The following is a 72,089-nucleotide window of genomic DNA, read 5'->3' on the forward strand; positions in this document are numbered from 1 at the left end:
GACGGTATTGTCAAAGCCTGTATCTGTTTACAGAACTATTTACAATTATCTGACAATGCACATTATGTTCCACAAGGCTTTGTGGACACAGAAGATGGAAGCGGTGAAATTATTCCAGGGGAATGGCGCACAATCGTTGGCAATAATCCTGGTGGGATGACGTCCCTTCAGCAGAGAGTCAATAAGTATGGTGGTGATGCAAAAATGACAAGGGAACGTTTTGAGAAATATTTTAACAGCAAAGAAGGTTCAGTAGCTTGGCAAGTGAAACATGTCAGAAACTGTGGGGAGGACTTTGCAACTGCTGCATACAAAAAAAAGAAACTTATAAATGTTTATTTACAACATGTAATTCATTGTCATTACATAAAACTTTTAAAAATTTGATCACTAAAAAGTGTCAACTAGTTCAACATGTATCACTGTTTCATCATAATTCAGTTCAACTTTAACTTTACAATAAAAAGGTTTAGAATTCTTTACTTAAATCTGTAACTGTTGCTAAAATAAATCAGTTTGAACTTTCAGGTGGAGTTGAGACAGCTGCCAAAACACCCCCAAATTCCAAGTCGAAAAAGATCTTTTCTATGCAATGCCTAACATATACCTTTAATCTGTCATCCAACTTGCTCATTCTATCTGCCAAACTTAAACAGTAATGGACATCAGCTGACATGGTTGTGTTTTCATCAGGGATTTTGTATGAGGCCTCAAGTGACTTCTGGAAGCTATGCATGACTTTGCAAAGTTCTAGATCTGCATCTGGCAGCTTGTGTTCATTCGACCATGGTCTTTTCACACCAGCTGTTGACTTCTTTGCTTTCTTAGCAGAACCTGGCTTTTGCATATCAGTTGCAGTTACATCATTTTTGCTGGAAACACTGGTAAATAAAATATTAAATTTAGAAAGACAAGGACTGTAGTTAATATCTAGCAAACTTCAGATTACTGTATATTTGGTGCAAGTCTTTATGTCTCTGTTGCACTACAGTGTATCGTCTGCTTCTTACCATCCTTATCAGATAAATTCAAACTAGATTATAGCAGCATGTGCATGCGCCACACATAAATTTTGAATATCGTGTACTTTTGGCATCTCATACTATATATATTCTGGAACAAGTAATTTGTTTTTGTTTTAAACTGGCAAAAACAGTGACTTTAAGAGAATGAGCAAGTTTTACTTATAATGAAAATACAGTATAAGACTAACAGTTCTGAAGGTACTTATCATTAATTATCAATACAAACACACCTTTCGGGCATTTCAGCAGTGGGTTTATCTTCCAAATCATACATTTCCAGCATATCTTCTTCCTCCTGTGTATTTACATCATTCATTTGCACAGGCTCTGAATTATTATCATCATAAAAGTTGAGCTGTTTTGCAGGTATATTTGAAGAAGTCGATCGTGACTTGATAAACGAACATAGCCAACGTAAATGCTCGTATTTGGGCTCCAGCACTACTACATCACTGCCAGATCCAGAAGGTGGTTTACACTTTTTAAGATACCGCGAAAAAGTGGTTCGAATGCTCTCGTATCTTTGTTTGCAGGTATTCACATCCGATTCATTATGCAGGGATGCAATCTCCTTCCATGCATTAGCTTTTATGTTCTTGTCTTTGAACTGAGCACTACTCCGGTTGTATATACTCGGAAACTCTTTTATAATTTCCATAAAAGCCATATCATCACCATTTTGAGACTTTTCAGCAAGATTTTTTAAATATATATTATCTTGCAATTGAACTCTTTGGCCATCCGCCATTTTGAAAAGTCGCACGTGTCGGATTTCATGTTCACACTTGTCCTAACTCGTCGTAGGAATCGCCGATTGTCGCAGTTTGTCAGGGATATCCCAATCAAATAGAAACAATTCCTATTTTCCCGATATTTACGACATTGTCGCAAAGTGTCTGGGATATCCCCCTTTGTATGTTCACATTTACCAGTAAATAACTGGGACGGTCGCAGAAGGCAAAATATTACGATTATTAGGATTTTTACGACTAGTGTGAACCAGCCTTTAATAATCATTGATAATTTATGGCAAATTGGCGGGATTGGAAGCAAAATGTTTCCTGAGCTAACCAGACCTAACCTTCTAAGTTTATTTAAAATGTAATGCCGATACTAACTGATGTTTCAAATTTTTCTGAAACAAACACAGTCGTAATAAAGGTGAAATGAAATCACCCGTTCACCTGTGCATTACGTTAATACGTTGCATATTTTATCGTTCCTCTTCTAGATTCCACTTCTACGGCTGTTTCCATTCAGCCAGAGTTTAAGAGTTGTAATTTCATTGTTAGCTGTGAATAACACTTAAAATGTACATTTTAAATAATGCCTCGTGCTAAGCTTGTTTCATTAAAACACATCAAGATAATTAACGCCGCCAAGTTTAGTTATTCAGAAATGAGGTAGTTTCGAAATATGAAGAAACCTCGATCCGCAGAATTCGTAGTTTACTAGGTTCATTGAGTTAACGAGCAAATTTCTCGGGTATATTCCCACGCAGTAGACTAACTCTTCAGCTTCCGAAAGAATTAAATTTAGGATAAATCATCTACTATAGAAATACACGTGCATGCAGCAACCCCTCGCCATTTCAAATGAAGAAAATTTTTTTCCTGAGCTAGCAAGACCTCAATATAATAGCTGATGTTTCACATTTTTCGGAAACAAACACAGTCGTAAACGTGAAATGAAATCACCGTTTACCTGCTGCATTACGTTGCAACCAGTTATAGTCATATAGACTTAGTTAATACTTAACTATAGCTATACCTTCAAAACAGCAGAAATAATTTGAATCCCCAAACACTACACGTCAAATGTTGTTTTTTGGTTATTGAAATCGTGCAGTGATTGCAGTCGACTCTATATAAAAGCTTTAAAGTGATATTATTTTTTTGATATCAAATCTCCGAGTTACACTTTCAAGAACTCTTTTTGAAGTTAAAACGATGATGTAAAGCCGTAAATAGTTAATTAGGTCTTCGCAAAACGACGTACCAAGCTCATAAAATGCATTCTTACTGCACACAAATACACAAAGTTGACACCTACCACTTCAACGATTATAAGTACGAGTTGTTCACCGCTTAACTTTCACCGTATAACTTTCCCAGTTCTGATCATATTTTATTTTTTTTCCAGTGTTCATATCTTTTACTTGTCCGCATTTCATATTGTGTTTGCGAAACATTTTATAAAAAAATAGTTCGCAAAATGACAATTAAATTGTCGACGTTTTTCATTGAAATACAAACATTGTGAAATACAAACGCTATGTTCTGTCACACTACCCGGATGTAATTCCTAATCCCCGGGCGGGATTAGAACCCTCGCACGGCGCTCCGGTGTCACGCGAGATTTATGACTTGCGAAATATATGAGTGTCGCGGTTCTGGGCATGCGCAATGCGCGCATAAATTACATTCCGTTCATAAATTTCGCAACTTGTTTAGTGTTTACTGTTCAACACGTGTTCTCTGACTTGTCTGAAAGAAAGATTTTTCAAAGTATTTTTGTTACGTAAATGGCTGCAAATCCAACAACTGAATCAGCTTGCTGTTCTGACGTGAAAGGAAATAAACCTGACTCGGAAATCTGTAAATATAAGGTATGTCATTGTCGTCCAAACCCTGTTTAGTTCGAATTCAAATGTTCGATGACTTCGATCCGATACCGATGTTCGGACTGTTGTTTTAGTGTAATGACGAAATTATTGTGATCATAACCAAGATATTAGTTGTTATTAATAGCTACCTATGAATTTGCCGTTGTTTTGATCATGTATTAACACTACAATTTGAATGACTTAGGCTTCGGTGGAAGATGTGCTGCACTTCCTTAAATCAGGACGCCAGGCACCAACTCATTTTGCCACTCTGGACAAAGTCGCAAGGAAAAAAAATATACACACGCTGTCCCAATTCTCGAGAAACTTTAAATATGAAGGTATGTTTAGGCATTTAATAACTTCGCAGTGAAACATCGCACAATAATATTAATAATATATGTGATATGATCTTATAAATTTTATTGTTTACCTGTTTTATAGCTCTTATTATTCATTTGGCTTGAGTGGAATTTTTTTTTATCTTTATTTGATATAATTTGGCTTGGTATCTTTTGGCAAGCTGTTCAGCTATAAATAGAAGCTGTAAGTTACACAACATGGGTAACTCTTAGCTTCCTCTACAGATCTCAATATTATATCGTCTATGACTGTTCCTCTGTGTCTTAGAGCAAGACAAATTATTTTTCAATTTCAAATGCTGAGACAGAGACCTGTGGTGGAGGCTAGGTATTTCTGTCTAATTAGACTATTAACTATAAGTTAAATTTATAAATTTATTTATTTTTATATTAACCCTTTATGTACACATTCAATAGTGAATCTGAAAACTTACACACATGCCAATATTTGATACATACATGAATTAATCAGATTTTAGTGACACTTTGTACTTTGTGGGTAAGCAAGGAAAAAATCAATTGAATACTAAAAAGGTTAAAGTGCTATTTACAAGAGATGAGGTTAGTGTATATATCATGTAATAATTTTATATAATTATTCTGAATATAGTAATTGCATGACAAAGACAAAATAGTAAGCATGAACATGTAATTATTATTATATATAGTTTAATAGTTGAAAATGAACATTATGAGACAGCTAGCACTTGGTTCATTGATTGTGTGATAAATTTTGTTCCAGATTGAACTTGTGCTTCAATGATATTCATAGCAATGGGACAGCGGGTGGGCACATGGGGGAAAAGCGGACACAGGCAAACATCACAGAGTGGTTCTACTGGAGAACCATCACAGAAGATGTAAAGGAGTTTGTAAGTGTAGATGAGATTCTCCTAGGTTATAAAATATGCTTGTTTTGTAAAATCTTTCTGTTTTTTTTAGATTGTCACATGCCCTCAGTGTCAAAAAGTGCAAAAGATAAAGACAATGGTTCCTGAACTGACACCAATATATGTAAGTCTCATAAAAATTACATGATTTAGTGAGCATACAGTCTTATCCCAGCTTCAAAACAAATGAGACTGTATAGCTAATCTTAAATCTAATAAGCTTTATTTGAAACCCATATGTATTTCAATTACTGCTACCTGATTTGATCATAGATCAGTCAAATTATTTTCTACTTACAGGCCAAACAGCCCTGGGAGGTTGTTGGTATCGACCTTATTGGTCCATTCAAGAAGACATCCACAGGTTTTAAATACACAATGTCAGGGACATGTCTCTATTCCAAGTGGGTAGAAGCCAAGCCAATCAAGGCAAAATCAGCAAAGTTTGTGTACCAGGTGTTAGTGAAGTGGATACATCGTTGGGGTGCACCACTAAAGATTTTAAGTGACCAAGGTACAGAGTTTAACAACAAGGTATGGAGATACATTATCCCAACTGAGTATTTCAAACATTGTAAAAGTGCTCACCACTTAACATCTTCCTGCATGATAGCCTAATATTAGCAAACCTAATCTGTATAACCTTAATTTATTTTCAGCTGCTGAACGGATTAATGTTAAAAAAATTTAACATCCGCCATCTTGTCACAGCTGCCTATCACCCCCAAACAAATTGTTAAGATGAGCGCACTAATGGAACTCTCAAGCGTCACCTTTCAAAGGTAGAAAAACTAGGTCATCTTATTTTTTTATTCTAGGTTAGTTTTTTTATTCATGACTTCATGTAATAAATCATTATCTGTAGACCACCAGTGCTGCATGGAACTTAGGGAAAACTTAAACTACTTTATATCATTCGGTACTCTGTTTGTAGATGGTCGATGAACAGCAGGATGATTGGCACCTTTATATTGAACAAGCATGCTGTGGTGTCCGTTCGTCTTTTAACGAATCAACTAAACACACTCCATATGAGATCATGCACATAAGGAAGCCACGTTTTCCATCAGAGTTGCCTGTGGAAAAGGAGGATGATGTGCCTGCTCCTATCATTTTGAAAGCAATAACTCCTAATGAAGTGGCTGATTATGTAAGTTCCAAGCAGGAACAGCTGAGTGTGATGGAAGCCAAGGTACGTTGTAACAATTTCTGGTATAGTAGTTTGTTTCATGCCAATATTTCTGTCCTGCTACTAGAACTCACAGTTGTGAACAAAAATGTTTGCTCCATAGGTTACTGCCAATAACATCAATGCAAAAGAAAATCAAAAAAATATATAATAAATTGAAAAAGATGAAAGGTTATAAGGCGTACTAGTTTCATGTTGGGCAAGCAGTCATGAAGGCTAATCCTAAGAAGCTTGGAGGCTGAAAGGGTGATCGAATGACACCAGATTGGCTTGATGGTTATGTTGTGGTTAGCCTTACAGATCACCAGGTTGTTTTGTGCAACACAAAAACCAATAAGGTGCTGAAAAGCATCAGTCTGGCTCATATCAAACCATTTCGGGAGAGAGGTGCTGATACAGATGTTGAAAATAAGGTCGCAGGTGTTGGTATGGCAGTTGCAGAAGCTGAGGTTGCAGGTGGTGGTGAGGAGGTTACATGTGTTGAGGTTCCAGGTGTTGGTGGAGGAGACATTGCAGGTGTTGAGTTTGTAGGTTGTGGTGAGGAGGTTGCAGACGTTGAGGTTCCAGGTGTTGGTGAAGAGGTTGCGGACGTTGAGGTTCCAACTACTTCATTACCCAACTGACTCTAGTACCCAGCTGACTCTAGTACCCAATAATTTATGATGTAACCACCCTATTAACCAACTAGTTCATTACCAAACTGACTCTACCCAACCACTCAATTCAACCACTCTATTACCCAATAAAGTCTTCTGTGTTCATGGAGAGGGGTACAGCGCAACGAAGACCCTGGTTAGATTACTTAGATAATATAATACTGCGCGCTACAGTGGGGTATTAAAGTAGTTGGGTAATCAAGATAATAGCAAAAGTCTTCCACGATTCTGCAAGATCATGGCAAAATCTTCCAATATTCTGCATGGTCATGGAAAAATTTTCCAGGGTTTTGCAGCTTGCATCATGACAAACATCTTGCAGGATCCTGCATGAATGATCATGGTAAAATCTTGCATGATTTAACAAGGTCTTAGAAAGATCTTGGCAGGATCTTGTGTAAGGTCTTGCTAGAACTTGACAAGTCAAAGTCATGTTTTTAACAAGATTGTCAACCTTGGACAGTTGGACTGGGTTAATGGGTTAATATCGTATAAAACATCCCGTGGACTGGGTTAATATCGTATAAAACATGCCGTTTATACTTGTTCAAATTCGATAATCTAAAGTATTTTAGCGATGTAAATAGCTTTCAATGAAGTTTTATCTGTCCTAGTGAATCTTTGTTTTACACTTATTCTCGATTAATTAATAAAACTTACTAAAATTTTGATCAAAATTAGCCAAAACAAAACAGTTGTCAGTCGCACTCGGCCGCCGAAATCATAGATTTCGCAATCGTCATGTTTTTCGCGCGAGTAAGACGCGAAATTCATGACTCGTCACGCGTGGTCATGTATTTCGCAATGACACCGGGCCGGCTCGAGGAATATGTATATTTTTTAAATTAAAGTAAAATTAAAATAAACTATGTTGTGAACAATTTTCACAATCTAATAGACAATTTTCACAATTGTCGAAACGATAGAAAATGCTCATGAGACATGCGATTAATGTGTTTTTTTGGTAGTCCGAAATTTTTAGTCTCACATTTTCTCGTGTTAAAAATACGTATTTCCTATGAGTCCAGATGTTAGCACACAAGCCTTGACAAATACGTGTTTAAATTCTCATTGCTAAGCAACTATACTTGTCGACCAAACCGAACTTTGTTTATTTTAAAATTTATTTACTCGACCTTTTTACTGCGCATACATGCATGCATAATACATTTTCACATGCAAAACCGATCACTATTCACAACGCTCACAATTATATGCAAAGCTTAAACAAGGTGGAAACAAGCCAAATGACCTATGTGGGTAACCACCTGTATCTAATTATGCATATTGAGAGGGTAGAAAACATGGCAAACGCCGTTCAGTCCATTCTTGCTCAGTTTCGAGTAGTCAGGTGTACCGCCGAGAAGGATTTTAATAATTTTGAAAATGTACCTTGGTGTATGTCAAAATATTTATATCAAATATACAAAATATCCCTCACCACGTAAATCAAACTATATTATAGGACATCTATTTCGATCAACATAAAAAAACCACGCTGTCTTATCTTACGGAGCCTCTTAACGCTATCATTCTAAGGCGACTTCGATCAATTTTAACACCGCCAACTCTGTAAATCGTTTTCGTTAAAACAGATCGTAAAGAATGCCGCTAGGGGATCCAAGATTCTAGGTAAAATATTAAAAAACATTTCACAATTTTATGACGTTTCTGAAATTGTCCCCCTCCCTCCTCCTCGTTTTGTCAGACCACAGCTCAGTTTTACTCAATCCACTAATAGGCAGTAGGCACTTGCGGCACCTTCCTTCCGAACGATTACAGATGCGCGTCCTTCTAATAGGAGGTTAATTAGCGAAGCCTTATCGAACGTCAACTGGTCTCCAATGTATCGCTTGGGCTCTTGTGACGAACAGTTCACGAACAGTGTTTTTGATAAATATCCACCGTTGAAACGTGCAAAATTTGACAGTAGTGGTAAGCCCCCTAGGCTCCCTTCTCTTCCTCATAATTGTGAACGACTTGAATGTTTCTGTTTGTACGGTGAAATTTGTTGTCGACACCACCATATGGGAGATCATCTGTAAAGTCAAGAATCCAATTCCGCCTTACCGTCTCAATCTACGGAAACTATCAAATGGGTTTCTGAGAATAACATGAAATTGAATCCCAAGAAAACCAAATAAATTTGTGCTGGGTTTTCTTCTCTTGACCCTGGGACTATTCCACCGATCACCATTGGCGGTGAGGAGGTTGCCGTCGTTCCGCTAAATAATAAATTAATCGGTGTTATGATCTTAAACGACCTTAAATGGATCGGGCACATAAATTATATTCGCAAGAAAGCTTCGAAAAGATTATATGCTTTATATTACGATTACTCAAGAGATCCTCCATACCAAGTTACCAACTGACAAGTTAGTCTGAGTATACGTTATTATTCCGAGTATACGTTACCTGCATTTTCGTGCGAGGTATAGCATTACAACTTGGCACAATATTTGAGCGATGAAATTGAAGCCATTGAACCTAGAGCACTTCGTAAAATTTTTCCCGACCTCAGGTACAAGATGCTTTTGTACGTGCCAAGATGGTGTTACTGTCCTTGCTGAGAAAGACCATATGCGACAAACTCTAAAGATGTTAAACAATTATACGTTTAAATGTGTCACGAAACAACCATCAATTCCGGAATATAGGACGAAGAAAGTAGGTTTGCAAACAGCTTTATGTTTACCTGTATATTTTTGAGACCCATGCAGGGAAATATTTTTTTGACCGGTCCGACCAAAACGGTAATAACGTATTTATCTTTATACTAGAAATACATCCATGCAGCAACCCCTCGCTATTTCAAACCAAGTACACAATTTCCTGAGCTAACCTGACCTAAACTTATACTTCATTGAAATGACACAAAACTCAAATCAGTCAAATTCGCCATGAAAATACACGCTTGCTTATCTCAGAAGCCAGAGCCTGCATGGCGCAATGTATATGCAATTCTGCTGTGCCAAAGAATTAAAGGACAGACAGTTGCGTAGCCAACCTTAAAATCCATCGTATACTATCATGCTATAAACATTTTAAGTTTTTATCATTAATTCCTCCAATTGAAATCAATTGCTTTCGCAGTTAGTGAAAATGAAAAATGACATAATGCGAATAAATTGCAAAGCTGCTTGGCTACAGTGTAGAATTCTTGTATTAAATCCTGGAAGCGTATTCGAGTTAAGACATGCGTGCTAGTGTTTCAGTACTGTAAACCATATCAATTGCACACTATTTTGGTCCTAATGATCTAAATTATAACAAAATAAAGTTCTCGTTCCTTTACACAGTCCAAGATGGGTGGGAGAAAGGGCAAAGTGATGGTGCACAAGGACAAATAGTTGCATTAAGTATTGAAAGATTCTTTTCTCATAAGATCGCAGAAAAAGTGAGAATTTCTAAAGGTGGTATGCAACTAAACTTGGAGAGTTCGAAGAAACTAAATCCCACTCAAGCATGCTTTTAGCTGCTTTGGTCATGCTGGCTTTGGCAATTTTCAAAGATATAATAGTATCCTAATTAAAGAAAAGTATCATCCAATTCTTCAAGGACATGGAATTTCACCTGGTACAAAGATGATCGCGCGTCTAACTACATGATAATCACCCTAAGCACATGCACATCTTCTATGTGCCAGAAATATTTTAGAAGAAAACTCGTTCTGGTGATCTCGTTCTCATGGCTTTCCACCTCAAATTCCAGATCTAAAACGTATGGAACACTTGTAGGACCGTTTTAACCGAAAAGGGTGAGGCACAGACCAACCAGCCAGGATGACTTGAGGCAAGTGGTCAAAGAATGCTGGCAAGGTATTGAACGTGCGACATTAAAAAACCTATGGAATCTATGCCAGCAAGAACAAAGGCAGTTTCAAGAGCAAAAAAGAGGGATACTAAGCATTGACATGTAATGCATGTTTGCACATTAACATACGTTAAATGAGTATCATAACATCTCATAGTTGTTGTGCAGCATGTATTTTTCAGTTTACTTATTTACCTTTTTCTAGTTCACTTATCTGTAAGGTTTTCTGTAGAAAATTAATATCTGCAGCTAAAACAATGAAACACACTCACTGGACTCAAACTTTTGCCTCCTACTATAGGTATATTGCATTTCTGAAGGAATGAAAATAAATGATGCCGAGTATTGCAACCCGCAAATAAATACTATATAGCTAGTCATTAAATATAAGTGATTATATATACACAACGCGTATATAAGATAAGAAACGTTTTGCAAAAAATACAGCACTTAATTACGTATATATATGTAATTATAGCCAATCTATATATTTATTAATTGCCTATATCATGTAACTATTTTTGAGAAATTTGTAGCGAATAATTCTATGCATCAACATTGAGAGAGATATACGATAATTTATACTTCCTTACCGATATATGGTTGGGTTTTTTTTACTCACTTTATCGGTATGCAGCGCCTGCTCTTTTAACGCCCTATATGAAATGAATTACCCAGCGTGAATAATACTTGCTTCTAACAGAGTGTTCCCCCCAGATGTTACACAAGAGCCTTGCAATTAACAAATAAAAACTAAACCGCGGATATTACTCTTTTTAAAATTTGAAGACTTGTTTTTAACCGCGCGAACATGCACGTACTTATATTGTTGGAGTACTTATTCGCTGTCAAGTGTCAAATACATTATTTTTATTACTATACTTATTACTATAATTTCATTACTTATGGCCTGTTTATATACATACATACACACATACACACATCGCCTTTATTTAAAACCACGGTAAACCATTTAGTAAAGCTAATAAATTTCTCTAAACTTATATAAATTGTATAATAATTGATAATCATAAAAAACTTCAGTTCTACCAGGTTGTGGTACGGGAGTCGGATTATGCTAAATTGCATTACAATTAATTGTCTTTTAAAGGGAAGATAGAGATTGAGAAAATCGCATAAACTCAGGCAGGCTATTCCACAACGAAGCTGCACCAAATAACTGAAGGAGCATTTAAGATAGTCAGTTTTAGGTTTAGGAACGAATAGTTTGCCATTCGAATCCCTGAGACTATAAATATAGTGATTGAATGCATACATGCATGGGTGTTAAAACCAAACAGGTTCACATTATTTCCTGTAGTGATTATTCCCTCCATTATCCTGCTGCTGCATCTTGAGTCGTATAGCTTCTAATTCTCTTTAAAGAACTAATTCCAGATGATACTTTTTTAGATATTTCGTCGATGTTTCTTCCAGTTACTGTCCTTGCTGAGAAAGACCATCTGAGACAAACTCTTAAGATGTTAAACAATTACGTTAAAATGTGTCACGAAACAACCCATAAATTTTATCACCTTGTTCCCCCCTGACACAGTACAGGATATTCTTTACAGAATGATAATCGTCTTTCAATTCCGAATTATAGGACGAAGAAAGTAGGTTTGCAAACAGCTTTATATTTGACCTATATATTTTTTGAGACCCAGGAAAATATTTTTTGACCGGTCCGACCAAAACGGTAATAACGTATTTATCTTTATACTAGAAATACATGCCTGCAGCAACCCCTCGCCTTTTCAAACCAAGTACACAATTTCCTGAGCTAACCTGACCTAAACTTATATACTTAATTGAAATGACACAAAACTCAAATCAGTCAAATTCGCCATGAAAATACACGCTTGCATGCTTATCTCAGAAGCCAGAGCCTGCATGGCGCAATACATTCAATTCTGCTGTGCCAAAGAATTAAAGCACAGACAGTGGCGTAGATTTCAAGTTTTTATCATTTAATTCCTCGCCTTCAAATCAATTGCTTTCGCAGTTGGTGAAAATGAAAAATGACATCATGCGAATAAATCACAAAGCTGCTTGGTTACAGTATACTGCATGTCATTGAGCAGCCCGGAGCCCTTAGCTGGCTTGCGGTTACGCCACTCGCACGAGCCCCAGCAATGCGAGAAACGCTCCGCGGTCCCTGCAGTTTCCGAGATCCTGCTTTTGTAATACAAATAATATATGATCACTCTTCCATCCCGTACAAGTACCAGCAAGAAGTACCGCGATCTCGCTTGGACGGGACGAGAAATCTTCCATATAATTATATAAACACTCCATCCCGCTTGGCCGGGATGATGTCGCGATAGACATACCTTCGGAGCATGTGTATATTCGTTTCCTACAATAAAACATGGCATCGAACGACCCTGTACTACAAAATTAACTCCATAAAAACACGCCATCCCGCCTAGGCGAGTTTCATAATAATTATAAACATGCAGGCTAGACGGGATCATATAAACAGGCCCTTATGTAAAGGTTATTACACGATGGAGTTACCGTGTATGCACAATTCTAACTATAAACGTGCGTATTACCGTCATTTGATTTTAAACTTTTCCATCAACAAATGAACTTACAGTAGAATATGAGATCATACCTAATTTTCAATTCTCGGTATGACATTGCAGTAATTTTGCAATTATAATCATACCGTATAAATGTACCCTTAAGAGTAATGCTCCTTCCACTGCTATCTGCGAGTGCTCACATACCACCGACATAGACATTTTGATTTAGATAAAATTACCCCCATAGACATAGTAACGTTGCCGCCGTTCAATATAATTATAATGGATCGATCACTGCTCATTTATACTCATGCATGCATGGAATTAGCTATAGGAACATAAAAACTCAATTATCAGGGCCGCCGAGAGAAATTGTGGGGCCCGGGGCAAGTTTTTTTCTGGGGCTATATGACGTCATGGTTTTAAATATCTGCTATAGGCATAAAGTACTTCAAAGCATTGTACAAAAGTTTTACAAACAATATCAACCTATCAAAACGGCGTATTCGACCATGGTCAAGTCAGCCGGAAAACGGCGAGTTCAACTATGGTCGAGTCCGCCAAAAACGACGTATTCGACTGGGGTCGAGTCCACTCGAAAACGGCGTATTCGACCATGGTCGAGTGTACCGATTCCTGGTGAATGCTCCGGTCGAGATTTTCGTAGACATCCCAATATGTGACCGTAGTTGGAAGGACAGAGATGACCCCGAACCAACAACAGCAGATATATATTCTGCCCTACGAAAGATGGTTGCTGAGTGTAAAAATGTGATCTTGAACGGGCGAACTCAGAAATGGATTCAAAATTTCTCGTCCCACAGACAGCATCAAAATGTTGCATTGGCATTATAAGTAATACTTCAAATCCGGCTAAGTTCGTGTTCTCAAAGAACGGCTTCCTTAATCATGCAAGTGCCATGAACAGTTTCAGTGTGTAGTTCGCTGATGATTTAGGCTATGTGCACACGAGCGTTGTTTTCGATCGTACGTTTTCAAAATCGTTTATCGCTTTGAGGCCTTGTCCACACGATCCAAGGAAATATTCTCAATGTTAAATTACTGAAATTAGCTTCAACTTCTATTGTAAATTGACGCTATTTGACACCGTTTTGGCATGAAAACGAAAAAGAAAACACTCGAAAACTTTCATGTCTGCATGCACATAGTCTTAATCTGATGTGCTAATATTTTTTATAAATGATGTATTGCAATGTTTTAAAATCCAGCTGCATAGCCGGACTGAATCGTCAGGCTGTTGGCAATTGCGTTGAGAAGCTGTGGAGATTGGTCAGGGAAACAGCTAGAAACATAATTGGTGCAAGGGGGGTTGATAGCTGGATACTATTCAATATTCGGCCTTTGCCTGATTTTTTTAAAGTGATTGTTCCGAAAGTAAACATGAAAATCTGAAATCTTATGCATTTAGCTATGTATTTGGAATTCCATCTAAGGCTCCACGAAAAATATTCCTTTTTGCAAAAACACGCGATCATGGGTCGCCCAATTATAATTTGCATATCTAACTATATAACAATGCAAATTGTCGATTATCGCCTTATTCCTAAAGCTCACACTCAAACTTAAATCATAAACTCATGCATTGAGTAGGATATCTCAGTCATGTTGTAATAATTTGATTTTCTCTAAAATTTTCACTCATAAGAAAGGAGTTTTCGGTCAAATAGATCAATAACAAAAGTCAGACCAATACAGCGATAATTTGTCCCTGGAAGTGCATTTATTTTTCCTCAAATCAAACTAGTGCAAGCACGTAGGTTTAAAGGATCACTCTTGTGCGATTTCTTAACTACATACATTCAGCGCAGGTATTGGAGATTCAATATTAAACGATAACTAGAAACCTCCTTCAGAATATTCTCGTGCAAAATGTATTTTAGCGCAAAATGATTATTTACAAACACTCACTACATGTGATCTGAAATGACGGGAAAAGACTGGGACTAGTTGTCAAATGAAAACCCATTTCTCATATATCTCTCGAAATATACTTCAAACATAGTCACAAAATTTCGAAAGAATAATGAAAGATTCAACCAATAAATAAAATACTGTTGAATGGATGTCTATTTCCACACGTGCACCATTTCTAAGCGCTGAGTGGCTAAAACATGAGCGCAAGATCACCTGGTTATTATCAAACAATTATTTGTGATATATATATTGTTATATGTTCGTGAAATATGTTATGATATAGAGGCATCGCTGTTCACAGCTATAATCTTTATATCGCTATATACCAGCCCGTTTACATGCACTCGCAATTTTATGTGCGATTTTATTCTTTTGGAAGATGTGAACAAGTGAGTAGCCGACAAATGCTTTGATGAATAAGAGCTCTTATTTTAACGTTCGTAACTAATTCACTCGTTAGTAGTATACAGAGTGGCGGTTCTGGAGCGGGTGGTGCGGGTGGTGCACTTAGCACCACACATGACGTCATCGATTCCTAGATGTTGTAATTTATTCAGGCATTTTAATATATTCGAGCTTTGCCGTTTTATATTGCTATGCCAATTGCAATTTTTCAGGGTATTTTACTACCATTTCTTTATTTACATAACTACATCGTTTAGTGATGTCTGGTTACTTAGTTATATTAAACGGTAGGCGATTTCACGCCGTATGTTGTTCTTATCGTCGTTCGTATGCCTGTAGTGATTTAGCGGTCGTTTGTTCAGCATACGGCCGCGTTTTATTTCTAACTGCTCCTCTACCGCTTATACCGTCTGCTTATCTGCAATCGATGTTTTATAGATTTATATTTGCTTATATTCTGTTTAGAGATCTTTAGAGGCTTTAGAGATCTCATGCAGTTACATAATTAATCATAATTTAACGTTCTGCCTGTTTTTACACAATGATTGTGCAATAATTTATTATTCATATATAAGTACGCGCGGGGGCGAGGAATGGGGTAAACAATGAAGCGTAAATACACACAATAGCGTAGATACGCACAATAGCGTAAATACGCAGGATATGTTTGTTTGACAGCAATTTACTTAAATTACACAAATGCCGGTTTACTTATCACACAGTAAAAATTTGCGAAGAGTATATTTTATTTTACTAGGATTACGCATTTGTATGTCAATATTTAGTACCATTAGACTAATGTTCATTTTAAAAGATTCGTTTTTCTATGTATGCTTTGTGATACAGTTCAGCTCATACGTTAATCCTGATTTAATTGTCCTCATATATCATAATGTCAATATGCTGTTGACACACGAATCATTTCCATACATCAATTTTCGTGTTATCGAGTTACTCAAAGTGTACTTGCATGGAATATGAGGTGGAATATCGGTTACAATTTTTTGCGATGAGCAGATGAGTACCTGCTCGTAACTGCTCGTCTGCTCAATGAGATATTTCATACCCACTTAAAATTTTTGTTGATAAAATGAAAATTTACATATGAACTAGCGGCCGGAAAGAAAATTTCAGACATGGATTAACGATTTTAACATTTATTTGTCTTGCAATTAGTTACAGCAATAAACAATAATTTCCCCTAAAACGTTTTCTTATTTTTTTTTTCGCTCGTTTGCCATATATGGTTTCCTTAAGAAAGGTTCGGTAAACCTTTGCCATTGGATTAAATTTAAAGTCTAATTATCATCATCGTCATAATCTTCACTGTCTTTATTTTCCTCGTCATCTTCAATCTCGTGGTCGCTTAAAAGCCTTTTAATAAGAAACTTTCTCTTATCAACTGCAGCTTCTATTGCTTCTTCTGGCTCAAAATCATCATTTTGAATAAACGCATCTTTTGTGTTCATTATTTTCTTATGTACTGGATCTTTCTTTAGTTGTCTTATCCACAAAAGGCGCTCTAAGTAGATATTTTCTAATTCTTTCTGGAGTTAGGCATAATATTCAAGTAAGCTTTCTCTTTAGCAGAGTGCTCATCAAACCTCTGTTTATGAGGCGTTCTTCATTTCCTCGAAAGCTGTGTTACTTCTTTGTTTTGCTTCTTCTATTAGTGGTATCCAGGGATCCATTTCCTCTCCAGATTCTGAGTCAGTCGCCGTCGAACTTCCAGACTGCTGAGTAGAAGTTGTTGAGACATCGTCACGGAAATCTCTTTCTTGACTATCCGAGTCTGTTTGAGACATGTTTTTTTCTTGTTCTCGTAATGGACAGTATTCCTGTTCGTGTCTACGCTGATTGTAACCGCGATTAAAGTATCTTCCGCAAAATTGGCAGCTCATTCCCTTAGCACTGGAGGCGTGAAAATGCCTTGTTATGAGCAGTAATGCAGTTTTATGAGCAGATGAGCATGTGCTCATGAGCAGTTATGAGCATGTGCTCATCTGCTCATCGCATAAAATGGCACCCGGTTCATTGAAATTTTTCAGGCCCAATATAATATAATTTATATTGTTCAATTTAAAAAAATAATGTCGGTTGCAATTTCTATGCGATGAGCAGATGAGCACATGCTCATAACTGCTCATGAGCAGATGCTCATCTGCTCATCGCATAGAAATTGCAACCGACATTATTTTTTTAAATTGAACAATATAAATTATATTATATTGGGCCTGAAAAATTTCAATGAACCGGGTGCCATTTTATGCGATGAGCAGATGAGCACATGCTCATAACTGCTCATGAGCACATGCTCATCTGCTCATAAAACTGCATTACTGCTCGATAACAAGGCATTTTCACGCCTCCAGTGCTAAGGGAATGAGCTGCCAATTTTGCGGAAGATACTTTAATCGCGGTTACAATCAGCGTAGACACGAACAGGAATACTGTCCATTACGAGAACAAGAAAAAAACATGTCTCAAACAGACTCGGATAGTCAAGAAAGAGATTTCCGTGACGATGTCTCAACAACTTCTACTCAGCAGTCTGGAAGTTCGACGGCGACTGACTCAGAATCTGGAGAGGAAATGGATCCCTGGATACCACTAATAGAAGAAGCAAAACAAAGAAGTAACACAGCTTTCGAGGAAATGGAAGAACGCCTCATAAACAGAGGTTTTGATGAGCACTCTGCTAAAGAGAAAGCTTACTTGAATATTATGCCTAGACTCCAGAAAGAATTAGAAAATATCTACTTAGAGCGCCTTTTGTGGATAAGACAACTAAAGAAAGATCCAGTACATAAGAAAATAATGAACACAAAAGATGCGTTTATTCAAAATGATGATTTTGAGCCAGAAGAAGCAATAGAAGCTGCAGTTGATAAGAGAAAGTTTCTTATTAAAAGGCTTTTAAGCGACCACGAGATTGAAGATGACGAGGAAAATAAAGACAGTGAAGATTATGACGATGATGATAATTAGACTTTAAATTTAATCCAATGGCAAAGGTTTACCGAACCTTTCTTAAGGAAACCATATATGGCAAACGAGCGAAAAAAAAAATAAGAAAACGTTTTAGGGGAAATTATTGTTTATTGCTGTAACTAATTGCAAGACAAATAAATGTTAAAATCGTTAATCCATGTCTGAAATTTTCTTTCCGGCCGCTAGTTCATATGTAAATTTTCATTTTATCAACAAAAATTTTAAGTGGGTATGAAATATCTCATTGAGCAGACGAGCAGTTACGAGCAGGTACTCATCTGCTCATCGCAAAAAATTTGTAACCGATATTCCACCTCATATTCCATGCAAGTACACTTTGAGTAACTCGATAACACGAAAATTGATGTATGGAAATGATTCGTGTGTCAAAGCATATTGACATTATGATATATGAGGACAATTAAATCAGGTTAACGTATGAGCTGAACTGTATCACAAGCATACATAGAAAAACGAATCTTTTAAAATGAACATTAGTCTAATGGTACTAAATATTGACATACAAATGCGTAATCCTAGTAAAATAAAATATACTCTTCGCAAATTTTACTGTGTGATAAGTAAACCGGCATTTGTGTAATTTAAGTAAATTGCTGTCAAACAAACATATCCTGCGTATTTACGCTATTGTGCGTATCTACGCTATTGTGTGTATTTACGCTTCATTGTTTACCCCATTCCTCGCCCCCGCGCGTACTTATATATGAATAATAAATTATTGCACAATCATTGTGTAAAAACAGGCAGACGTTAAATTATGATTAATTATGTAACTGCATGAGATCTCTAAAGCCTCTAAAGATCTCTAAACAGAATATAAGCAAATATAAATCTATAAAACATCGATTGCAGATAAGCAGACGGTATAAGCGGTAGAGGAGCAGTTAGAAATAAAACGCGGCCGTATGCTGAACAAACGACCGCTAAATCACTACAGGCATACGAACGACGATAAGAACAACATACGGCGTGAAATCGCCTACCGTTTAATATAACTAAGTAACCAGACATCACTAAACGATGTAGTTATGTAAATAAAGAAATGGTAGTAAAATACCCTGAAAAATTGCAATTGCATAGCAATAAACGGCAAAGCTCGAATATATTAAAATGCCGGAATAAATTAAACATCTAGGAATCGATGACGTCATGTGTGGTGCTAAGTGCACCACCCGCACCACCCGCTCCAGAACCGCCACTCTGTATACTACTCTCGTTCACATCAAAAGAGGAAAATCGCACATAAAATCACAGCAAAAATCGCAAGTGTAAACGAGCCTTCATAGCTTGTTATACTGGTACTATATATTATATAATACACCGAAAAGCATTGATATAATTTTCGAATGTCAAAAGGAGGCTTTCCGAAATTACCCTTTAAAAAGCCCTTATTATTATTATGTTCATTTAACGGTCTATATCCGCTTGTTCTTACAATGTGACGCCTGTCTCGAAGATTTGCAATCGTGTTAAGCGCGCACTTACAAATAACATTCAGTTTAAATATAACACTTCCACCTCTGCTGGAGTAAAAACTAGACTGCCAGCAAGGAGGGATTGTGTTTTGCTTTCTCCCGCGGTATATCCAGGCGGAGCTTGATAGGTATAACCTAGATTTGCGTAACTATGGTATGTTCTGCGACTATTAGTTTTGTCAAAAATGCTCAAATCAGGTCCAACCCCAAATTTAGGCCCAGATTCCACGTTTGATAGAATTGCTTCGTTGCTCTTCGGATCTTTCAGAGGCAATTTGAAAGGCGAAATATTATCATTATTGCGAAATGAAAACAAAAAGGAACCTGGAACAGCCCATGGCTCTGTGGTAAGTGACCATGTAGTTGTCGCGAATCCTCCAAAGATAAGACTCGTGCCGTTTCTTACAACTTTTACAACTGTCAATGTCGGGACTTTTGAGTCGCATCTATCATGAAATATTTCACTTTTATTCCCGTCTCTTGTCGCTCGCCAGCAAACACTCCAATTTCCTGTCACCGGCAGCCATTCTGCCAAAAGTTTTGTAAATTCTGGTGACTCGGTGGCCATTATGACTGAATCCAATTCATGGACTGTAATTATATAATATTGATGGAATTCTTATTAACAAAACAAATGCCCTGCCTCAACAAACATGGAATACATTGTGACACTGTCTATTTAAATATTACTTGCCTAAACATTTTGTTCCATTACCAAAAAATCCGCGGAGGCATTGACAGTCGTAGGAGCCATCGGTGTTACTACAGTTTGCCTTGGAGTGGCAGTTGTGGGCTGCCGCTGAACACTCGTCTATATCTGAAATTATCGATATAATATGCATTGACTGTTTATTTTGCGCAATTAACTACTAATATGATAATTACAAAGATAATTATTAAAATTCTGGTCTCTGATTGGTCGAATGACCTATAATTATTACGCGATAAGATTCTTGTCGTCTTGACTTTTTTTGTGAAAATTTCTTTTAGAATATTATGCGTAAATTGCAGATAAATTATGGTTCTACGTTGTATAATATCTAATTCTATACTGTATGTTAATGTGCTTTTATACGGACGGGCCTTCTCTTCGGAGATATGGGCTCACTGATTTTTATAATTTCATTTTGATTTCATTAATATTATTATAATTTCATTTTTTCTCAATTATACTAAAGACAGCTATAGAATATAGTATTACACCTTTAAAAACACTTTTTAAAGTTAAAGCAAAGGTGTAATAGCCTTTCACAGTTGATTTATGCGTTTGCATAAAAAGCTGAAAATTAATCTTTGTGTTTAATGTATCCATTTTCTTCTTTGCTATCTGCCATGATTCATCTTGTTTCTTCTCGTTTTATTTTGCACAAAGTTTATGAAACGCTTTTAGAAAAACGTTTACGAAATGACAGTTAAATTGCTGACGTTCTCATTGAAATACAAAATTTTGTCTCAGCCAATCAGAACATTCCGTGTGTAATACCTAATCTCCGAGCGAAATTAGTTTCCTCGCAAGCGCTCCGCGCCTGCTGGGGGATAATATTATAACAATAGCGTTGATGTTCGTATAAGCATAAATGTGTTTTTGGCCCGTCTCTAAACTCTGCTCTCAGGAGGGCCAAAAAGACATTTATGCCCAAGAACATCAACTGTATTACTATTATATTTACTTTAAAGGGCAATTTCTATATAAAAAATTATATAATGCATGGTAAACACTTTAGTCATTCTTCTGATTGGCTTAGATAAGTGGGCTAAAATATAATTCAGCGCGGGAAATTTATCATTTTAACCCGCAAAATACACCGCAATGCCCGCCAAAGTTAATATAATATGCAATAAATTTCAAAAGAAAATACGTAATGCGAAAGGAGAATATATTAGCCCCACCTCCGCTTAACGATCTTCCGCTGTCTGTGGTAAATAAATAGAAGTCGTTAAACCATTGAAGCTACATTACCTTGGTAATGTAGAAAGATTTTTAAGAGTTAGACGAATAATTATTTTCTATCTTCTTTTATGTAATGTACTAACGGTGTGGCAATTTTGGTGTAACAAGTATTACAATTTATAAAGTCATTTTAATCAAGTAAGGTCACCTTTTAAATTTTAAGATCGTAGGGGAAAGTAAGGAAAAAAATTAAAAAGTTTAAAAAGTTCTTTTCCGTAAATGAGATTGTGGTCGTACAAAAATGCATTTCTGGGTCTGTATAATTATATATATGGGATAGAATACTTAGAAACTATAAAATCGACGATAAATATTTTACACACCTGTACAATTTTTTCCATTTCCTGTATATCCAGTGATACACGTGCAGTTGTATGAACCATTCGTGTTGTTGCAATTTGCCTTTGAGTGACATACTTTGGCAGATACATTGGAGCATTCGTCAATGTCTAAAGCAGCAAATGATTTAAAAAATGCTTCAAATGATCAGTTCAAATCAATCAAACTAAAGCAGTTCACATTAGGATATATTAATTTACAGGCGTTCTCAAAATAAATTTCATCGGAAGATTTATATCTTAAAAGATTCGCTTTGGAAATTTATAACCATCGAAGAGCTTGAAAATTAGATAAAGATTGTTTACCTGTACAATTCTTTCCAACCATTTCATAACCAGGGAGACAAGTATCTAAAAAAACACAAGAAAAACAAGTTTTCTCATCCTAGAACCCAAACAAAAAAGCATATATGAATATTCAAGTACACAGAGTTGCAAAAAAGTTGCGGGTACCATCCGTGAGGAAGGTTCGCTTTGAATGAGGTTTGTGAGGAATGTTCAAAGTTGATCACATGAATAGTATACGAAAAAAAACAAATATTTCTTTATCGCTTCGTTTCATTGACATCTTGCATAATAATTATCTGGAAGGTACCTTGTCATGACGAGCTCTGTTTTCTGTGCTCTAGATTGAGCTCGTACAATTAATAAACCACTCAGACACAGTTGGAATAATTATGCTGGTTCACCTGGTTGAAATTTTGCCACTAGAAACTATAAAATCGACGTTAAATATTTACACACCTGTACAATTTTTTCCATTTCCTGAATATCCAGAGAGGCACGTGCAGTTGTATGAACCATTCGTATTGTTACAACTTGCATTTGTGTGACATACTTTGGCGGATATATTCGAACATTCGTCAATGTCTAAAATTGTGAGTTTCTCAGAAAGTATAGAGCATATTTAAACGATAAAAAGCGTGATATTTACTATAGGTAATTTGTTTACCTGTGCAGTTCTTCCCATTTCCTGAATATCCAGAGAGGCAAGTGCAGGTGTATGAACCATTCGTATTAATACAACTTGCATTTGTGTGACATACTTTGGCAGATACATTCGAACATTCGTCAATGTCTAAAGCGGAAATGATTTAAAAAATGTTTCAAATGATCAGTTCAAATCAATCAAAATAAGACAGTTCACATTAGGATATATTAATTTACTGGCGTCCTTAAAATGAATTTGATTGAAGGATTTAAATCTTAAAAGATTCGCTTTAGAAATTTATAACCATCCAAGAGCTTGAAAAGTGAAGAAAGATTGTTTACCTGTACAATTCTTTCCAACCATTGCATAACCAGGAAGACAAGTGTCTAAAAAAACACAAGAAAAACAAGTTTTCTCATCCTAAATCCCAAACGAAAAAAGCATATATGAATATTCAGGTGCACAGAGTTGCAAAAAAAAGCTGCGGGTACGCGGGTGCCACCCGTGAGGAAGGTTTGCTTTGAATGAGGTTTGTTAGGAAGGTTAAAAGTAGAACGAAACAAATTATTTTTTTATCGCTTCCTTTCAGTAACTTCATATCTGGAAGATACCTTGTCATGATGAGCTCTGTTTTCTGTGCTCTAGATCAAGCTCGTACAGTTAATAAACAACTCAGACATAGAGTTGGAATAATTATGCTGGCTGCCACTTGGCTCAGTGACGTAACGTCATTTTGAGAAAGGTTTTCAAAACTTGAATTCCTAACAGAGGAAGGTTGAACTCTTTTTGCAACTCTGCAGGTACACCATGCAGCTATATATTTTTGAGAATTTTGGAACAGTACCTGCACTTTCGTTGACATTTTCTCTTTTTCGTTTCTCGTTCTTTGTCTATTCAAAAATGATAACAACATGCAACATTGTCGTAGTTTAAAACAAGACAAATTATTCGCAAATGTTAGATTATTTCTAAAATTATATACTCGATTCTTTCTTTAACTTTTTTTTATAGTTTGCATAGGAAAATTTAGTTATCTTCAATATCGTCATTTGGCGTTACACCCGAATATAGATCAAAACTCAAAAACACAAACAACCTATAGCATTAATTTAAATCTCGTTGTTAAATTATACTCATATACTTATTTCTGGAACTTATTTACCCACAACTTGCCGATACATGCGTATATTGTGGTGACAAGTGTTTTGGCAACGCTAGCAAAACACAATTCCAAACGTTATAAATATTATAATCATTGCCTTTTATTTCTATACGAACTCGATAATTAATGACTGGGAGGAAGTGATATCCGTTTGCCTTAAAAATTTTGCAAACACCGCACAACGTTAACTTTGAGAAAAGTTTTTGTTGTTAAAAAATGAACTTACAATTAAATTTTTCACCAATCATTTCTCACATGCGTAAGATTTTCACGAAAGCGTAAATATCGCCGAAGAAAAGTTGGCCCGGTATTAATCCAAGCAAATATATTTGTACTGCCTGCAATTCATTCTATTTTCCTGCTAATGTATAGATACCATTTATCTATTGGCTTGCAATTTTAAAGCGGTTATAGCTATATACATGCGGATGTGTATGTAAATACAAGCAAAGAGTCTCGGAAACCTCACCGCTTCAATATCAAGCATCAATACCCAATCTCCTGTTTTTACTTTTTCTCTTTCTTTAGTAACGTTTGTGAGTTGGCAATTTTCAACATTTTTTGTTGTTCTGTAGTTGAATCCAACACATTTGTCTTTGTCTTTGCAGTGATTGTGACATCCTAGCATGACATGTAAAGATGTAATATTGTGTCTTGATATTATCTCATCAGCGGGCAATGATGGACCTCCTAAAAATTTCAAGGAGACTCGTTAAAACTTTTGGAACGAGAATTGAATCGGAATTTATCTGTATGATTGGTATTTAGAAACCATTTTATTCATGGAATGTTAAATAAAATTCCACGACAATATCTTTTACTAACGAGAGTCTTATAGGGCGCTAAAACATCTCAATAATGATAAAAATTTTAAAATGCATATATAGAATCTTGTATAGGTCAGTTTACACATGACTAAAAGAATTGTTAGTGTTTTAAACGAAATTTAACGTCAATAATATTTTACTAAACAACATTAAGGATGACTCGCCTTTTATGATTAAGTAACTTCTTGGAAAACATTGGTTTGCAAGAACGTTTCCAATATCAAGCAACAGCAAGATCAAGGTAGCTGCTACAAGCATCATTTAAATCGTCTTTTGTCTGATCAAAAATATATAGAATGGGAGACGTTTCCTAGAAGTATGACCAGAAAAGAAAACGAATAGAACTGTATCGTGAGGTACAGTATCGTGTTGGTTTTGTTTAAGAAAAATTTAATTACGTTGCTATAATCGCAATATATACCCACGTTAATAAGTAAGGCGACTTCTTAAATTATTTGTCTAATGTCATGACTGTCTTAGAGTAAAATGTTTGAAGTGTTTATAGTTAATGCGCCAAAGATAATTTTAATTAGTAATATTTTACTGTTTTTGAATTCGAACTTCAAGAGGAGGGGGAGCATTGCATGGAACACACATGCATTCAGTATATACACACATATATATGGAACACACACATACAGTATATAGTTTCGACAATATATCAATCTATCTATCAAACCTCCTTTTATGGGTAGTTATTCAGTATTATATGACCATTCACATTATTTAACAATTTTTCGGTGGCATATGCTGTGCTGTGTATTTGTGTACTTTTGGAAAAGAATTCCACTTATAATATCTGTTTATTAATCAATTGCTTTGCAGTATAGACTGAATTACACAATTGTCCCTATGTTATAATAGTTACATAACTATTTACAATATAACAAGTATATACAAACAATAATACTGGTTTACAATATATAAGATAGAAATTATATTATATATTTACAACTATAAAGATCTAATCTGTAAACTAGGACGATTACGTGTATTTAATAGTAATAAAGTTGTGGAAGCGTTCAGTATTAGTTCTCACAATTTCTCTAGTATTTGGCCTACGTAGGAAATAATCATGTTCATTAAGGAGCTGGGAAGGTCTGATTATGTTGTAGACTGGATTATTTTTACATGCTTTCTTCCTGGTTGATTTAATAAATCTTTGACACAATTGATCACGTCGATATTCCAGGCTTTCGAGCTTAGAGGTCTGCAATGCTTCGTAATAAGATTTGTCAGGGTATATAATCTTGAGTGCTCGCTTTTGAATCGACTCGAGGTGTAAGGATAAGTAATCAGGAAGGGCTGCCCATACTGGGCATGCATACTCAAGCATTGACCGAATAACTGAGCTATAAATGGTTATGAGATCAGTGGAATCCAAACCAGCCTTCTTCAGTAATCGGAGAGCAAAAAGTCTGGAATTAGCTTTCTTCAAAATATGGTCAACGTGGATATTCCAAGTAAGATCATCTGACAGGTAGACACCCAAAAGCTTAAAGCTGCGAACTCTCTCAACGCATAGTCCGTTAATGAATATAGATTGGTCACATGGAATTCGGTATTGGAGAAAATTTATAATCATTTCTTTGCATTTTTTGGGGTTGAGCTCCATCCCACGAGCCGATGAAAATAAAGAGATTTCATCAACAACTAGAGGCGATATACTTGGAGAGCACCTTGGGATAACTTCCAATGTTGTTGTATCATCAACAAATTTTAAACGACCATTCCAGTCTTTCAATAATGGGTTGACCAATATAGCAAATAGAAGGGGGCCCAAACATGTTCCTTGGGGTAAGCCTCCATTGGTACTTTTCCACGAAGACTGATAGTTATCAATTTTAACACATTGTTGACGGTTGGTCAAAAACGCTGCAATCCAGCGAATAAGGACAGGGTGGACATTAAGGTTTTCTAATTCGTTCATGATAGAGTTATGGTCCACCAAATCAAAACCCTTTCTGAAATCAGCGAAAAACAATCTGATGGAGTTATGACCACTGTCCAAGGCAGCATAAATTTGATGAAGAAGGTACACCAGGGCATGGGTAGTTGATTTCTTCGGCAGTGCGAATTGCTTACGGTCAAGTTGGTCTATTACTTGAGACATCAACGAGTGGAATGTAAATCTTTCCATAATTTTTGAAATCTGCGAAGTCAAGGAGATTGGTCTCAAATCATTGTCAATTGATGTAGGAGGAAGTTCTTTAGGGATCGGACGGACAATAGACAACTTTAGCACGGAGGGAAACACGCCCTGCGTGAGGGATGAATTATACACATCAGCAATTACAGGAGAGAGCTCAAAGGCAAATATTTTAAGGATTTTGTTGGGGATTAAGTCCGGGCCAGGAGATTTGTTGGTGTTGATCTTACGTAGAGCTTGATAAACTTGATACGTATCTACTAGAAAGGAGGTAGGGACATCCAATTGGGTCGCCGTAACTGGCTCAAGGGGGGTGAAATGCGAGGTCAAGCTAGTAAAAAACTTGTTTATTGATTCAACGAGGTGTTGACTGGTGGGGTTATCAGGGGACATCAGTTGATGGTGCCACGAGTCTCGGGAGGAAAGTCCACCAATAGACTTAACTTCTTTCCACCATTTCGATGAACTGCCTTGTTTTAATTTATTGACTGATGAGGCATAATATTTGGTTCGAGCAGACTTGACGTCCATAATAACTTTATTACGCCAGTACTTAAACATTGTCGAAGATTTACCGGCATTATAAAGTGCTTTTTGGCGGTTACGTATTGAACTTTTAAGTGAAGAAGTCATCCATGGTTTATCAGATTGTCTTACTTTTGTACGTAAAATAGGAAGGAACAATTCCAACATATTGGTTATAGTATCATAAAATAGTTGGTATTTCTGTTCACAGTCGTGGACATAGAAGACAGGTGACCAGTCATACGATGTAATCCACTGGCCAAATCTTTGTAAATTACTATATCTAAGGTCTCTTTTCGAAATAGGGCTGTTATCTGGCTTCTGTGGTCTAGGGAGACAAGTCTTGATAATAATAGTATTATGGTCACTAGTTCCAATTTGAGGGAGTTGATGCTGATCGAAGAAGGATTTCTTAACATTCGTTAGGCACCAATCTAGTATAGCATCGCCTCTTGTCTTAACATTGATTATTTGGGTTAGCCCGGTGACTCTTTTAACCATTTTTCCGTCAAAGCCAGTGCTTGAAGGGTTGAAATCTCCGGTAATAAGAAGAAGGGCGTTAGGATGTTTACGGAGAAAGGTATCAACATTGGTTTGGAGATGGTTATATAACGCAACGTTTTCTACAGCGCCACAGGATGTAGGGTGTCAATGACGTGGCCTTATCTAGACTACGGTAATTTTTCTTTTCTCTTTCCCCTTCGCATCCGCGTCGGTTATAAACTGTTAGCAACAGCCTGTACTTTTTATTAACCCCCACTTCTCTCGTATATATGACCCAACACAGCCATTGAACATTTGTCGAATATTGCTACCGTACATCGGGTAAGCAGTTCAGAGTGATTAATTTTAATACGAAAAACGACATTGAAGTTATTTTCCATTGATGAAAATGAGTTGTTCAAAACACAAATGACAATATTTTGACAATGCAGCCTAGGATTAAGGAACTACAGTGTTTTTTGCTTCATAAGTACTGTTTTACTATTATAATTTTGAACCTACATACATGTACCCTTGATTCAAGCAGAAACAAACGAAATTAGTCCCATTCTGGTTAAAAATTCGCCATTTTTATTCGCAATATTTTACTGTTTTTAAATTCAAACTAGAAGGTGAGAGCTAGGTAGCATTGCATGGAAGATACATGCATATAGTTAGTACACGCGCAATTACGCTCAAAAAATCACCAAAAAAAAGATTATATACATTGAGCTAAGAGGAAAAAACAGCGTACCGTACAACACGGTATATATATAACCGAAATACCGCTCTAAAAATTTTATAAGCGAAATGCGGTTTAAAAGACCTGAAAACTAAAATAGTGAAAATACCACGACTTAATTTCTTCAGGAGAACGATCGAGGCCCCTTACTTAATTTAATTCAAACACCGGATATTACTGAAACTTGAAGTGCAAATTATAGAAGCATGCAATATAACTTAATTTGCAGTTTTAGTTAATTGAAAAATTAAAAAAATTAATCATCTTTTATTTTCAAAACAGCGAATGCCGCTCGTAAACAGTACGTGCATTATTATGTAGCCTAGTTTCGACAAACTTAAAGGGCGAATAGCAGCCGTCACTCAGTATCTATATCAAACCTCATTTTAAGGGTAATTATTGTTATGAACATTTGCATTATTTTCAGAAAATGAAAAAAAATATATTTCGCAAAAGATTCGGCAAAAGATTTGGGATTCCAATGTGTGTGGCATATGTTGTGTATTTCGAAAAAAGACTTCCATTCATTCTCCCAATGAGAAAGCCTTATCTGCACTGTAATTTATTTTCTTTCTCTTTCTCTTTCGCATCCGCACCCATGCACACAGCCATATTAACCATTTGTCGAGTGTTGTTACCGGGCGAATTGCAGCCGTCACTCAGTATTTCTATCAAACCTCATCTTAAGGGTGTTTATTGTTATATGACCACTCACATTATTTTACAGATAATGAAAAATAGTATATTTCGCAAAAGATTCGGCAAAAGATTTGGGATTCCAATTGCGTGTGGTATATGCTGTGTATTTCGGAAAAGACTTCCACTCAATCTCCCAATGAGAAAGCCTTATCTATGCTGTAATTTATTTTATTTTCTCTTTCCCATTCGCATCCGCACCCACACAGGCATGCATTAACCATTTGTCGAGTGGTGTTAGCGTTCATGATCGCGAGCAGTTCAGAGGGACAAATTTAACACGAAAAACGACATTCAGTTAAGCTACTTAACGTTGATGAAAATGACTTGTTCATGCACAACACAAATGACATTATTTTGACGATGCAGCCAATGAGTAAAGAACTAAAGTGTTGTTTGCTTGACGAGAACTGTTTTACTATTATAATTTTGAACTTATACATGTCCCCGGAATTCAAGCAGAAACGAAATTAGGCCCATGCATTTATTGTGGTTAGAAAGTCACCATTTTTATTAGTAATGTTTTATGGTTTTTGCATTCGAACTTAAGGGGAGGGGAGCATTGCACGAAGCTTACATGCATGCATGCAGTACCCATGCACCATTGCGCTCAAAAAATCATCAAAAAACCTTATTAAATTATTATATCCGTGTTGACATAGATAGCTACTTCGAGCTAAAAAGGAAAAAAAAAACAACGTAGCTACAACTTATACCGCCATACCGCTCTAATAACCGAAATGCTGTTTAAAAAGACCGCAACACTGAAAACCAAAACACCACGACTTAATTTCTTCAGAAGAACGATCGAGGCCCCTCATGAACTGTTCAATTCAAAAACCAATGTATATTACCGAAACTGAAAATTATAGAAGCATGCAATATAACTGCATGAATTTGCAGTTTTACTTAAAAATTTAAATTAACTATATATCTTTTTTTTTCAAAAAAGCGAATGCCTGTCATAAATAGTACGTGCATGGGCTAACTTAACGGGCGAATGGCAGTCGTCACCCAGTATTTCTATGAAACCTAATTTTAAGGGTTTCTAAAATGTGCCGGCCAAAAAGTTAATAATAAGGAGTATTGGCTGGTTGTTTTTTTATATGAAATACCGTTTCGTATGTTTCAGGAAAATATTTAGGATTCCAATTGCTGTCATTTACGTGTGGCATATGCTGTTGCTGTGTATTTCGGAACAGAATTCCAACTGTAATTTATTTTATTTTTTCTTTCCCCTTCGCATCAGCGTTATAAAGTACTAGAAACAGCCTATTCTCTATTAGCTAACTCCCATGCACTTCTTTCCTATATATAACCCCAGCTAGATGACGCCATGAACCACTTGTCGAATATTGCTACTGTTCGCAAGCAGTTCAGGGTTAATGATCAATTTAATAAGAATAAAATAAAAAAGACATTCAAGCTATACAAGAGCTGTTTATATCATGTCGAACTTGTACATTTCTCCTGAATTCAAGCAGAAACAAACGAAATTAGTACCATGCATTCTTGTTAAAAATTCGCCATGAAAATACACGCTAGGTTATCTCAAAAGCGAGAGCCTGGCGTAATACAAGCAATTCTGCTGTGCCAATTACAGGATTAAAAGATAGACAGTTGCGTAGCTAACCTTAAAATCCATCGTATACTATCATGCTATCAACATTTTAAGTTTTTATCATTAATTCCTCCAATTGAAATCAATTGCTCTCGCAGTTAGTGAAAATGAAAAATAATGCCACAAAGAATGTAATTGATACCTTAGAAGAAGTAACACAAAACCATGCATCGATAAAGGAAGTCCTCCGTAGTAAGACTAAACAATTTGATAAACCGTGGATGAAGTAATGGTATTCTAAAATCAATTAAAATTAAGCAGCGAATGTATCGCTCACATTTTTTAGCAACGATGCGAGGAAAGTTATGCAGTATAAACAGTATGCCAATAGATTGAATAAAATTAAAGCTATAAGTAAAACTAAATATTATAATAACCAGTTTGAAAAATAAAAACCAACTTGAAAGCAACATGGAAGCTCATTGGCAATCTAATCAGACGTCAGCCGAAAGGGCAGTTGTCTCCTACGCGATTAATAAGAAATGGAAATATATACACCGATAAATATGAAATAGCTATTCAATTTAATCAACACTTTGCTAATGTTGGCGCTAATTTGGCAAACAAATTAAATATACCCCTTACCAGCCCAAGAGCATACATACATAATTCGCCTGTATCAAGTTTTGTCATGTCATCTGTGACTGAATCACAAGTAAGACAATTGTTTTTCTCACTCGATGGAAATAAGTCTTCCATCAGCATCCCTAATACCATTATAAAAATCTCATCATCTATTATAGCTCCAATTTTCACTTCTATTTATAATGAATCAATAAATACTGGTGTTGTCCCAAATGTTCTAAAAATCTCGCGTATTACACCAATTTACAAGAACGGCATAGAAATTGACCCAAACAATTATCGACCAATATCGATACTATCACCATTTGCAAAGGTGCTAGAACGTTTAATATATGAACAGCTAGAAGGTTTTCTTACTAAAAACAAACTAATATTTGACTATCAATTTGGATTTAGAAAAGGCTATTCCACAGAGCAAGCCATTCTGGAAATTACAGATAGAATAAAGTTAGCAATTGATAATAAGAAATTAACCTGTGGTTTGTTTTTAGACTTTTCTAATGCATTTGATACGGTTGATTACAAAATTATTTTGGCGAAACTATATAAATATGGCATACGTGGTACTCCCCTGACAAGGTTCAGTAATTATTCAAATAATAGACAACATTACGTCAAAATAGGAAACACTGAATCTGATAACTTAACTATGACCCGTGGCGTTCCTCAGGGATCAACTCTTGGACCACTCCTTTTTACACTATATTATATAAATGATATGCCAAATTGTTCAAGTAAACTTACATTTCGAATTTTTGCCGATGATTCCAATTGTATTTTACTCAAGCACGAACATTGATGATGTTGAAAAAGTGATGAATGAAGAACTAAATCACATATTTCAATACTGCGATGCTAATAAATTATCAGTTAATATAAATAAAACTAATTTCATGGTAATAACTTCTAGTAAGAGACGTGAACGCAAAATACAACTTATCAGAAACATTAAAAAGAAAAACCATATTAAATATTGAGGTATATATATTGATAAAAATTTAACATGGGATCAACAGATTAGCCATGTGAATAATAAAATTGCCAAGAATACTGGAATTAATAATAAACTTAGATATTATATTGATTTAAAGTTGCTAAAGCAACTCTATTTTACACTCATCTATCCCTATATTAATTATGTTTGATGAGTTGGGGAAATGTTTATACCTCAAAACTGAAGAAATTGAGAACATGTCATAATAAATGCATTAGAAGCATATTCTTGGCAGGCAAAAGAGAGAATGCTTCACCGTATTACAGCCTATTAAATATTCTAAAATTAGATAGTGTTTTCAAACTCAAATTAGCTCTATTCACTTATAAAGTTTTAAACGAAAAAGCTAAATCACCTATAATATTTTCTGACACTATTACTCTTGCATCATCCCGGCACTCATACAATACCAGATTTGCTGCACAATGTAACTTTTCCAGACCAAATGCGCGAACTAATTATGGAACACAAACATTTCTATTTACTGCGTCTAAACTCTTGGAGTTCGTCGATAATAGAATCAAACAATCCAAATCAATTTTTTTTATTTAAGAAAGCATATAGCCAATCTTTGCTTATTTCACAAACACAAGTGTAAATAGATTAAATAGTAATTTCTACTTGTGTGGAGATTTAATTATCTATTCAATTACCTACCGTCCAAATTTCAAATAGTAATTAAATGTAGGCAGTGACCAACTCGAAAGCATGAAACCTTTATATATTAACTTCTCCTTAGTTTTATTTCAACTTATAACTATTGTAAATATCTTTGTAATCTATTGTGGAAACGTGTGAATGTGATTAAATGTCTAAATGTCTAAAAAAAAATATCTGCTGATTGGCTAGTACGGATGATTTCAGATATCTGTCGGTGCCCTTACTATTTTTCAGCGGACATATTGTTATCTGACGGTGCCCGCGCTTTTTTACCAGCGGACATAGTGTTTTCTGTCGGTGCCCGTCGTATTTTTCAGCGTTTAGGTTGTTATCTGTAGACACTGGGTTATATAATAATTCATAGAAAACTTGCTCGCTGCCAGAAAGTGAAGCAAAAAAATATGGCGGATTTTCAGCTTTGCTGACGCCACATGGCCTTAAATAGCCTTGGTAGTCACCGCTGACATATCGTGATCCAAAGACAAAAATTGAGTCATCTCATCTTGGTTTTCTGTGAATAATTTTTTCCTAGGAGTGTTTCCTAAGGAGTGTTCGTTAATTCCAGATGTTAATTGCCGCGTATGTCTGAAGAAGTACGTGTTTAAATTATCATTGCATGCTAACTTCATACTTGAAGCTTAAACCTAAAATTGTTTATTTCAATTTTTAATGACTGAATTTTTTTACAACAAATACATGCATTATATATTGCCACATCGCCACTGATCACTTTTCTCATTACTTCACATCACTTTTTCTGATAGCAATAATACTAGAGATACGCTCATGCAGTAACTCTCGCCATTTCAGACCAAGCCATTAATAATTTCTTGAGCTAGCCAGAACAAAGCTTTTGATTATTAAGTTATTCAAATGAGTCGATAGACTGAAAACATTTCGATGTCATTGTTTTTATATGAATAATAAAAAAATTCATAGGCATCAGTCCAGCAAGTATCGTGGCGCGTGCATCGGGGTAAAATTTAATGATACGAAAAATAATCTCTACATGCAGATACGTTTCTGATAATACGTATTTTGTATTCGGGGAATAAATTCTGGTTCTGATTAATTTAATTTCAGTACATTGAATTTTATTCTAACCCATAATATTTCGTTAATCAAATTACTGATTTCACACTTTTCCTACGAAAGAACATAGCTACAACTCCAATTTGATTTCAAAACAACTGTCTAATGGTCGGAATGAAACAGTTAAAGAAGGAGCGTAATTTTAAAATTTGTCAGCGACTTCTAGAAAATATGGTTTGCATGCAAAGTTTTTGCCCAAGAGTGCACCGTGACAGGCTCAAAAGCCCATCCGAATGTGCAATAATTTGAAATTAAGGTTTCCGATTGTTTCAATTAGTTGATAAGATAGTCGATATTGGAAGTAAAGGCAAGAGTTTGTCTCTTAATAGTCAACTGTAAAGGATGACTACTCGCTCAACCTAGCTTTGCATGCATAAAATATTATATTTATTGATATAAGAACAGCTGGGTTTTCCAAACATTGAAATAGGATTGTTTCGAAATATACAGTTGCTAGGGGGTTGTTAACAAACCGATCGGATACATTCCCACTGCCTAAAATATATCTTTATTTCCGTGTGAATTAAAACTTAAAATAAATCATACAGAAAGCTAATTCTTTTAAAATGAAAGTAAAATTAAAGTTGTATAAGATAAAAAAATCAGTTTTTCAACAAATACAGCAAAGCTCAATCTCCTGCTTTGCTAAATACAACACAATGACCAGTTGCTTTCTTACATTACTGCTGGACTTCACATATCGTTTGCAATTAAACGCCGGAAATTTCTGCACAGTTCAGTATCCCGTTATACAACGCGTATTATTTTGCACCAAATTATTTTGGTCTCAATATATAGGTTTCCACTTCCAAAAGAAATAAAATTAAATTTTACAGAAAACTATTTCTTTTAAAATGGAATATATAATTGCAGCTGGCATAAGACTAGCACATCCACACCATCGATAGGATAGAAAATACTAACGAAGGGAGCTATATATTTATGTTTATTGAGTTCCATTTGTCTATAAATATACACAATTTCTCACAAAATATCTTAATTTTTGATATTTTCTTTTAACGCATTTCATACCAAGTCAATTTTTGGTTTAGCCTTCTTCCGCTATTGCACTTCCGTAAAATATATATAGTCAATAGATATAAAAGCTAAAAATATAAGTCAACGTTTCGACGTTTCTATTCTTGAGAAAAGACTAAGTAAATTAATGTAAGTAATTAAGCTTGTATAGCTACACCACATAAGTATATAATAAATACTGCAAGCTTTTGGTCCGTTAACCCGGGACTTCATCAGTGCAATAAGGCCCGGGTTAACGGACCGAAAGCTTTGCAGTATTATATATTTACGTGGTGTACCTAAAAGTTTAAGTACATATCAATAATCGATTGTGATCATGCAAACGTACAAGAATATGAATTAATGTAGCTAATGAAAGCTATATAAAGTCAAGTCTCTCAATTCGCAAATAGCAGACCTTAATTTTATAGCGGTCTTAATTTTTCTTTAATTAAGAGAAGCGTGTTTTCTTAGGAGTGTTCGTTAATTCCAAATGTTAATTGCCGCGTATGTCTTGACAAGTACGTGTTTAGATTATCATTGCTAAGCAACTTCATACTTGAAGCTTAAACTTAAAATTGTTTATTTCAATTTTTAATGACTCGTTCCTTTTACAGCAAATACATGCATTATATATTGCCACATTGCCATTGATCACTTTTCTCACCACTTCATATCACTTTTCTGATAACAATCGTAAGCTAGCCAGAATAAAGCTTTGGATTATTAAGTTACTCAAATGAGTCGACAGAAAACATTTCTATCATTGTTTTTATATGAATAGTAAAAAAATTCATAGGCATCAGTCCAGCAAGTATCGTGGCGCGTGCATCGGGGTAAAATTTAATGATACGAAAAATAATCTATTCAGGTACGTTTCTGATAATACGTATTCTGCATTCGGGGAATAAATTCTGGTTCTGATTCATTTAAATTCAGTACGTTGAATTTTATTCTAACCCATAATATTTTGTTAATGAAATTACTGTTTTAACACTTTTCCTACGAAAGAACATAGCTACAACTCAAATTTGATTTCAAAACAACTGTCTAATGGTCGGAATGAAACAGTTAAAGAAGAAGCGTAATTTTAAAATTTGTCAGCGACTTCTAGAAAATATGGCTTGCGTGCAAAGTTTTTGCCCAAGAGTGCACCGTGCCAGGCTCAAAAGCCCATCCGAATGTGCAATAATTTGAAATTAAGGTTTCCGATTGTTTCAATTAGTTGATAAAATAGTCGATATTGGAAGAAAAGGCAAGAGTTTGTCTCTTAATAGTCAACTGTAAAGGATGACTACTCGTTCAACCTAGCTTTGCATGCATAAAAATATTTTATTTATTGATATAAGAACAGCTGGTTTTTCCAAACATAGAAATAGGATTGTTTCAAAATATACAGTTGCTAGGGGGTTGAATTAACTAACAAACCGATCGGATACATTCCCACCGCCTGAAATATATCTTTATTTCCGTGTGAATTAAAACTTAAAATAAATTATACAGAAAGCTAATTCTTTTAAAATGAAAGTAAAATTAAAGTTGTATAAAATAAAAAAATCAGTTTTTCAACAAATACAGCAAAGCTCAATCTCCTGCTTTGCTAAATACAACACAATGACCAGTTGCTTTCTTACATTACTGCTGGACTTCACATATCGTTTGCAATTAAACGCCGGAAATTTCTGCACACTTCAGTATCTCGTTATACAACGCGTATTATTTTGCACTAAATTCTTTTGGTGTCAACATATAGGTTTCCACTTCCGAAAGAAATAAAATTAAATTATACAGAAAACTATTTCTTTTAAAATGGAATATAATTGCAGCTGGCATAAGACTAGCACATCCACACTATCGATAGGATAAAAAATACTAACGAAGGGAGCTATATTTATGTTTATTGAGTTCCATTTTTCTATAAATATACAACATTTCTCACAAAGTATCTTAATTTTTGATATTTTCTTTTAACGCATTTCATACCAGGTCAATTTTTTGGTTTAGCCTTCTTCCCCTATTGCACTTTCGTAAAATATATATAGTCAATAGATATAAAAGCTAAAAATATAAGTCAACGTTTCGACGTTTCCATTGTTGAGAAAAGACTAAGTGAAATAATGTAAGTAATTAAGCTTGTATAGGTACACCACGTAAGTATATAATATATACTGCAAGCTTTTGGTCCGTTAACCCGGGACTTCATCAGTGCAATAAGGCCCGGGTTAACGGACCGAAAGCTTTGCAGTATTATATATTTACGTGGTGTACCTAAAAGTTTAAGTACATATCGATAATCGATTGTGATCATGCAAACGTACAAGAATATGAATTAATGTAGCTAATGAAAGTGTTCCCTTAGGAGTGTTCGTTAATTCCAGTTGCCGCGTATGTCTTGACAAGTACGTGTTTAGATTATCATTGCTAAGCAACTTCATACTTGAAGCTTTAACTTAAAATTGTTTATTTCAATTTTTAATGACTCGTTTCTCTTACAGCAAATACATGCATTGTATATTGCCACATCACCACTGATCACTTTTCTCACCACTTCACATCACTTTTTCTGATAACAATCCTAAGCTAGCCAGAATAAAGCTTTTGATTATTAAGTTACTGAAATGAGTCGATAGAATACGTTTTGATATCATTGTTTTTAGGCAGCCATCAGTCCAGCAAGTATCGTGACGTGTGCATCGGGGTAAAACTTATTGATACGAAAAATAATCTCTATAGGTACACTTCTGATAATACGTTTTCTGTATTCGGGGAATAAATTCCGGTTCTGATTCATTTAAATTCAGTCCGTTGAATTAAGTCCATGATTTGCTGATTAGTTTTATAGGATTCTAACCCATTATATTTCGTTAATCATATTACTGATTTAACACTTTTCCAACGAAAGAACATAGCTACAACTCAAATTTAATATCAAAACAAATATCTAATTGTCGGAATTGAAACAGTTATAGAAGGAACGTAATTTCAAAATTTGTCAGCGACGTGTTGCTAATGTAGAAAATATGGGCATGCATGCGAGGTTTGTGCTCAAAAGTGCACCGTGACGGGGTCAAAAGCCAATCAGATTGTGCTGTAGTTTAAAATAAAGGTTTCCGATAATTTCAATTAGTCGATAAAATAGTCGATATTGGAAGTAAAGGCAAGAGTTGTCTTTTAATAGTCAACTGTGAGGATGACTACTCATTCAAACTTTGCTTCCCATGCATAAAAATATTTTATTTATTCATATAAGAACAGCTGATTTTTGCAAGCATAGAAATAGGATTGTCCCAAATATACAGTTACTAGGGGGTTGAATTAACTAATAAAGTTTGCAGAAAGCTAATTCTTTTAAAATTGAGGTAAAATTAAAGCTGATATAAAGCTGATATAACGATGTTGTGAACAACTCGCACTATAGACACGATAAAAACATCCGATGAAGCATGTTATGTTTATGTTTACAGTCCCCTTTCTCAAGAAACTTACAATATCTTTCTCATACAATAATATCCTATTTTTATGGGCGTTTTTATCCCTCTTCATGCATGCACTTCATGGTGCGTGTCAAGTTTTGGGTTTATAGCCTACCCGTACATATTGCACTTGGGCAAAGTGGCAATTCTACACGGTGTAAATCGTAGTCGACAAGTGACATAATGATTTCGCGATCATGGAAAGATTAATTTTCTATAAACTACTCTCTGCTATAGTTACCATGCATTCTAGCTGAGAATAAACATACGCCTGAACATTGAACAACATAATACTTCATAATTTCTTACCGATATATGCCCGATTTTCAAAAACGCTTTTTCACTTTATTGATATGGCAGCGCCTACTGTTCTAAGTTAAATATTTCCGCAAAAAAATATTGGCTTCCTACGATGTTCCTTCCACACAAGCCTTGACAAATACGTGTTTAAATTCTCATTGCTAAGCAACTTAATTTATACCTAAAGACCAAACCGGACTTTACTTATTTAAAATTTTAATGACCGGACATTTTACTGCACATACATGCATAATCTTTTTCATGTCCAATAATCATTGATAATCCATGGCAAATTGGCGGGATTGGAAGCAAAATGTTTCCTGAGCTAACCAGACCTAACCTTCGAAGTTTATTTAAAATGTAATACCGATACTAACTGATGTTTCAAATTTTTCTGAAACAAACACAGTCGTAATAAAGGTGAAATGAAATCACCCGTTTGCCTGCTGCATTACGTTAATACGTTGCATATTTTATCGTTGCTCTTCTAGATTCCACTTCTACGGCTATTTCCATTCAGCCAGAGTTTAAGAGCTGTAATTTTATTGTTAGCTGTGAATAACACTTAAAATGCTTATACATTTTAAATAATGTCTCGTGCTAAGCTTGTTTCATTAAAACACATTAAGATAATTAACGGCCGCCAAGTTTACTTGTTCAGAAATGAGGTAGTTTCGAAATATGAAGAAACCTCGATCCGCAGAATTCGTAGCTTACTAGGTTCATTGAGTTAACGAGCAAAGTTCTCGGGTATATTCCCACGCAGTAGACTCTCTCTTCCGCTTCCGAAAGAATTAAATTTAGGATAAATTATCTACTAGTAATACACGCATGCAGCAACCCCTCGCTATTTCGAATGAAGAAAATTTTTTTCCTGAGCTATAGCCAGACCTCAATATAATAGCTGATGTTTCACATTTTTCGGAAACAAACACAGTCGTAAAGGTGAAATGAAATCACCGTTTACCTGTTGCATTACGTTGCATGCAGTTATTTAACAATTAGTCGCCGAAGGGGAGGTGATTATAAGCCTATATTTACTGAGCCGAAGGCGAAGTGAATATAGGCTTGTAATCACCGAGCCTGAGGCGACTAATTGTTTTAATATAATTTCAGTATTGAAAAAGTTTTATTTATAAATACAACTGATTTATGTTCTCAATTTCTGCTTCCGAAATTTTTCCGAAACGATTTTGAGTATTTTCAGCCATGTTTTTTTGAGGAAAAGCAATAGTTACTGCTCAGACTGCTCTGAGCAGTAACTATTGCCTCATAGTTACTGCTGAAAGAGCCAATCAGAATGCTCAAAGGTCATTTTTCAATACTGAAATTATACTAAAGTCATATAGACTTAGTTAATATTTCACTATAGCTAAACCTTCAAAACAGCAAAAATAATTTAAATCCCCAAACACTAAACGTCAAATGTTGTTTTTTGATTATTGAAATCGTGCAATGATTGCAGTTGACTCTATAAAAGCTTTAAAGTGATATTATTTTGTTGATATCAAATCTCCGAGTTACACTTTCAAGAACTCTTTTTGAAGTTAAAACGATGATGTAAAGCCGTAAATAGTTGGTTAGGTCTTCGAAAAACGACATACCAAGCTCATAAAATGCATTCTTACTGCACACAAATACACAAAGTAGACACCTACCACTTCAAGGATAATAAAGTACGAGTTGTTCACCGCTTAACTTTCACCGCTTAACTTTCAGCGCATAACTTTCGCACTTCTGATCATATTTTAATCTTTTGCCAGTGTTTATATCTTTTATTTGATCCGCATTTCATATTGTGTTTACGAAACATTTTATAAAAAAATAATTCGCAAAATGACAATTAAATTGCCGACGTTTTTCATTGAAATACAAACATTGTGTCTTAGCCAATCAACAAGTTGCTAATCACCAGTCCTTACCCCCTTTCTAATTTTGCGCATGTGTACAAGTGCCTTGACCATTGAAGGTCCACGGTCCATGACGTAGAATTTGGACAAATTTGGATTCCGCTATGTTCTGTCACACTACCCGGGTGTAATTCCTAATATCCGGGCGGGATTAGAACCCTCGCACGGCGCTGCGGTGTCACGCGAAATTTATGACTTTCGAAATATATGAGTGTCGCGGTTCTGGGCATGCGCAAATGCGCGCATAAGTTACATTCCGTTCATAAATTTCGTAACTTGTTTACTGTTCAACACGTGTTCTCTGACTTGTCTGAAAGAAAGATTTTTCGAAGTATTTTTGTTACGTAAATGGCTGCAAATCCAACAACTGAATCAGCTTGCTGTTCTGACGTGAAAGGAAAGAAACCTGACTCGGAAATCTGTAAATATAAGGCATGTCATTGTCGTCCAAACTCTGTTTAGTTCGAATTCAAATGTTCGATGACTTCGATCTGATACCGACATTCGAACTGTTGTTTTAATGTAATGATGAAATTATTATGATCATAACCAAGATATTAGTTGTTATTAATACCTATGAATTTGCCGTTGTTTTGGTCATGTATTAACACTACAATGTGAATGACTTAGGCTTCGGTGGAAGATGTGCTGCACTTCCTTAAATCAGGACTCCAGGCACCAACTCATTTTGCCACTCTGGACAAAGTCGCAAGGAAAAAAAATATACACACGCTGTCCCAATTCTCGAGAAACTTTAAATATGAAGGTATGTTTAGGTTTTTAATAACTTCGCAGTGAAACATCGCACAATAATATTAATAATATATGTGATATGATCTTATAAATTTTATTGTTTACTTGTTTTATAGCTCTTTTTATTCATGTGGCTTGAGTGGATTTTTTTTTACCTTTTTTGATATAATTTGGCTTGGTATCTTTTGGCAAGCTGTTCAGCTATAAATAGAAGCTGTAAGTTACACAACATGGGTAACTCTTTGCTTCCTCTACAGATCTCCATATTATATGGTCTATGATTGTTCCTCTGTGTCTTAGAGTAAGACAAATTATTTTTCAATTTCAAATGCTGAGACAGAGACCTGTGGTGGAGGCCAGGTATCTCTGTCTACTTAGGCTATTAACTATATAAGTTAAATTTATATATTTATTTATTTATATATTAACCCTTTATTGAGTCTGAAAACTTTCACATATGTCAATGTTTGATACATACATTAATTAATCAGATTTTAGTGACACTTTGTGCTATGTGGGTAAGCAAGGAAAAAATCAATTGAATACTAAAAAGGTTAAAGTGCTGTTCTCGCAAACTCTAGCGCCCTCGGTAGCTCGGCTTCTACGCGTTTAAAGGGTCGATACAATGTTTACTCGATTTAATATTTGTTCGATTATCTACAAAATACATACATAAATTACAAACATGCACAACTAATAATAATAATAATAACTAATGTTTAATGACATTTACCCTTTCTGCGTTCGTCTGAATAGAAGACAATTCCAACAATATCAATAGACTACAATTCTACAATTAACAAAGCATGGAAAGCGTTCTCGAATCGTTTTAGGTTCTGCTGTCGTCTTGTTCAGCGGTTTACTTATTACTAGACTATTAACTTATTAACTTAACAAGTGCTATTTACAAGAGATGAGGTTAGTATATATATCATGTAATAATTTCATATATTCTGAATATAGTAATTGCATGACAAAGACAAAATAGTAAGCATGAACATGTAATTATTATTATATATAGTTTAATAGTTGAAAATGAACATTATGAGACAGCTAGCACTTGGTTCATTGATTAAGTGATAAATTTTGTTCCAGATTGAATGTGTGCTCAATGTTATTCATGGCAATGGGACAACAGGTGGGCACATGGGAGAAAAGCGGACACAGGCAAACATCACCGAGCGGCTCTACTGGAGAACCATCACAGAAGATGTAAAGGAGTTTGTAAGAGTAGATGAGATTTGTTTCAAGTTTTATTCTCTTCGTAACATAGACCTTTATATATACATTTATGTCCAACAAATTACAGCCTTTTCACTTATGTCCCTGTCTTTTTACGCCCCCTTATCAATCACACAATCCTGACAACTCATTAAATATTAACCCCATTATAACCAATATCAATCTTATTACATAATGTAACATCTTCCCCGTTTTGAAATTAGTTGTTCGCTTGATATATATATATATATATATTTCCACGAGTCCGTGAGTGTCCGACTACTTTATGTACAAACTTTACTTACAATTATTGTTTTCGTTCTTTTTTTTTTTTTTCATTCATAGTCCATAAGATACGCTGGTTTTCGTCTTTCTCTTTGTGGTCTGGCAGATGTTGGATTACCCGGCTCTAACTGCTGTTCGACTAAGTTCGGTGTATCGGTCTCAACTCTCCTCGCTTCCAAGGTTTGGTTCGTTGGTTGCTCCGCAGGCCCCTTGTCTTTCTTGGTCTCTTCAGATTCTATCCCAAACTCGACCTCCTCTGCCTCGTTTGGTTCCTGCGTCTTTCTGAGATGGTAACGGTTACGCCGGTATTTCGTTCCTTCCGTCGTCTCGACGACGTATGATCTGCTGTCGATTTTTTCTACTACGACTCCTTTCTTCCAAACTCGTGTGGACGGCTTCGACGGCTTTAATGCGTACTACGTCCCCTTTTTTCAGTTCTTTCAAATCTCTGGCGTTTCGATTGTAATAGTGTGCTTGGGTCCTCTGCTTCTCTTTCATCTTTTGCTGTTGTTCTTCTGAATTTGGTACTCTTGAGCGGAGAAGTGTTTCTTTAGTTGGGAGCAACGTTTTCGTTCTTCTGTTCAAGAACCTTTGTGCCGGACTTGTGTTCATCCCTTGTGTCGGTGTGTTTCTTTGGTCTAACAGCACTAGCCGAATATCTGTCTTGCTGTCTTGTGCCTTCCATAGTAGTTGTTTTGCCACTTTGACGGCCGCCTCGGCTTTTCCATTCGCTTTACTATTCCAAGGGCTTATAGTACGGTGTTCGAACTCCCAATCTTTAGCGAACGTAGCGAACATTTCACTCGAGAATTGGGGTCCATTGTCACTGATTACTGTATCTGGACACCCATATCTGGCGAAGTGAGAATTCAGCTTAGAGATTACTGCGGGCGCGGTCGTGGTTGACAGTTCGTCGATTTCCCAAAAGTTGCTATAATAATCCACTGTTATCAGAAACTCCTTGTTCTGGAATGTGAACAGATCCGTTGCTATCTTCTCCCACGGGCGACTGGGAACGTCGTGAGGTTTCAGCGTTTCCTTTGGCTGTGAAGCGCAGAATTTCTGACAAGTCGCACATGCCTCCACAAGCTGACGAATTTCGGCCGACATACCCGGCCAAAAGACACAGTCTCGTGCTCGACGTAAACATGACTCCGTCCCCATATGTGATGTGTGAACCTTTTGCTTTACACTCCGCCGCAGCGCGATTGGGATGACTACCCGTTCCCCTCTAAAGATTAACTCGTTTTCGACCGTCAGTTCATCCCTGATGTCAAAATACGCTCGAACCTGCGCCGGGAGGTCCTTTCTCTCGTTGGGCCATCCTTGGCAAATGACCGTCTTTAAAGTTTGTAGGGTTTCATCACGTCGGGTCTCTACTCTGATTTGGTCTAACTGCGACTTTGATAAGGGGAGCAGATTCGCTGAGTTAACCTGTTCGAACTCCTTGTGGTCGGTATCCTGGGAACCTGGTAGATGCGCCCTTGACAAGAGATCTGCTATCAGCATATTCTTTCCTCGCTCATAATTTACCTCGACGTTATATTTCTGCAATCGCATCATCATGCCTTGTAGCCTTCTTGGTGCTTGCGACAGCGATTTCTTCAGAATTGACTCTAGGGGTTTGTGGTCACTGTACACGCGAACTGGACGGCCAAATGTGTATTGATGAAATCTTTCCAGCGCAAATAGTATGGCCAACATCTCTTTCTCCATTTGCGCGTACCGCTGCTCTGTCGGTGTTAGGGCACGGCTGGTGAAAGCTATTGGCTTTCCTTGTTGCATTAAGACTGCACCAAGTCCCTTTTGACTAGCATCACACTGGATCTCGAGCGGCCAAGCTGGATTAAAATAGCTGAGGACTGGTGACTTCACAACCATCTCTCTAACTCTGCAGAAAGCTCGTTCTTGTTCTTCGGTCCATATCCACACTGCATCCTTCCGTGTAAGACGACGAATCGGTTCCATAGTATCTGCAAGGTGCGGTAGAAATTTGGCGAGATAATTAACGAACCCATTGAGTCTCTGGGCATCTTCCACATTTTGTGGTCTGGGCATCTCTTCGACGGCCTTTATTTTGTCTGGGTCTGGTTCTAATCCTCTGTCCGTAAGTACATGACCCATGAATCTAACTCGTTTGAGGCGTAACTTCAGTTTCTCCGGGTTCAATACCACACCCCGATCTCTACATCGCTCCAAAAGTGCTAGCAGTTTTCTGTCATGATCCGCCTGCGCAGTCTTCTCAGTTTCACCAATGCCATAAATTAGGATATCATCCGCTATATTAAGAACTTCGTCTAAACCTTCAATTGCTTGAATGAGACGCTTCTGGAAAATCTCGGGCGACACGGATAATCCAAACGGTAATCGAAGCCAACGGTATCTGCCATAGGGTGTTGAGAATGTAGTTAAACGGCTAGATTGTTCATCTAACACACAATGCCAGAATCCCGAGCGAAGATCTGCCGTTGAGAAAACTTTCGCTTGTGCAAGTTCAGGCAAAAGTTCATCCAGGACTGGTATTTGATAGGTTTCTCTCTTGAGGGCCTTGTTAAGTGGCCTAGGATCTATACAAATTCTGAGCGCTCCTGACTTTTTTGTGGTCACCACAACACTGCTCACCCAGGGCGTAGGTTGTTCGATCGGAGCTATGATCATGTCCCTTACTAATTTGTCCAATTCTTTCTTAAACGGATCTTTTAGGGCTGTTGGTATACGACGTGATGGTGTTATTACTGGCCTTGCTTCGGGCGAGATCTCCAAATGTACCATCCCCGGAAGTGTGCCAACCGGTTGTTTGAATACCTCCGGGTATTTCTCAACTAAGTACTCTCTGGTTGTGACCTGGGTTACAGTTGACTGAATGACAGGTGGGGATGCTGGAACGAAATTTTCCTGGTGCACGGTTAATAGTTTCATCTGTTGTGCAGCTTTCGCCCCAATTAACGGCTGAAGACCCTTGTTTACCACGATGAATTCGACTGAATATTTTTTCTTGTTTCTGGGATTTCGGATGATTAATCTCGCTGTCCCCAAGGCCGGTACTTCTGACTTGTTCCACATTAGGAGCTTGGTTTTAGTCGGTTTTAAAGGACCCGCCCCAATGAGATCTTGCGTAATGACGTTGATTGATGCGCCGCTGTCAATTTGTAAACGAATGGTCTTGTTTTGAATTTCCATCATAGCATATATTTCTTTGGAGTATCCTGAATTCCCGACCTCAATGGCATTAACATTGGTTGTGATACCCGCAACGAATTCGACATCACTCGAGTCTGATTCTTCCGATGCCTCGCCTAACTGCTTTACGAATCCTCCTTGCTGTTGTTCTTCCTTCTGGAACGCGTGTTCACCTCCGCAGAACTTACAGGATCGTGATCCCGATCCGGGGCTGTGTTGTATACCCCGCCCTTGCTTCGATCGATCTGACTTGCGCTGATTTCGCGCGCTTACTTTGTTTACTTCCTCAATTGTCATGTCTGACACCGCCTTTAGTTGATTAGATGCTGCTACGATGCTGCGACAAATATCGATGCACTTCTTAAGTGTTAGTTTCCGTTCTTGCAACAATCGTTTTCTCAAATTCTTGTTAGTTACCCCCAGTACGATTCTATCTCTCAAAAGAGAATCTTTGAGACAGTCACAGAAGTTACATGACTTCCTTAATTTGCGTAGCTCTGTAATGTACGCTTCAATAGACTCAGACGGACCCTGATTTCTGCTATTAAACACATACCTCTCGTATGTTTCATTAACTTCACCAATCGCGTACTCTTCTAATTTCTCTATGATCCTAGCTAGATTCTGCTTATCGTCCTCCGACTCAAACGACAATCCATTGTATACCTTTAGAGCGTCCTCGCCCAGACAATGTAAAAACAATGCTACCTTAAATGTCTCCGGTTGACTCGCCAAATTAGCTACAACGGCGTAGTTTTCCCATCTTTGTTTATAACTCTTCCAGTTTTCGATTACATTGTCCTTTATATTCAGATTACTCGGTGGTTTTATGCCAGCTAGTGTGATAGGAGCTACCGATGCCGTATTTTGTTGACTGGTTTGCGGCTCTACCGCCTGCGTATTTCGCGTAGCTTCACTTGTGCCAACTTCCTCGTTCGACATAACGACAGTTGCTTCTCGCTACTAAAAAATTATCACCGCTGCCACCATGTTTCAAGTTTTATTCTCTTCGTAACATAGACCTTTACAGGCGCGGATCCAGCCGAAAATCTGACCGTGTCATATTGGACTCGAAATTTTCCGGTCGGGGGGGGGTGGGGGCGTATGGCGAAGCGGCTATGGACCCTCCGAAACAAACATTTTCTGAGCTTTGGTTCTACAATATTCTTCAGGGAACGTTTAAAAGCGAATATTGTAAATCCCTGTACTTTCATAAAACCACAAAACCATTTTCAAAATTTTTGGTAAGGTATTTACGGATATTTCATTCACACTCAACATAACGATTAACGTGAAATTTGCATACACAAATTATTCACAGCGTAAATGCAAATTTGTATCATAGGGCGCTTTCCATTAAGCGGCCAAAAAGGTCAGACCGGTCATATTTTAAATTGAAATAGAGTATTTCGTTAAGAATATAGCGGTGAAACTGCATTTCCCGTGTTAGGCAGATGTAAATAACGATATACTTTTGTCTGTACCGACTACCGAAATGCAACAGAACCGGTCTGGCCGTTTTTCCGTATAAAGGAGAGCGCCCATAGTTCGATTTAAAACCTAAAAGTCTTACCTTACAAGGACATTGGGTAAAGATTTTCAGTATTTGTCTCTTGGGAAATAGCAGTTTAAAAATTGTCGTTGCGATCGGATTGTAAACGCGAGCGAGCGAAGCCTGTCTTTAGTAATAATTCCATCATGTTGTAGCCTGAAGAGCGATATTTCCCCTGAAATATGCTCGCTTAGATTTGCTTTTGAGAAATTTCGACGGACTCATGTATTAATGCATTCGATTCAGCCTGAATCAGCCAGGATGCAGCGAACAGACCAATTTAACGTGTTATGTATAAACTATATCCGAGTTCGAAGTCGAGAAGTGTCGAACTTTATTGTTTATCATGTTTATTGCGCAATCAAAAACAGGCCACCGTGTCGCACCGTGTCGCACCGTGGCTCACGTGGCAAAAGCTTGCCCTGTGATTGGTTTGCTACACTGCACCGTGTCCGAGCGTTACTATATTTAGTAACAATTGCGCAATAATCTGCACGCTGACCGTGTCAACTAGTTGCTGTGATCGCAGCTTCGAATGCACGACTAGCTTCCGAACATACTCGGCACAATTCGGCAAGCTTTCGGCAAATTTTATAGTTCAGTGTTAACTGAACAATCGTAATATTAAACAAGGAATAATAATTGGGAATTTGTTCCCACTTTTAGCAGGAATTGGTAATAATATGACAACGATTACGAAAGATATTACTCAAATTATTTGTTTTAGACATATATTTCCTTAATTTTGGTGTGATTCAAAGAATTAATATGTACTTCTAAATAATGTGTGAATATTAGATTGCAGATGGGAAATTCTGGATGGGAAAATCTGACCGTGGCTCGAGCCACGTTCGATACGGTCTAGATCCGCGCCTGCTTTATATATACATTTATGTCCAACAAATTACAGCCTTTTCACTTATGTCCCTGTCTTTTTACGCCCCCTTATCAATCACACAATCCTGACAACTCATTAAATATTAACCCCATTATAACCAATATCAATCTTATTACATAATGTAACAAGATTCTCCTAGGTTATAAAATATGCTTGTTTTATAAAATCCTGCTGTTTTTTTAGATTGCCACATGCACTCAGTGTCAAAAAGTGCAAAAGATAAAGACAATGGTTCCTGAACTGACACCAATATATGTAAGTCTCATAAAAATTACATGATTTAGTGAGCATAAAGTTTTATCCCTGCTTCAAAACAAATTAGACTTTATAGGTAATCTTAAATCTAATAAGCTTTATTTGAAACCCATATGTATTTCAATTGTTCTTTATCCCTTCTACTTTCTCATTAGCATTAAGTTATGGCGAGTAAACCCTGACAAGCCTGCTTGAAAGGGTAAGCAATGAGACCGCAGAAGGGATGGGCCGGGCGGGGAACGTTTTCCTCTGAAGCTCGTGCCAACTGACGTTAATTTATTCCCAGTTACTTTACTTATAATGCTAATGACGTCATCGGGATTATGAATATTCAACTAGTTTGAATAGTTCTTTATCCCTTCTACTTTCTCATTAGCATTAAGTTATGGCGAGTAAACCCTGACTGCGCAACCCTGCCGTTAAGACACCCGATCACCCTAATTCTCCTTATTCGACGTCCCCCCAACTTCCCTACTTCCCAATACTCATTACCACTTCCTCACTGCCAGTACTTCCCCCAATACTTATTATATATTCCCCAATACTGAACACAAAGAATAAATTACATGAACATCCCCACACTTGATTTATTCGTCCTTCCAGTTTGTTTGTCCCTCAGAACGCTTGTTTAAATTCAGGCATGTCATTACGTTATATGAGCCGATTAATCTCATTTACTGTATCACGCGCACTTTTCATTCCCTCTGAGCTCGGGCTTCCCGTCGCCGATACCCACAATATCGGTTGGTTTTGCGTCCTTCGCACCATGTCAAGAGGATCAACAGGTCATCCCGACTGTAATTACAAAACCAAATTACCGAAATTACTACCAACCCCTGGAAGCCGAGCTCAGAGAAAATGATCACCGTCGAACCGAAGGCTCTCAAGAACCGGGCAAAGCCCTAAGTGCTTGTGGGATCATTTCTCGTCACTCGCTTCCCTCGAATTATACCAATGACATAACCCCTATATTCGAAACGAGTTATCAACCATCAAAATTACCAAACAGGTTTCTTTCTTTTTTTTTTACATGAATAATATCGATATGCCATATATGGTTCGAGTATGAATGAATTTAGGACTATACGCACACCACCCGTAATTGTCACACGATATAACCCTATGTCTATATGCTAAAATAGTAAGTTGATTCCAAGCCTCACATGCGACGCTGAGGACATGCCCGCGCAAAATGCCCGGGTTGTCCGTACACCCAACATTTCAAGTCACTGCGAGCAGGCCTCCCCACTCCAAATCTGCGACGACCGCGGAACGATGTCCCGCGAGGCCTCGCCGGCGCAACAGACTGCTGGAGTGTCTGGTGAGATTCCCAAGATTTTGTGATGACTTTGGCAACTTCGGACTCCTCCTTACTTGCGACCAACTTCATCAAGATGTCTTTTAATAGGCGTTTATCGTTGACAAACGGCCGGCATTGCGTCAAGATAATATTAAAACGCTTGAGGCGGTCATCATTTTTGTCGCGACATACGTCGACGACCACCTCCTCTAACGCCGCTAACACGGCGTGCTCATCAAACAGCGATTCTGGCCGTGCTGCAAACGCCTGCAGGGCCAAAATTTTATTCTCCACGGAGGCCTGATCCGTTTTCGACTGCAAGGTCCGTAACTGCTTTTGAAGTTTTTCAATCTGCAAAACAATACTCTCCTCCTGTCCCTGTCCGGACGGGGAATGCTTATCTCTCAACCCTTCACGGTTGTTCCAATGGGCCACGCCACTAACCACATGTTAGTGGTAAATGAATCGTACACAGGTTTAATTATCGCCTGGCCGTGTTGTAGTCAGATACACGCAATGCCCCTACGCGGGCTTGCCTTGTCGGCCCTTTAATGCACCCTTCACGGTTGCATGACCCCAACGTTGCTTTATACCCATCTCTTCAACCCTACGCGGTTGTATATCACAAGTACGTCCCTGCTCGGACTCTGGCTACAGTTCTCGTACCCACTGTAGGACAATTCCTAGTAGCGGGGTTATTAAAACCCCAGATAACCGAATCCAAGTACCCCCTCACTATTCCTGCATATATATGGCTAAAGCTCAAACAGAACACCTACCCTGGCGGACTATAAATGGGTTCAAAACCTTAATGGTCTAATATGTCGCCCAGCAATGCGCACCGTCAGCGATTGCGATATAAACATTGAAGTTTAACAAGCCTCGATCAGACCACAATCTGATACGTACATTGAAAACTGACATAATGCGACTAAGGTGTTCAATAAATTGGTGAAATACCATCTGACGAAAATAGCGACAAGGACAATACCGCCTTGGCAACGACACACTTCATTGATCAGCAGCTATAAACACATGTCTGATTCAAAGCCCTGAAATGGCGAAAACAAGGCACACCCGCCCTTCAAATGCGAATCTTTGGCGTAGTAAATGGTATGAAGGTGCCATATCTCTCCCCTGCTTAACCAGATCGCAGAAACTATTCGTCGGCAGCGTACTGAAGTTAACTAGCTATCCAGTAGAACTATAAAATACCTCAAGCTTGTCATTACTCGTGGGCGGCGTAGCGCCATCAACCACCACATGTTGTGCCAGTGCTTGGCTTGTAGAAGGTCCAGACTCAAACGTCGTCGCTGTCGGCTGGACAGGATCTGTTGTATTAGGCGGTTGAATCGCAGCCTCTGCATCAATAGCCGCTACTATATTTCTAAGCTCTTCGGACGAAGCGCCGGCAGGCCGGGACATCGTGTGAAAGAATCTTGAGAACGTTTTCCTCTGAAGCTCGTGCCAACTGACGTTAATTTATTCCCAGTTACTTTACTTATAATGCTAATGACGTCATCGGGATTATGAATATTCAACTAGTTTGAATAACTGCTACATGATTTGATCATAGATCAGTCAAATTATTTTCTACTTACAGGCCAAACAGCCCTGGGAGCTTGTTGGTATCGATCTTATTGGTCCATTCAAGGAGACATCCACAGGTTTTAAATACATCATGTCAGGACATGTCTCTTTTCCAAGTGGGTAGAAGCCGAGCCAATCAAGGCAAAATCAGCAGAGTGTGTGTACCAGGTGTTAGTGAAGTGGATACATCGTTGGGGTGCACCACTAAAGATTTTAAGTGACCAAGGTACAGAGTTTAACAACAAGGTATGGAGATACATTATCCCAACTGAGTATTTCAAACATTGTAAAAGTGCTCGCCACTTAACATCTTCCTGCATGATAGCTTAATATTAGCAAACCTAATCTGTATAACCATGATTTATTTTCAGCTGCTGAACGAATTAATGTTCAAAAAATTTAGCATCCGCCATCTTGTCACAGCTGCCTATCACCCCCAAACAGATTGTCAAGATGAGCGCACTAATGGAACTCTCAAGCGTCACCTTTCAAAGGTAGAAAGTCTAGGTTATCTTTTTTTTATTCTAGTTTTTTTATTCTTGACTTCATGTAATAAATCATTATCTGTTGACCACCAGTGCTGCATGGAACTTAGGGAAAACTGAAACTACTTTATATCATTCTGTACTCTATTTGTAGATGGTCAATGAACAGCAGGATGATTGGCACCTTTATATTGAACAAGCATGCTGGGTGTCCGTTCGTCATTTAACGAATCAACTAAACACCCTCCATATGAGATCATGCACATAAGGAAGCCACGTTTTCTATCAGAGTTGCCTGTGGAAAAGGAGGATGATGTGCCTGCTCCTATCATTTTGAAAGCACCAACCCCTAATGAAGTGGCTGATTATGTAAATTCCAAGCAGGAAGAGCTGAGTGTGATGGAAGCCAAGGTACGTTGTAACAATTTGTGGTATAGTAGTTTGTTTCATGCCAATATTTCTGTCCTGCTACTAGAACTCACAGTTGTGAACAAAAATGTTTGCTCCATAGGTTACTGCCAATAACATCAATGCAAAAGTAAAGCAAAAAAATATTATAAATTGAAAAAGATGAAAGGTTATAAGGCGTACAAGTTTCATGTTGGGCAAGCAGTAATGAAGGCTAATCCTAAGAAGCTTGGAGGCCGAAAGGGTGATCGAATGACACCAGATTGGCTTGATGGTTATGTTGTGGTTAGCCTTACAGATCACCAGGTTGTTTTGCGCAACACAAAGACCAATAAGGTGATGAAAAGCATCAGTCTGGCTCATATCAAACCATTTCGGGAGAGAGGTGCTGATACAGATGTTGAAAATAAGGTCGCAGGTGTTGGTATGGCAGTTGCAGAAGCTGAGGTTGCAGGTGGTGATGAGGAGGTTACATGTGTTGAGGTTCCAGGTGTTGGTGGAGGAGACATTGCAGGTGTTGAGTTTGTAGGTGGTGGTGAGGAGGTTGCAGACGTTGAGGTTCCAGGTGTTGGTGAAGAGGTTGCGGACGTTGAGGTTCCAACTTCCAACTACTTCATTATCCAACTGACTCTAGTACCCAACTGACTCTAGTACCCAGTAATTTATGATCTAACCACCCTATTAACCAACTACTTCATTACCCAACTGACTTTAGTACCCAACCACTCAATTCAACCACTCTATTACCTAATAAGGTCTTCTGTGTTCATGGAGAGGGGTACAGCGCAACCAAGACACTGGTTAGATAATATAATACTGCGCACTATAGTGGGATATTAAAGTAGTTGGGTAATCAAGATAATAGCAAAAGTCTTCCACGATTCTGCAAGATCATGGCAAAATCTTCTAATATTCTGCATGATCATGGAAAAATTTTCCAGGATCTTGCAGCTTGCGGGATCATGACAAACATCTTGCAGGATCCTGCATGAATGATCATGGTAAAATCTTGACAAATCTTGCATGATTTATCATGGTCTTTTGAAGATCTTGGCAGGATCTTGTGCAAGGTCTTACTAGAACTTGACAAATCAAAGTCAAGTTCGTATAAAGATTGTCAACCTTGGACAGTTGGACTGGGTTAATGGGTTAATATCGTATACAAAATCCCGTAGACTGGGTTAATATCGTAATAACGGATAATCGTATAAAACATGCCGTTTATACTTGTTCAAATTCGATAATCTGAAGTATTTTAGCGATGTAAATAGCCTTCAATGAAGTTTTATCTGTCCTAGTGAATCTTTGTTTTATACTTCTTCTCGATTAATTACTAAAACTTACTAAAATTTTGATCAAATTTAGCCGAAACAAAACAGTTGTCAGTCATTTTTAATAATTTTAAAAATTTACCTTGGTGTATGTCAAAATATTTTAAAATTTTAAAAGTATTTGAAATTCTAAATCTTTCACTCGCCTTCTTACATATCATTGTCTGTCGGATCCGCGCATGTATTTCTAAAATCTCACTAAAGAGAGTTTTCCATATCCTCCAGCATTCATTGGGATCATTGTACTAATTAATTTCTTGCCAAGAAAGTCAAATAAAAGTATAAGTATAAATAAAGTCCCTAACTTCCTTCACAGTGGGTTTACGTTTTGCGTAAATCAAACTATATTATAGGATATCTATTTCGATCAACATAAAAAAACCATGCTGTCTTATCTTACGGAGCCTCTTGGCGCTATCATTCTAAGTGGCGATTTCGATCAATTTAAACACCGCCAACTCTGTAAATCGTTTTCGTTAAAACAGATCGTAAAGAATGCCGCTAGGGGATCCAAGATTCTAGGTAAAAATAATAATAAAAAACATTTCAAAATTTTATGACGTTTCTGAAATTGTCCCCCTCCCCCTCCTCGTTTTGTCAGACCACAGCTCAGTTTTACTCAATCCACTGATGGGCAGTAGGAACTTGCGGCACCTTCCTTCCGAACGATTAGAGATGCGCGTCCTTCTAATCAGAGGTTAATTAGCAACGCCTTATCGAACGTCAACTGGTCTCCAATGTATCGCTTGGGCTCTTGTGACGAACAGTTCCAATACTTCTCTTCTCTTGTCGGTGGTGTTGTTGATAAATATCCACCGTTGAAACGTGTAAAATTTGACAGTAGCGGTAAGCCCCCTAGGCTCCCTTCTCTCGTCATGTGAACGACTTGAATGTTTGTGTTTGTACGGTGAAATTTGTTGTCGATCGACACCACCATATGGGAGATCATCTGGAAAGTCAAGAATCCAATTCCGCCTTACCGTCTCAATCTACGGAAACTATCAAATGGGCTTCTAAGAATAACATGAAATTGAATCCCAAGAAAACCAAATAAATTTGTATTGGGTTTTCTTCTCTTGACCCTTGGGCCATTCCACCGATCACCATTGGCGGTCAGGAAATAGCGGTCGTTCCGCTAAATGCTAAATTACTCGGCGTTATGATCTTAAACGGCCTTAAATAGATCGCGTACATCAATTATATTTGCAAGAAAGCTTCGAAGAGATTATATTACGATTACTCAAGAGATCCTCCGTTATTATTCCGAGTATACGTTAGCTACCTGCATTTTCGTGCGAGGTATGGCATTACAACTTGGCACAATATTTGAGCGATGAAATTGAAGCCATTGAACCTAGAGCATTTCGTATAATTTTTCCTGACCTCAAGTACAAGATGCGTTTGTATTTGCCAATATGGTGTTACTGCCCTCGCTGAGAAAGACAATCTGCGACAAACTCTTAAAATGTTAAACAAATACGTTACAATGTGTCACGAAACAACCCATAAATTTTATCACCTTATTCTCCATTGACACAGTACAGGATATTCTTTACGGAATGATAATCGTCTTTTAATTCCAAAATATAGGACGAAGAAAGTAGGTTTGCGAACAGCTTTATCCTATATATTTGCCCTATATATTTTTTTTGAGACCCAGGGAAATATTTTTTTGACCAGTCCCAACAAAACGGTAATAATGTTACGCAAAGCTTTATGTGTTTGGAGATAGCATATAAAAATAGCTGTAAAAATAGGAATATCAATAGCATGACAGGGATTAGTGAAAGATTTTTGCCACAAGACGCCTGAGTAAGTATATTTTTCGGCCATTAGCAAACATTAATCGCCTTTCCCTTTCATGTATGACATATCGTGGGATTAAATAAGTAATAAGGTGAAAATATTTATAATCATCTCAGAACTAATACCTGGATAAACAGTCTTAAGTCTTCACTTATTTTAATGGTTGCATTTTTATAAAAAATGTGCGTGCTGTAGGCCATTCAAGTTCTTATGTCAATCAATTGTGTTAAAAATGTTGCTCGGTCAAGCATGTAATAGATTACGTCATCAAAAGTTCAATTCGATAAAAAAAGTGAAAATAGTTAAGTGAAAGATATTGTTCACAGACGTATTGTTTGTAAATTTTACTAGTTGTTGATGATAAACATTTTAAGTTGTAAACATTTTTAAGTATTGATCGATTGAGCAGAAGACCATGCAACTCGACTAGTGCGACAACGCCTTAAACAAACAAGATATGAGAGCTGGAACGAGCTTCTAAAACCAACTCACATTTCTAACTTACAACGCTGATTGGTTGGATAAGAATCAGCCACTCTGGTTAATGACGTCTGCAAGTTTTCCTCAACCGTTACTATAAAAGGGCGTGCACAACACCCCAACCTTCAGTGGACTAGCGGAGTAAAAAGCATGTGAAACGTTAGAAAGCTCAACCTTACAGGACACACAACCAAGACAAGAACTCAAAAACGACAAAGATCAGAAGATCAAGTGAAGAGTAGAGAATCCAGAAAAGAAGCTGAACATTAATGAACATTAGTTAACAATTGTAAAAGATCTCCTACCTCGCGTAGAAAATAAAAAACTATATATAACAATAACATACCCCATAAGAGCAACCCCTCGCTATTTCAAACCAATTACACACAGACAGCATCAAAATGTTGCATGGGCATTATAAGTAATATTTCAAAACTAAGTTCGTGTTCTCAAAGAATTGCTTCCTTAATCCAAGTGCCATGAAGAGTTTCAGAGTGTAGTTGCCTGATGATTTAGGCTATGTGCACACGAGCGTCGTTTTCAAGCGTACGTTTTTAGAATCGTTTATCGCTTTGAGGCCTTGTCCACACGATCAAAGGAAAAATATGCTCAATGTTAAATTATTAAAATTAACTTCAACTCTTATGGTAAATTGACGGTATTTCAAACCGTTTTGGCATGAAAACGAAAAAGAAAACACTCGAAGACGTTCACGTCTGCATGCACATACTCTTTATCTTATGCACTAATAATTTTTAAGAATGATTTATTGCAACATTTTAAAATCTGCATTACCGGACTGAATCGTCAGGCTGTTGGCTACTGCGTTGAGAAGGTGTGGAGATTGTTCAGGGAGACAGGTAGAAACATAACTGGTGCGGGGAGGGGGGTTGGTGGCTGAATGCATATTCAGTATTCGGCCTTTGCCCGATTTTTTTAAAACGATTGTTCCTACGGTAAGTAAACATGAAAATCTGAAATCTTATGCATTTAACCATGTATTTGGAATTCCATCTCAGGCACAAACAAGGATTTGAAATGCTGAACTAATCACGTTGACTAAAATAACCGTATTCATTCAAATGACGGTGTCAATTAAAATAGGAAACTTAGTTGTTTAATGCAGTTAATATGTAAAAAAAAATATATTTAGAGTGTATTATATTCGTTAAACGCAATTAGCTATCGCGAGTTAACAGTTGGTTAAAGAGACCTGACAATATATTTACCTGTACCTTTACCAAAAAATAGCGAGAAAATGGTTTTCGCTTGTGCACTTAGACTTTTACTATAAACTGGATAAATCGAGTAATAATTTTGAAATTAGCGTAAATTCGTGTGATCCACAGTCTTCAAGCACTGTGTGCCGACCTCTAGTTCGATAGAGCCGCTGTTTAGAAACGTTTTGATAACCAAATCGTTTAAATTGGGTATTTCTGCAAACCGGGAAATTGAAAAATAAAATCGCTCACATTCATACGAACATTTCGATTCGGATAGTTTTAACAGCTTACATTTTCATTTTTGCACGGCGAAATATTCATTTTGCAAAAACACGCGATCACGGGTCGCCCAATTATAATTTCTATGTCTAACCGTGGTCTAACTATATAATGCAAATTGTCGACTATCGCCTTATTTTTAAAGCTCACACTCAAAGGTAAATCATAAACTTATGCATTGAGTGAGATATTTGAATAATGTTGTAATTTGATTTTCTGTAAATTTTCACTCATAGGAAAGGAATTTTCGGTCATATAGATCAGTAACAAAAGTCACACCAATGCAGCATTAATAATAAATTATTTGTCTATGTAAGTGCATTTATTTTTTTTATTCCAAACTACAGTGCAAGCACGTAGGTTTATAGGATCACTCTTGTGCGATTTCTTAACTACATACATTCAGTGCATGTATCGGAGATTCAATATTAAACGATAAGTAGAAACCTCCTTCAGAATAATCTCGTGCAAAATGTATTTTAACGCTAAATCATTATTTACAAACAGTACTCTTCTTATTTTTTCCATGTGATCTGAAATAGCGGGAAAATAATTGGATTATTTGTCAAATGTAAACCCATTTTTCATATCTCTCGAAATATACTTTATTTCAGTTTACAATTTATTTCAGAGCTAGAGTTCTTATAACTAAACCTAATCACAAAATTTGGAAAGAATAATAAAAAATATAACCAATAAATTAAATACTCATGAATTGATTTCTATTTCCACACTATTTCTAAGCGCTGAGTGCACATGGCTAAAACATAAGCGCGAGATCACCTGGTTGTTATCAAACAATTATTTATATGTTCGTGAAATATGTTCATGATATAGAGGCATCGTTGTTCACGACTATAAACTTTATATCGCTATATACCTGCCCGTTTACACTCGAAATTTTATGTGCGATTTTATCTTTTAGTAGATGTGAACGAGTGAGCAGCTACAAATGATTTGATGAATGAGAGCTCTTATTTCAACGTTCGTAACTAATTCACTCGTTCACATCGAAAGAAGAAAATCGCACATGCATGAAATCACAGCAAAAAGTGTAAACGGGCCTTCATAGCTTGTTATACTGGTACAATATATTATATGGTACACCGAAAAGCCTTGATATAATTTTCGAATGTCAAAACGGGGCTTTCCGAAATTACCTCTTAAAAACCCCTTATTATTATATGTTCATTTAACGGTCTATATCTGCTCGTTCTTATATTGCGACGTCTGTCTTGAAGATTTGCAATCGTGTTAAGCGTGCACTTACAAATAACATTCAGTTTAAATATAACACTTCCACTTCTGCTGGAGTAAAAATCAGACTGCCAGCAAGGAGGGCTCGTGTTTTGTTTTCTCCCGCGGTATATCCAGGCGGAACTTGATATATATAACCTGGATTTGCGTAGCTTTCGTATGTTTTGAAATTAACATTTTTGTCAAAAATGCTAAGATCAGGTCCATGCCCAAATGTAGGCCCAGAGTCCTTTCTTGCTAGAATTGCATCTCTGCTGTTCGGATCTTTCAGAGGCAACTTGAAAGGCGGGAGATTATCGTTATTGCGAAATGAAAACAAAAAGGAACCTGGAGCAGACCGATAGTACTTTAAGGGAGGTGCCCATGTAGCTGTCGTGAATCCTCCAAAGATAAAAGTCTTGTTATCTTTTAAAACTTTTACAATTGTCAATGTCGGGACTTTTGAGTTGCATCTATCATGAAATATTTCAGTTTTATTGCCGTCTCTTGTAGTCCGCCAGCAGACACTCCAATTTCCTGTCCTCGGCAGCCATTCTGCCAAAAGTTTTGTAAATTTTGGTGACTGGGCGGCCATTATGACTGAATCCAATTCATGGGCTATAATATAATATTGAAGGATTTTTATTAGCAAAACCAATGCCCTGCCTTAACATGGAATGCATTGTGAGAATGTCTGTATTTTCTATTACTTGCCTAAACATTCTGTTCCATTATAAAAAAATCCGCTGGGACATTGAGATTTAGAGATTTATTAGAAAAAAGGACACTGGCAGTCATAAGACTGAATTATGTGTCTTTTACATAAAAATATATACGATAATTTAAAATACATAATGAAATAAGAAACAATATATATTTACAACTTTTTAGTCCTTTTAAGTCAAAGTCACAATTATGTGTTCTTTAGAATAAATATATACAATCATTTAAAATTGGAAACAATACATATATACAACTTGTTATCAATTAGCAAAATTTGCTTCAGTACTAAAACTCATTATAAAAGAGTTTTTGAAACGATCTGTTCGGCATTGTGGCGTGTTAAAAGTTCTATTATTTCTCAGAAAACCATTACAGCTATTACGAGGGGGAAGTAAACCAGCAAGTTGATGGTTTCCATTGACAACAATATCTTTAAAAAGACTTCGTGATAGCATTTCTCGCCTGTCAAAGAGGGTGGGAATAGATGCCTCTTTCAGTGCTTCATCATAACTTTGATGAGGGAAAATAATCCGCAATGCACGCTTCTGAATGCGTTCAAGATCATTCGAGAGGTAGGGAAGATTTCTATGAAACAATTGACAGCAATATTCCAGTACTGATCGGACAACACTACAATAAAAGGCTTTCATATCATCAACACTGAGTCCTGCTCTTTTAAGTTGTCTTAAGAGATATAGGCGCTTTGAGGCCTTAGCAGTTATGGTTTTAACATGATCTATCCACTTAAAATCGTCACGAATAGTAACACCGAGAAGTCTTGCAGCACTAACTTTATCAAATTTTATCCCATCTATCTCAATTGGAACAAAGATGGAGGGATTCTCTTAAAACATGATTGGATTTCTTTACATTTGGTTGGTTTGAGTTGTAGATGGTTCTCTTTAGACCACAAGTTAACATAATCAACAGCGTCCTGAATGGAACTTTCATTAGATTGTGTTATCACTTCGGATAATGTGATATCGTCAGCGAACTTCCACATTTGGGAGATCTGATCTGGTAATCGTAGATCATTAATTAGAATAAGAAAGAGCCATGGACCAAGACGAGTACCCTGGGGAACTCCTGCATGGACATCAACCCAGTTAGAAAAAGTACCATCATATTTAACCCTCTGCTGCCGATGACGTAAGAAATCAATAATCCAATTAACGATGATTGGCTTTACTCCTATGCTGAATAGTTTAGCGATCAATATATGATGGTCTACTAAGTCAAAGGCTTTCCGAAAGTCTAAGAGAACAGTTCTTATTGTGGACGATGTCCCATCAGTGGCAGATAACCAATGATGAAACATATCGATTAGTGCCATAGTTGTCGATGAACCTGGGATAAATCCAAACTGTCGTGGATCAACAATGGACAACATAACCGGTTTTAAAGCCATATCAATCACGAAGCTTTCCGCAACTTTCGACAGAGTCGACGTAAGAGAAATTGGTCTGATGTCGTTGTTAAAATCACAAATGAGGGACGACTTTGGCAGAGGACAAACATCTGCGAGTTTCCAAGCATTAGGCACTCTACATTCGGTAAATGAGGTGTTCAATATGTCAGTAATAGGACTTGCGATAATGTCCGAGAACGTTTTGAGCACCCAATTTGGAAGGTTATCAGGTCCACTGGCGCGAGATATCTTAATCGCTCTTAGTTTCCTTGCCACAGATTCTTCGGTAACATACAAAGGTTCATCATCAACCGGATCCACGCATGTATAATCTGTCAAAGGCGAGTAATCATTCATTACGCTGATAAACGCTTTGTTTATGTTATTCGTAAGAGTAAGATCATCACACACAAGATCAGGGTGTAAAAGGGATCTTAGGTCACGACGAGTGTTTTTATTAATACCACAAAGATTTTTGACCTCTCTCCACCAATCTCTGGGCGTAGAGTCCTTCATTTGACCAATTTTGCTTTCATAATAGGTTTTCCTACAATGTTTACATTCCCGATTAACTTTATTTCTCAGCATTTTATATAGGATTCTATTTCCAGAAGAGAAAGCTTTTTGACGGCTATTTATCATTTTTTTTAACTGAGTGTTCAGCCAGGGTCGATCATTTTCATGCATTTTGATACATTGCTCAGGCATGATAGTATTTAGTCCATAGTTTATGATTTCAGTCAATAGCTTGAGCTTTTCTTCACATGTTTGATAATTAGAGAGTAACTCAAGCCAAGGAACCTGTTGTAGAAATCTACCAACGCTTGCTACCTTGGTAGGCCGTTTGTCTCTATACACAACTATTCTATTTCGTGGCTTTGAAGGTTTAGGTCGAATTTTTGCCTCAATAAATACTGTTCGGTGATCGGAGTAACCAAAGGGTGGTAAAATTCGGACAGAATCTGATAAGTACTCTTTACAATTTGTAAAAATTTGGTCCAAAATATTGTCCCCTCTTGTAGGTTGTTTAACCATGGGCTTGAGTTGGAAGTTTTTTACAGCAGATTTAACCAAGGGAAGAAGGGTTTTGTTGAAATCGCCAGCTAGGAAGACAGCACAATTTGAATATTCAACTTCTAAACGTTCAAGGGATTGTATAAGATATTCTTTCATTTCTACATCGTTCGCAGTTAGAGGTTGGTACACCACCGCTATTATAATATTTGAGAAACCACGAGGTAGTCGCCTTGGTCTAAGATATGCCCACAAAACTTCATGATCTGTATGATAAAAGTCAGATAAGATTTTACAGTGAATTGATTCTTTGACATACATACACACACCCCCATGAATTCTATTTGCACGGTCTCTCCTAAACAGTTGATATCCTTCAATATTAATTGCGTCATCAGGAACGGTTTCCTGCAACCAGGTTTCGGTAAAGAGAGCAATATCAGCGCTAATAGAATTTAACGTGTGGGCAATTTCATCAATCTTAGGTGATAAGGACATAGTGTTGGATAAAAGGACCGAGGGAACAAAATATCGCGAAACAGCAACATTCCTTTTAGGTTTTATAGATAAAAGGTTTTGTAGGTTTAGTGAATAGTTTTTTCTGTGGCTCTGACTGGATGAAGGAAATGTATCATTATAAACTGACTTGCGTCTGGTAATTCTAACTGGTATCGGTCGACTTATATGAGATGTCCGATTATAATTGGAATATTCATTATTTACATCATCGGAAAAAGTTAATTTCTCATTAGATCGCGAACAAAGTCTAGGTAGCTTAACCAGTCTTTCGAATTCCCCAACTTCGGCCGTTTTATCCTTGAAGGACGATCCTTCCAGAAACTCCCCCGAAAAGGAGACTGGTTTACCGCTTTACTTGATGTAACTCGTATATTCGAAAAATTAGGCTTATTGGCTTGCTGATAATATCGTCGCTTTTGAGGTTTTCGGCGTGAGGTGATACGAACAGGAATACATTTGTTATCAGAATTTAAGTCAGCAGAAAGGGCGGCTTTCTTGTTACGACGCGAACGAGGCACAGGTAGTTTGACAGCTGGGGCGTACTGATTCTGGCCCTGATGTGTGATAGCAGCAGGTAATGTAGCTGATGGTAAAGCTGTAACCGTCGTGTGAATTATTCCAGGAGTAATTGGCCGTGTAGTTGGTAGTGTAGCCTCCCTGTGAGTTGTTCTAGGACGATAAATACCTAAATCTGACGCTGGCAAATGGTTTGATATTCGAGCTGGGGTGAACTGTTTCTGGCACTGATGTGTGATAGTAGCTGGTAATGTAGTTGGTGGTGTAGCTGTAACCATCGTGTAGGTTATTCCAGGAGAATAATCGCCCACGCCTAACTCTAGTGAGTTAGAACTGAGCTGATGTTGACTTTCATTTCTGATTGTAGGAGTAAGCTTGCATTTACTTCCCTTCATCGTTGTTGTGGATTGGTGTTGAGTTCTCATTTCTCCTTCTAGTTCGGACAAACGTGCTTTCAAATTCAAATTTTCATTCGTCAATTTGCATAAGTTTTGTTTATTATCATTGATAATTCGATTCTGCTCTTGAAGTTTAGCCATCAACGCTGTAACTCTGGAATCTATATTTGCTTTAAAATCATTAACAGTCATACAGTCATAGGAGCCATCAGTGTTGCTACAGTTTGCCTTGGAGTGGCATTTGTGGGATGCCGCTGAACACTCGTCTATATCTGAAATTATCGATATAATATATTATTTGATAAGTTTTGTTCGCTCTTCAATAACATTATTTTGTAAAATGACATTGTACATTGACTGTTTATTCTTGCGCAATTAACTATTAATTTAATAATTACAAAGATAATTATTAAAATTCTGGTCTCTGATTGGTCGAACGACCTATAATTATTACGCGATAAGATTCTTGGCGTTTTGACTTTTTTTGTGGAAATATATTTGGAATATTATGCGTAATTTGTAGATAAACTATTATTTCACGTTGTATAATATCTAATTCTATATTGTATTGTTAATGTGCTTTTATACGGGCCTTCTCTGCGGAGATATGGGCACCCTGATTTTTGTAATTTCATTTTAATTTCATTAATATTATTAAAATTTCATTTTTTTTCCCTTAATTATACAAAACTTTCAAAAAGTGTATTAATTTACTCTAATTATCACTATTCACTCCTTAGCAAAACTGTCGACCGACCATAGAACGGATCATTTTAAAAGGAAACAAGAAATACATGCATGCAGCAACCCTCGTTATTTCAAACCAACCAAGTACACAATTTCCTGACCTAACCTGACTTATCTTATGAAATGACACAAAACTCAAATTAGTCTTATTATAATATTTTATATTTCCATCATTCGATACAAATATAATCATAAAGAGTAGTGAGTAGTGTAAACATTGGCTATTCGAATTCGCTGCATTACGCAATGGCAGCAAATAAGTAATCGTTTAAAATTGAAACTTTAAACGATTAAACAGTGCAAAATCTTCCGAGAAAAAGAAAAAACCGCAAATGTTAGGCTATTTATTTCTGTTATGCAGTCGACGGCTAAAAGTTTTATATTAATTTTATTGAATAACTTAGCGTACATTTAGGATACCGAATCATAGTTTCAAAAACACTTTTTAAAGTTAAAGCAAAAGTGTGATAGCCTTTCACAGTTGATTTATGCCTTTGCATAAAAAGCTGAAATTTATATAAAGCTAAAAATTAATCTTTGTGTTTAATGTATCCATTTTCTTCTTTGCCATCTGCCATGCTATATCTTGTCTCTTCTCGTTTTTTTTGCACAAAGTTTATGAAACGCTTTTACAAAAGAGTTTATGAAATTACAGTTAAATTGCAGACGTTCTCATTGAAATAAAACTTTCTGTCTCAGCCAATCTGAACGTTAGGTGTGTAATTTCTAATCTCCGAGCGGAGTTAGTCCCCTCGCAGACGCTCCGCGCCCGCTCGGGGATAACATAACAATAGAGATGACGTTCGTAACTTTAGACGCACTTTAGTCATTCTTCTGATTGGCTTAGATCAGTGGGGTAAAATATATCTCAGCACGACAAATTTATCATTTAACCCGCAAAATACACCGCAATGCCCCAATAAAGTTAATATTATAAGCAATAAATTTCAAAAGAGAATACGTAATGCGGAACGAAAATATCTTAGCCCCACCTCCGCTTAACGATCTTCCGCTGTCTATTGTAAGTAAATACAAGTTGTAAACCTTTGAGGCTACATTACCTTGGTGATGTAGAAAGATTTTTAAGAGCTAGACGAATAATTATTTTCTATCTTTTTATATGTAATTTACTAACGAGTAACGAGGCGACAATTTTGGTGCTAAGTATTACAATCTATAAAGTCATTTTAATCAGGTAAGGTCGCCTTTTAAAATTTAAGAGCGTGGGGGAAAGTAAGGAAAAGAATTAAAAAGTTTAGAAAGTTCTTCTCCGTAAAATGAGATTGTGGTCGTACACAAATGCATTTCTGGGTCTGTATAATTATATAAATAGGATAGAAAGTTAGAAACTATAAAATCGACGATAAATATTTTACACACCTGTACAATTTTTTCCATTTCCTGAATACCCAGAGAGACACGTGCAGTTGTATGAACCATTCGTATTGTTGCAATTTGCCTTTGAGTGACATACTTTGGCAGATACATTGGAGCATTCGTCAATGTCTAAAGGAGCAAATGATTTAATAAATGTTTCAAATGATCAGTTCAAATCAATGAAATTAAAACAGTTCACATTAGGATATATTAATTGACAGGCGTCCTTGAAATAAATTTCATTGGAAGATATAAATCTTAAAAGATTCGCTTTGGAAATGTATAGCTATCGAAGAGCTTGAAAAGTGGAGACAGATTTTTTACCTGTACAATTCTTTCCAACCATTGCATAACCAGGGAGACAAGTGTCTAAAAATACACAAGAAAAACAAGTTTTCTCATCCTAGAACCCAAACAAAAAAGAATATATGAATATTCAGGTACACAGAGTTGCAAAAAAAGCTTCGGGTACGCGGGTACCACCCGTGAGGAAGGTTTGATTTGAATGAGGTTTGTGAGGAATGTTCAAACTTGATCACATGCACAGTACCAAAAAAACCAAATATTTCTTTATCGCTTCGTTTCATTAACATAATGTCTGGAAGGTACCTTGTCATGACGAGCTCTGTTTTCTGTGCTCTAGATCGAGCTCGTACAATTAATAAACAACTCAGACACATTTGGAATATTTATGCTGGTTGCCACTTGATTCAGTGACGATTATTGTCATGATAATCCGACAAATAATTATTTTCTATATTCGTATATGTAATGTACTAACGGGGCGACAATTTTGGTGCAAAGTATTACAATCTACATAGGATAGAATACTTAGAAACTATAAAATCGACGTTAAATATTTTACACACCTGTACAATTTTTTCCATCTCCTGAATATCCAGAGAGACACGTGCAGTTGTATGAACCATTCGTATTAATACAACTTGCATTTGTGTGACATACTTTGGCGGATATATTCGAACATTCGTCAATGTCTAAAATTGTGAGTTTCTCAGAAAGTATAAAGCATATTTAAACGATAAAAAGCTTGATATTTATTTGGGGCGCCGGAATATCGATAATAACGGGGGCAGATATTCATGTATTCGTGTTCGCAGATCGTAAAAACAATCGATTTCAAAAGTTAATAATGCAGAACACGAATATACGAATATCTGCCCCCGTTATTATCGATATTCTGGCCCCCCTGATATTTATTATAGGTAATTTGTTTACCTGTGCAGTTCTTTCCATTTCCTGAATATCCAGAGAGACACGTGCAGTTGTATGAACCATTCATATTCTTACAACTTGCATTTGTGTGACATACTTGGACAGATACATTCGAACATTCGTCAATGTCTAAATTGTGAGTTTCTCAGAAAGTATAAAGCATATTTAAACGATAAAAAGCGTGATTTTTACTATAGGTAATTTGTATACCTGTGCAGTTCTTTCCATTTCCTGAATATCCAAAGAGGCACGTGCAGTTGTATGAACCATTCATATTGTTACAACTTGCATTTGTGTGACATGCTTGAACAGATACATTCGAACATTCGTCAATGTCTAAAGCAGCAAATGATTTAAAAATGTTTCAAATGATCTGTTCAAATCAATCAAAATAAAACAGTTCACATTAGGATATATCAATTTACAGGCGTCCTTAAAATGAGCTTCTTTGGAAGATTTGAATCTTAAAAGATTCCCTTTGGAAATTTATAACCATCGCAGAGCTTGAGAAGTGGAGGCAGATTGTTTACCTGTACAATTCTTTCCAACCATTACATAACCAGGGAGACAAGTGTCTAAAAAAACACAAGAAAAACAAGTTTTCTCATCCTAAAACCCCAAAAAATTGAAAGTATATATAAATATTCAGGGAGAGAGAGTTGCAAAACAGCTTCGGGCACGCGGGTATATCACCCGAGAAGAAGGTTTGCTCTTAACGAGGTTTGTTAGGAAGGTTCAATGTTGAACGCTTTAATTGATCACATGCATATACCAAAAAACCAAATACGATCGACATATACCAAAACGAAACAAATATTTTTCTATCGCTTCCCTTCGTTAATTTCATATCTGGGAGGTATTTTGTCATGACGAGCATTGTTTTCTGTGCTCTAGATCGAGCTCGTACAATTAATAAACAACTCAGACATAGAGTTGGAATAATTATATGCTGGCTGCCACTTGACTCAGTGACGTAACGTCATTTTGGACGGTTTTCAAACTTGAGATCCTACCAGAGGAAGGTTGAACTCTTTTTGCAACTCTGCAGATACCCCAGCTATATATTTTTAAGAATTTTAGAACAGTACCTTCACTTTCGTTGATATTTTCTCTCTTTCGTTTCTCGTTCTTTGTCTATTCAAAATTGATACCAACATGCAACATTGCCGTAGTTTGAAACAAGACAAACTATTCACAAATATTAGATTATTTCTAAAATTATACTCGATTCTTTCCTCAGCTTTTTTTATAGTTTGCATAGGAAAATTTAGTTATCTTCCATATCGTCATTTGGCGTTAAACCCGAATATAGATAAAAACTCGAAAACAGAAACAACCTGAAGCATTAATTTAAATCTCGTAGTTAAATTATACTCATGTATATATATTTCTGGAACTTATTTACCCACAACTTGCCGATACATGCGTATATTGTGGTGACAAGTGTTTTGGCAACCCCAGGAAAACACATGCAATTCCAAAAATATAAATTATAATCACTGCCTTTTATTTCTATATATACAAACCCGATAATTAATGACGGGAGGAAGTGATATCCGTTTGCCTTAAAAAATTTGCAAACACCGCACAATGTTAACTTTGAGAAAAGTTTTTGTTGTTAAAAAACAAATTTATCATTAAATTTGTCACAAATCATTTCTCAATTGCGTAAGATTTTCACGAAAGCGTAAATTATGCCGAAGAAAAGTTGGCCCTGGCCCGGTATTAATCCAAGCTAATATATTTGTACTGCCTGCAATTCATTCTATTTTCCTGTTAATGTATAGATATCATTTATCTATTGGCTTGCAATTTTAAAGCGGTTATAGCTTTACATGTGGATGTGTATGTAAATACAAGCAAAAAGTCTTGAAAACCTCACCGCTTCAATATCTAGCATCAATACCCAATCTCCTGTTTTTACTTTTTCTCTTTTTTTAGTAACGTTTGTCAATTGGCAATTTTCAACATTTTTTGTTGTTCTGTAGTTGAATCCAACACATTTGTCTTCGTCTTTGCAGTGATTGTGGCATCCTAACATGACATGTAAAGATGTAATATTGTGTCTTGATATTATCTCATCAGCGGGCAGTGATGGACCTCCTAAAAATTTCAAGGAGACTCGTTAGAACTTTTGGAACGAGAATTGAATCGGAATTCATCTGTATGATTGGAATTGAATAACAATTTAATCATGGAGTATTAAATAAAATTCCACGACAATATCTTTTACTAACGAAATTCTCATAGGGCACCATAAAATCTCAATGATCGGTTTAATCAAACGGTTTTTAAGGAAGTGCAATTAACGTCAATAAAATTTTACTAAACAACACGCAAGGATGACTCACCTTTTATGATTATGTAACTTCTTGGAAAACATTGGTTTGCAAGAACGTTTCCAATATCAAGCAACAGCAAGGTTAAGGTAGCTGCTACAAGCATCATTTAAATCGTCTTTTGTCTGATCAAAAATATACAGAATGGGAGACGTTTCCTAGAGGTATGACCAGGAAAGAAAACGGCGAATAGAACTAGATCGTGAGGTACAGTATCGTGTTGGTTGTGTTTAAAAAAAATTTAATTACGTTGCTATATAATCTATTTAATATATTAATAAGTAAGGCAACTTCTTAAATGTTTTGAATGTCTTATAAGGTAAAGCGTTTGAAGTGTTCATACTTAGTGCGCCAAAGATCATTTGAATTAGTAATAATTTACTATTTTTGAATTCGAACTTCAAGGGGAAGGGGAGCATTGCACTCAAAAAATCACCACAAAACCTAGATATCATGTCCGTCTTGACATAGATATTTCGAGATGAAAAGGAAAACACAACGTATCTACCGTGCAGTACGTATAACCAAAATGTTGCTCTAAAAAATTGTATGACCGAAACGCTGTTAAAAAAGACATGAAAATCGCAACACTGAAAACCAAAATACCAAGACTTAATTTCTTCAGGAGAAGAACGATCGACACGCGAAGGCCCTTCACTCAACTCAGAGACACCGGATATTACTGAAAATGAAGTGTAAATTATAGAAGCATGCAATATAACGTAATTTGCAGTTATAGTTAATTAAAAACTTAAATTAATTATCTTTTATTTTCAAAACAGCGAATGCCGCTCGTAAACAGTACGTGCATTATTATGTAGCCTATAGTTTCGACAAACTTAACGGGCGAATAGCAGCCGTCACTCAGTATATATATCAAACCTCATTTAATGGGTAGTTATTGTTATATCACCATTCACATTATTTTACAAGTTTTCGGTGGCATATATGCTGTGCTGTGTATTTGTGTACTTTTGGAAAAGAATTCCACTCATTTTGTCAATGACGTGGCCTTATCTAGACAACTGTAATTTTTTCTTTTCTCTTTCCTCTTCACATCCGCGTCGGTTATAAACTGCTAACAACAGCCTGTACTTTTTATTAGCCCCAACTTCTCTTCTATATGACCCCACACAGCTAGCCATTGACCATTGATTTTCGAATATTGCTACTGTGCACGTTCGTAAGCAGTCCAGAGTGACCAATTTAGTACGAAAAACGACATTCAAGCTATTTTGCACTGATGAAAATGACTTGTTCACAGTGTTTTTTGCTCAATAAGAACTGTTTTGCTATCATAATTTTGAACTTATATACATGTCCCCTGGATTCAAGCAGAAACAAACGAAATTAGTCCCATTCTGGTTAAAAATTCGCCATTTTTATTAGCAATATTTCACTGCTTTTGAATTCAAACTTGAAGGGGAGAGATAGGTAGCATTGCATGGAAGAAGATACATGCATACAGTTAGTACACGCGATTGCGTTCAAAAAATCACCAAAAAAATAAGATTATATACTTTGAGCTAAAAGGAAAAAACAGCGTACCGTACAACTCAGTATAACCGAAATACCGCTCTAAAAAATTTTATAGGCGAAATGCTGTTTAAAAGACCTGAAAACAAAAACACTGATAAAAAAAATAGTGAAAATACCACAACTTAATTTCTTCAGGAGAACGATCGAGGCCTCTAGCTTACTTAATTCAATTCAAAAACCGGTGTATATTACTGAAACTGAAGTGTAAATTATAGAAGCATGCAATATAACGTAATTTGCAGTTTTATTTAATTAAAAACTCAAATTTAATATCTTTTATTTTCAAAACAGCGAATGCCGCTCATAAACATTACGTGCATTATTATGTAGCCTAGTTTCGACAAATGTAAGGGACGAATTGCAGCCGTTACTCAGTATTTCTATCAAACCTGATTTTAAGGGTAGTCATTTTTATATGACCATTCACATTATTTTACAAATAATGAAAAATATATATATATATATTTTGTTGGCATATGCTGTGCATATATATATTGCTACCGTGCATGTTCGTTAGCCATTTAGAGTCACCAATATTGGGCAACATTAAGTATTTAAAAGAAACATTTAACGACATTCTAGCTAATTAACACTGATTAAAATGACTTTAAAAGACCTGAAAACCCAAACACTGAAAACC

At 36.6% G+C, this 72,089-nt stretch overlaps 2 protein-coding genes and 1 long non-coding RNA gene across 3 annotated transcripts; 1 reads left to right on the plus strand and 2 right to left on the minus strand.

Moving 5' to 3' along the window:
- Nucleotides 1–5,123: 5,123 nt before the first annotated feature.
- Nucleotides 5,124–6,916, plus strand: LOC114526061. Its single transcript, XR_003687299.1, has 4 exons — nt 5,124–5,416; nt 5,542–5,664; nt 5,817–6,074; nt 6,175–6,916. It is a non-coding gene; the product is annotated as an uncharacterized LOC114526061 (long non-coding RNA).
- A 52,763-nt stretch (nt 6,917–59,679) lies between these two features.
- On the minus strand, nt 59,680–60,231 carry LOC114526080. Its single transcript, XM_028547581.1, has one exon. The coding sequence runs from the start codon at nt 60,229–60,231 to the stop codon at nt 59,680–59,682; it is 552 nt and encodes a 183-aa protein (XP_028403382.1).
- A 939-nt stretch (nt 60,232–61,170) lies between these two features.
- LOC114526081 lies at nt 61,171–63,279 on the minus strand. The gene has a single exon (XM_028547582.1). The coding sequence runs from the start codon at nt 63,277–63,279 to the stop codon at nt 61,171–61,173; it is 2,109 nt and encodes a 702-aa protein (XP_028403383.1).
- Nucleotides 63,280–72,089: the final 8,810 nt, after the last annotated feature.

Source organism: Dendronephthya gigantea, unplaced genomic scaffold (genome assembly GCF_004324835.1).
Source record: "Dendronephthya gigantea isolate DGI-Jeju-01 unplaced genomic scaffold, DenGig_1.0 000037F, whole genome shotgun sequence".
Lineage (NCBI taxonomy): Eukaryota > Metazoa > Cnidaria > Anthozoa > Malacalcyonacea > Nephtheidae > Dendronephthya > Dendronephthya gigantea.

Coding starts and splice junctions, on each gene's coding strand:
- LOC114526081 (XM_028547582.1), bottom strand. CDS start 63,279: ATGTCCTTATCACCTAAGATTGATGAAATTGCCCACACGTTAAATTCT.
- LOC114526080 (XM_028547581.1), bottom strand. CDS start 60,231: ATGGCCGCCCAGTCACCAAAATTTACAAAACTTTTGGCAGAATGGCTG.